We start from the raw sequence: 72089 nt of genomic DNA on the forward strand, positions 1-72089 counted from the left end.
ACTAACGTGCACATATGAAGATTCTTAGATGATTAGTTTATTTATGCCTATGAGTAATCCCACTAACGTGAGTATTGGTATCCAAGTCATATTTAAGCATCTAAAACATTCTCAAAGGTTTTCTCTATATATAGGATATACACACACACACACACACACACATATATATATATATATATATATATATATATATATATATATATATATATATATATATATAAGAAACAGAAAATGATAGTATTCTCAAAGTTTATACAAATCAAGTTTGTCGAATCTACTTAAAGTTCCTTCATTAGCTAAAGCAAGAAAGTCACTCTGGTACTATAAGACCATATTATTCTAAGTGAAAAGATTTAATTGAAATCTAGATTGGAACAATATAAGAAACATATATTGTCTTGATATATTGGATATAGTCTGTTCATTAAATAATCGTTGTGTTCTATATAAGCATGTTTAATCCTTGAATAACATGGTTATTATAAATATCCATAATCATTCATAGTTGTGGGAGCACCTATGAAATAAGACTAATATAAATGGATTGGTTGATTTTAATGGAGATGAAAATAGCAAAGGGTTGCGACCAAATTCATAGGTACTTAATTGTAGAATAAGTATTAGACATGACCCACATCAAGATCACTTCATGGATCGCAGTCATTAGTGATGTTTAATAAAGGTAAATATATTTATGTCCTTCGACATGAGATACATATGTAGGACTTAAGTATAGGGAAATATTGTGCTTTTACATGGTTCAACATTGTTCGTAACCGTATAGCTATAAAGGTCATCATTGGGTACAATACGAAGTTACGAACTATACAACTGGCGTATGTAGTTAAGAAGGGGTTTTTTTCTCTTATGTGTTGAGATTTCGACAACTAAGACGCCTTAGATAAAGCTGGATAACAAATGAAAATGATTTGATCCATGTCTCAGTATCCAACATGATGTCTAAAAAAAGGAAATAATGATAAACTTACCTAAAGCATCAATTGTATGGGACACAAATTCAGGTTTCAACATGATGTCAATGGCCCTAAACACCACTTCTAGATGGAGTTTTTCTCCTGTTCGAAGAGTTTCAATCTCAACATTCAAGAAATAACAAGTCTCACTCTTGTCATAGGCATATATACCTATATTGACAAAGTTACCAAGAATCAGGCCCTCTACTTGAGATTATGACATGGTAAGTTTCTTACCCATGGCAAAAGAAGGAGAAGAAGAAAGAAGAAAGAAGAAAAGGAATAGTTTTCACCTAAAGAGATGAGCGACTTCTTATCACAAGTGATTAAAATCAGTACTCAAGGGCTAATTTATAAATAATACTAAACGTAAATCTAGACCCTTCAAAATTCAAATTCCTAAGGCAACTGAATGGCTAAGATCAGAACGGATAATTGTGCTGCGTCCCATCATATCCCTAATGGTAAGTTTGATCCTGAAAGATAACTTCATCTTCTAAGATATTGATATGCAGTTTTCTGGAGGCAATTCTTAATAACTAACATATGTTATGTTTTTTTCTTAGATCTTGGTCACTATCTTGCGTCTTGGCAATTATCTTGCATTTTTATGTATTTAATATTTTGAGTTCTTTGTATTTATTTTTGAACATGACGAGAAATAAGTTATAAGCTAAAGACCAAGTCAACAACACATGGTCAAATGATTTCGATGATTATTCTCCTTCATTTTGACGGTGAAAATGGGGTTAAGATGAAGATCCCGAATTTATAGAATAACTAGTTATTTGTTATATGTATAAATAACAAATAACTAGTTATTTGTTATAAGAGTTCATAACACTTCACATACAATTCACAAAAAAGACTATATCTACACTTTCTTTCTCGAAGCTTTGTAATTATTTGTAATGATTTTATTCTAATAAAAACTCAAAAATAGTGTGACTTTACTCATCTCCCAATATTTTATGTCGGAGATTTTGAGCGATCAAGAGATTTCATCGCAAATCATGTGTTGCATCTTCAACTTTTACATTAAAACATATTATACATCACACCCTATTTACAAATTTGGTTTATTTATCTTTATTCACTTTTTGACCAAAACACCGGTCATTTACTTAAACTCTAGATAAAAATGAAGACGCATGGCTACTTTTATAGTAGAGATGTTAATCGGTCCGGAACTGAAAGAACTGAAAACTGAAATAGAACAAACGTAGGAACTGAAAACCGGACCAGTTATACCAATGCGGGACCGGTTCTGGTTCGGGTATTAACCGGGAAGAACCAAATAACATGTACAATTTACATTGGAACCGAATAGAACCAGTTTAGGTTCGAGAACCGGAAAAACTGGGTTGTTTTGCTAAAAGAATTTGGATTTAGCGACTGTTTGGTATTCTTTATAAAGTCAGGGGCTGTTTGGTACTTCTTTTAAACTGAAGGGGCTTTTTGCATTATTACTTATACTTGAAAAGGTTGTTTAGTTGTTGTTACTGTTTTGTTTGACTTCGAGTTGAAAGGTTTTTGAAATTAGAACTTTAGAAAGTTTGTCTACCGTACAATTTCTTCTACATCATAATTCAGAAGTCATGAATCTCAAATATGTAATTGTTTCTCCCATCATAAGTTTTAATATATAATCTGAAAAATGTAATTGTTTCTCCCATCATAAGTTTTAATATATCCTAAAATAGCTAAGTAATTTGGTTTAATTAGTTGAACAAAAACACACATTAGGGAACAAAAAATTACCATTTTTTTGTATTTTGCTCCATTAATGTTATCCAAGTTAACAATAACATCATTCCTTTAACCTCGTAATTAAAAAATGGTAGCATACAAGGAAAAAAAAAAACTCTTCATCATTTGGTTCTGATTTTTAAAACCGAATAAGGTCATATTTTTTTTGGAACCAAACCGAAAAACACAAAAATTGATTATGTCCAAATCTCAAAACTAGAAACCGACCAAAATTATTTATTCAGTTCTCCTGGTTTTGGTTCCGATTTTGTTTTTTAGTCCAAAAAGCTCATCCTATTTTATAGTCATGTTATGATGTTACTGAACATCTCGTTTTATTTCTATATTTCACATATTTGATAAGTAGTTTATAGTTAAACATGGTTAATTCAAATCTGATTTTCAAAAGGCCCAAAACCAAACCAATATCCTTTGGAATTCGAAATCCCTGTCACAAAACACAAACATATTACATTGAAGACATAAATTCAAACTCAAATCTTCTCTCTCCTCTACCCAAGAAAAGAGAGGCTAACCTTACCCTTTTCCACTAAAAACCCTAGAAGAAACTCCATGGACCCAGTCCCAGATAAAACCTTCAAAGAAAGATTTGATCAAACCCCACAACAACCGCCGCCGCCTCCTCCTCCTCCTTCCTCCACAAACAAGCATCAACTATTCGTTCCAGTTCAACTGGATCCTTCCAATAATGTGGTTTCAATCCAACCCCACCAAAACGTTCCGCCAAAAAAGAAAAAGGACCGCCATTCGAAGGTGAATGGGAGAGGGCGGCGAGTCAGGGTCCCGGCGCTGTGTGCTGCTCGCATATTCCAACTCACCCGAGAGCTCGGCCACCGCACCGACGGACAGACAATCGACTGGCTACTTCACAATGTCGACCCATCGCTGTTTCCCCCGTCTTTCGCCGGAGGTAGTCCTCAGACGGTGGTTCCGGAGAACCATCAAGGGGTGTCGGAGCTGGACCTGTTTCCGAACATGTCATTCACGTCTCTGTTGATGCAAGTGGAAGAAGATGATGTGAAGACTAAATATGAGAAAAATGAAGATGCTTGGAAGATTTAGGCGGCGTATAGAGAAATCTATGTTAGATGTCGACTTTTTAAAGTGGGAAGTTGACTTTGAGGTTAAATGGACCCATTTCGGGAGTAAATTTTTGTAGGGCCACCAATGGTGTGTACTTGTATGTGAATTGTACTTCTGTAGCTTAAGATATGGGTGATCGATCATTCATAAATTTTCCCTTTTTTTCCCTGAATCCATCATCCCACTTAGATTTTGTGGGATTTTGCTTATGATTCTTTATGCTATAGCAAATGCGATGATATGGTCTTTAGAAAAGATCACTCTAATCATACAAACCGGGAAAAGCATGTTTAGATGTTTTAGAGCCGTAGCTTGTTTGTATAGCTCTAACAGATTTTTATAGGTCAAATATAAAGCAAATTACAAGAAAGTTCTTGAGTTTTTACCTCACCATTATTTTTATAATGTTTAAACCCTTTAAGACCATCACCCACACTTTATCTCTTTTACATCTTTATAATATAACATAGTGTTTTACCTTCAACACTATATATTCGTTTTTTAGTCTAATATAACATAACATCCTTTTAACGTATTAGTTTTTTATATATTTATTTATATCTTTTTTGTTGTAAATCTTTATAATATATATTATAACAAAATTATAAGTAAATAAATTATTACATTTAGAATACCCACTCATATTTAATATATTAGAAATGGATTGTTTAATAATTATTACATTTAAAATATAACTACTCATATTAAATAACTAGATATTAATAAATATAAAATTTGAGGAACTAAAAGTAACACATGAAACTTTGCCATCGGTTTGTTGTAAAGAAATAAACACCAAGTTTTGGTGTTATACTATTCTTTTACCCCCAAACTAATACAAGAAATGATGGAAGGTATGTGTTGTATGTGTAGTTGTGATTCCTTAGCTTTCGATTCAAGTAAGTTTTTTTTTACTGTATTACTTAAGACATAGTTGATATGACATGAGTGTATGCTTAGCTAGACTAGTAGACTCTTACGTGTTGTTTGTATGTTTACATGTTTTGTTTGGTTGAAACAAGTCGTTACTATTATGTATAGTTTTCTATGATGTATGTGATATTTTGGTAAACTTATTAAATTTTGCCTGTGTGGATTAAATGGTTTTCACGTACTCTATTAGATCGTGGGAAAACGAAGACGTGACTGTATAAACACATCAACAACTTTCGTATTTTGAGACTTCAGTAATTATTTTATTATACTCTAATTTTGGGATTATGACTTTCTGAACAAATTATTTTATTTCGATCATGATATATGAAAGTGGGTTTTTATCTTATTTAAAATTTAAAATTTTATTTTTGAAAATAAGGACCGTGTGGAAGGAAAAATCGGGTGGAAATATACCAACATCAAGAGTTACAAGGTCCATTTTATTTTGATGAAAAACTCTCAAATGGGTCACAACTCCTCACAAATGGCAAACGAGGTTTTGCTCCATATGCAAGAGTGCATGTTGCTATTTTGATAGTAGCATTCGGTTTTGAATTTCCTTCCATTTGAATTATTTTCTGAAGTAAATAATTTCGTTTCAATTTTGAAAGGGAAGTGATTCGTAAACAACAATTTTTTGCCATACACAACAATTTGTGTATTATAGAGTTATACAATACAATACTTTAAAGCACAAATTGTTGTGTACGGAGAAAAAATATTGTGTACAAATCAGTTCCCATTCTAAACTCATGAGATTGCCATGATTTGCAGAATTCACACGTGATTGATTAGGCATTTAATTTGATCGATTTTTTTTTAACTTTAATATTATGAAATTTGGCGATGTTTGCCAAATTTAGATCCATTTTATATAAGACTACACGGAGCGGCAACGCCTAATAACGTTTTTCTAACGTGGAACAAAAAAGCGGTGTTATGACGCCCTCTACATCGCCTCCTATTGTGTTTTTGGGTGTTATGGCAAGGCGTGTTACGCTGGTAACGGAAGAAAACGGGGCTTTTTTGACTGGAACAGTCATATTTTCGACTGTTTGCAAACCGACATAAATAAAGAAAAAAAATTTCGTATTATTATAAATACACAAAAATATTATCTTCATTTTACCTATAAAACTCAACAAACTCTTTCAACATTCCCTATTTCTTTCAATTTCATTTTGTTTTCTAATACTCTATATAATTAAAAAAATGGAACTTTTTGATCCGTTCCATCCATATATTCATGATATCGACGATGATGATATGTTCGTGGGTATGATGTATCGATATGTTACCAACATGATACCGCCAGAGCCAACTCCACTACTGACTAGATGTGCAGCATTGAACAGAGATCGTGAAGAAGGACATAGACGTCTAGTACACGATTATTTTGTTGATAATTGTGTCTACCAACCTAGCGGTTTTAAAAGAAGGTTTCGTTTGCAAAAAAATGTATTTCAACGGATAATCAATGCAATGGAAAGTAGGTACCATAATTACAGTTGTTTCAAAAATTAAATATGTTCTTTAGATTATTAAATAATTTTTTTTAAAATTAAATATATGTTCTTTAGATTATTATATAATTGTTTTAAAAATTAAATATATGTTCTTTAGATTATCAAACAATTATTTTAAAAATTAAATATATGTTTAGGTATGAATATTTCCAAATGAGGTATGATGCGAGAAGTAAACAAGGTTTTACAAGGTTACAAAAATGTGTTGCTGCAATCAAGCTTATGGTTTTGGGGGAATCACCTGATTCTATTGATGACTATATGAGAATGTCAGAGCGAACTACACGAGAAAGTTTGTATAGATTGGCAAGAGGTGTTATCGAAACCTTCGGTGACAAATACTTGCGCAAACCTTCATTGAATAACATGCAACAACTATATGCGACACATTAAGAACGACATGCTTTTTCGGGAATGCTTGGAAGCATTGATTACACAAAGTGGATATGGAGAAATTATCATGTGGCGTGGAAAGGTCAATACACAAGTGGTCATCTCGGATCGCCTTCATTAGTATTAGAGGTTGTTGCGTCACAAGACTTATGGATTTGACATGCTTTTTTCGGAGTTGCGGGTTCTAACAATGACGTAAGTGTTCTTGATCAGTTACCAATATTTCAGGACCTTTTGACAGGAAAGACATCGGATGCTCCTTTCAAAGTACATGGTCATGAGTATAAGTTCGGGTATTACCTCACAAATGGAATATATCCACCATATTCCATGTTTGTGAAGGCGTTTCGACACTCGATAGAACCAAAAGATAATTTTTTCAAGAGAAGACAAGAAGGAACACGTAAGGACGTGGAACGTGTTTTTCGGAGTTCTAAAAGAAAAATGACACATAGTTGAACATGCGACACAAACATATGAGTTGGACACTCTATGAGATATTATGTATGCATGTATCACTATGCATAACATGGTGATTGAAAATAAAGGCCAAAACATTACGAAGTATTCGCCTATGGAACCTGGACATATTCAATTTCAACCAGGGACAACAAAATACTTACATAGAGTCGTTGATATTCAAGACCAACGAAAACACAAATAACTTCAATATGATTTGGTAGATCATATCTATGATGACACTAAAGATGAATAATTTAGATTGAAAATGTAATTTGTTTCGTCTTTTTTTTTTTTTTGATTTTAGGTTTTTAAATGTGTTTTTATCCTTAGTTGTAATTTTTTATGTTGTTTTTAATTTAGGATTTAAATTTTTATTTTTACATTTTAAATGTTATTTTTAATTTATGATTTAATTTATATGATAATAAAAAAAGAAATTGGAAATATAGAAACTAAAAACATCAAAAAAAAATTAAAAATAAAATAGAAAATAAGAAGTGTTATTACATGTTACTTGGTGTTATTCTTTTCCATCTTAGATGTTATAACACCCCATATATTACTAGGATGATATGTGACACCTTTTAGGTATGATAATATGTAATAACACATTGACCACACCCAACGGTAGGGGTGAACGCGGTGCGGTTATTAGCTAAAACCTCACCACTAACCGCAAATGCGGTTAATCCATTTTCAAAACCGCATGATGCGGTTATTTTTACGGTGCGGTTAGACGGTTATTTTTGCGGTGCGGTTTTGTTTTTTCTGTGTTGCGGTTATTAACCGCATGGATTTGGTGCAGTTATTTTGTGTGGTTTTTAACCATAGTTTAGAGCGCAAACGGTTTTAAGAGTTCAAACATATTACTTGTAATAATAAAAAAAACCTTAAAATAAGACAATTAACTTAAATCATAAATAACTAATATCTTAAAAACGTCAAATCAATAGTAATTAACAAGAAATATCTTAAAATTGTCTAATTTCACCATTTTTCAAAATTAAAGATAACAAAACACTAATACTTTGGTCTTCTAGTATTTTATCCATCTTTCATCCATGAAACTTGTGTTATTTTTAATATTTAATATATTAATAATTAATTACAAAAAAATTGTATATAACATATGCGGTGCGGTGCGGTTTTTGAAAACTAATAACCGCACCGCACCGCAAATTTGCGTTTTTTGAAAAACAGAAAACCTCACAATCGGTTTTAATTGCGGTTGCGGTTTTTACGGTTAATTTTAGTTGCGGTGCGGTTTTTGTTCATCCCTACCCAACGGGCGTAAATAATAAAATGTATTGTTATAAGCTACGATCATCTTGAAAATTAACAAGCACTCTCTTTGTCAAAACCCTAAACAGTTTTATGTTATTACTTCTATGACGTGTCATAATACCACCTTAACCATGTTGTCTCATTGTCATAAAAAACGCCGCTTGTCTATTGCATCTCGATAGTCCCAACCGTTTATACTATGATGACTCACCATCATGTTTATCGTCTTCCATCATCTTTTTCATATTCTTGGTCTCCACACACTAATAGAAGAGAACATCACAATTTATCACAATTCTAGGATTCTTTAAATTTTGAAACATTTTTTTTAGTATTTTAGGGTATTAGATTTTGCCAAGGAGTATTTCATGTATATCATACAGTTATTTATAGAAGAATTAATTTTAGATTTCCTCTCATTCTATTTTATTTTATTAAATTAAGATTACTATAATTTAATAAATAAAATTAATAAAAAATGGTTAATAAACACAAAATTAATAAAAATAAAAGTATTTCATTACTTGACTAACATATAACTTATATGTTAGTCATATTCTACAAAATCAACACGAAGGACGTGATGGATGTCGTGATCATGTATTTCGCTTTTGTTTGCCTTGTAATGAAGCATACTTAACGTCTGCTTGTCAAAATTTTGTGAGAGAAAATATAAAATCTGCTGTGAGACTAAAGATTACAAATGGTTGGTATGTATAATTGTAAAAAAGACAGAGAGTGTAACAACTCGGACTCCCTTGACCCTTCCCCTCATTTTCACCACCTTGATAAATGTCCACCTCACTCCACACCGTACGGTGGGTCTTCCTTGTGGCCTTAAAAGAAAGTTTATTGGTCATATTGTAAACAAATATCATTTATCAAAGAAAATAACACTTTTGGTCCTTCACTTTAACCCTTTTTTTTTTCAATTTTAATACCAATAGAAATTTGTTTGCAATTTTTATCTTTATTTTGATGTTTCATAACAATTTTGGTCCATAAAGCGTTAAATCTAATTAGTTGTATGCCATTTTTTTTTAGGGAAATTGACTTATTAGGGTAATTGTCTTTCGTTTTACTCATATTTAGGTAACTTTTTTTTGTACACATCTAGGTATGGAACTTATTTGAAGTGTTTACATATGACCATTATGGCCGCTTGTAGCAAATTATAGCTTACGTGGCAACAATAATTACCCAGGAGGGTAATGAACTATTGGTTTTGTTCACATCTAGATAATTTTTTTATTCACATTTAACCATCTAACTTGTTAAGGTTGTTCACATAATATCATTGTTTTAGAAATTTAAATCGATAGATGAAGTCGTTCGTCCAACTTATTGAAATTGTTCACATAATATCACTATTTATGAAATCGAGACATTTAGTTTGATCTGACACATAATACCATTATTTAAGTTGACATATTTTGTATATTTATTATTAATATGATTATTAATAAATAATATAAGTTCTTGTATTTTAATTAGGGATTAATTATTGTTTTATGAAAATAATAATTATAAGAGCGTATAACTAATTATTATTTCATATGGGATGAATTAATAAGTCATGTACTGTCTTTTGGACTAGTTGAATTCTTTTGTATTTTACCTAAAGAAAGTTTATATTTTATAAACTTTGAGTTTATAAACAGTAAAGAACTCTTCTCTTTTCAAGAGGTATGACCGAAAATATTTAAACAAATAATGAGGTTGCTTTTCAACCTTCATACTTTGTCTCACCATACTTTTAAAGACTAATATTACTTTAGAGTATTTTAATGTAAAACCTTTACCTTTACATGGGTATATAAGAGAGTGTTTACATGAGTTTTTGACTAGTTTTTCTAGTGAAATCTCCTCTTTCTCTTTATGGCTGAAACTCTCTTCCTCTACCTCTTCTTATTGTCTTTTAAAGATTGTTTCAAGATTAAAAGCCCTCTTGAATTGTCTCATTTAGTGCTTATTTGAGTTAAGCACTTAAATGCTTAAGACATTCAAGAATACAAGAAGAAACTAGCATTCCAAGTGTCTTACTCTTAATGGTGGATACACATAGAGATAATCATGCTCTTTGATTTTTTGTTATCTTCATCAACACCCCAAAACCAAGTGGGTTCAAAGGCTTCAAAGGTTGTCACTCTAAAAACTATTTGGTTGTTTTTATTTCATTCTAACATCTATAAATGGATCATTGGTGGTTTGATTTTGTTATAAACTAAAAATAAACTTTTTATTTTTTTTAAGTCTTCTGCTATGATTTTTATGAAAAACAAACTTATATTTTGTATCAAAACCCATCACGAATGTGAATAAAAAAAGAAATTGCCTAGATGTGAACAAAACGATGCCTAGATATGAACAAAACCAATATATCATTACCCTCGTGGATATTTATCTTTGTCACATATACGTATACATCACATAAGTTGTAACTTGCTATAGCTCGTAATAATGGTCATATGTAAACACTTCTAACAAGTTTGTTGCATACATAAATACAAAAAAATTACCTAAATATTAATATTAACAGTAAAGAACTCTTCTCTTTTCAAGAGGTATGACCGAAAATATTTAAACAAATAATGAGGTTGCTTTTCAACCTTCATACTTTGTCTCACCATACTTTTAAAGACTAATATTACTTTAGAGTATTTTAATGTAAAACCTTTACCTTTACATGGGTATATAAGAGAGTGTTTACATGAGTTTTTGACTAGTTTTTCTAGTGAAATCTCCTCTTTCTCTTTATGGCTGAAACTCTCTTCCTCTACCTCTTCTTATTGTCTTTTAAAGATTGTTTCAAGATTAAAAGCCCTCTTGAATTGTCTCATTTAGTGCTTATTTGAGTTAAGCACTTAAATGCTTAAGACATTCAAGAATACAAGAAGAAACTAGCATTCCAAGTGTCTTACTCTTAATGGTGGATACACATAGAGATAATCATGCTCTTTGATTTTTTGTTATCTTCATCAACACCCCAAAACCAAGTGGGTTCAAAGGCTTCAAAGGTTGTCACTCTAAAAACTATTTGGTTGTTTTTATTTCATTCTAACATCTATAAATGGATCATTGGTGGTTTGATTTTGTTATAAACTAAAAATAAACTTTTTATTTTTTTTAAGTCTTCTGCTATGATTTTTATGAAAAACAAACTTATATTTTGTATCAAAACCCATCACGAATGTGAATAAAAAAAGAAATTGCCTAGATGTGAACAAAACGATGCCTAGATATGAACAAAACCAATATATCATTACCCTCGTGGATATTTATCTTTGTCACATATACGTATACATCACATAAGTTGTAACTTGCTATAGCTCGTAATAATGGTCATATGTAAACACTTCTAACAAGTTTGTTGCATACATAAATACAAAAAAATTACCTAAATATTAATATTACATGATAAGTTAATTTCCTTTTATTTTAAATTTTTCATTTTTCCTTTGAACCAAAAACCGAACAAAAAATAGTACATAAACTGAATTTGTACTTTTGATTTGATTTAATATCTAGTACTTATAGACATTGGAGGATCCTTTAAGGGGCCAGAGGCCATGCCCCCCCCCCCCCCCCCCCCCCCCCCCCCCCCGTTTTTTGGCTTTCTAATTACCAATCGTAGAAGATAAATTCTATAAAATCAATAAGAAAAAGTGAGAAAACAAAGCAAAAACTAAACAGTCGTTGCTGCTCCGTTGTTGCTGTAGATCTCAAGCAAAGCTTCACATCTCCGACGTTGCTTCTTATCTCCAGCGTCGCTTTGCCGCTCCCCTCTGATTTACCCAATTGGTCAATAGGAAAAAGCCCAATTCAAAATATAGAGTATCAGCGTTTTTTCCTTTACATACGAACTCTTCTAGGTTTAAAAATAAAACAAAGAAAAACATTCTACCCAATAAACAATAGCCAATAGGTACTTGATTTTTACTTTATTAATATACTCTTTTACTTTCTGTTCTACTACTCGTGTTCACTTTATTCATATTATTGTTGAATTTATAATCATTTTATATAGGAATACATATTGCACTAACGGCTTATGCATATTTTTGCTAAAATAATTTATAAACAAATAGTTGATGATGGTACTATTATTCTAAAATAATAGCGATTTGTTTTGTATATGAAGTATGTATATTTTTCAATACATAGAGTTTATAAAAATATATCTTTGAAAATATTTAGGAATTTTATTATATATAAAATGGTTTTCAATTTAATAAATGTTTTTTTTAAAACTTAAAACAGGTTGTCCTATAAACTTTTGTCAAATTTGTCAACAATCCCAAGTCCCGCAACATCTTTGTAAAATTTGTCAATAACCCAAATATCTTTAAAAAAAAAAACTCATTAGTAACATTTTTTACAAAACTAATATAAAGTAAGCATGGCATTCGTTAATATTAAAAATTAAAATTATTTGGTTGAATGAATTAAGTTTTTCATTTCACTCGTATCAGTCAAATCCATGATGTGTAATTCCAATTTATTTAATAGATTCTGTTATTTTAAAAATAATTAGAAAACGCACATAAATATCAACCTCATTTAAAAAATAATTAATATAATCTCTATAAAAAACAAAAGACGAATCTAATTATAACATTTTAATTAACCCGATCTTGATTTCGGCCCCTCCGGTTATAATGGCCGTGTTCCACCCCTGCTTATAGAACTAAAATGTTACATAATACCCATAGTTCTTATACACCAAAACTATAAGAACGCCCTGATAAAATTATTTACATGTAACTCACAAATTACAACTCATTTACACGATATGAGTTTTGCAATAAATACAACACAAATGACTTCTATATGTATATAATATATAAGTAATATACTCCTTACCATATTTTTTTCACATTATATACACAATCTATTCATGAATCCATCTTTGTACAAACAGTCTATTCACATTAAAATTTACAGATAGATACAATAATCACTTGTTGATCTTATCCATCCATCACTGCTTCATCGTATCACATGACTCTTGAGAAACTTGAAAAATGTCGAGCTGGCAAAGATCATTGTTCCAAGATTCTTGCATTTAAGGTTACCGTATTCTTATGATTTCATGTTTTTTATTATTTTTGGTAGCCTGGATTTTACTTACTTCTTCTGGAAGGCTACTAATAAAAATAAAGCTAAAATACGAAAAGCTAAACCAGCCACCATTAATCGTATTAAGCAAAATTTCCAGTCCCTCAAATCATAACCTCTTTTGGCAATTGCTGCACATCTTGTTAGCAACCACACTGCCCGATACCTACATTTATCATTCACAAAGGAAATTATTTAATAAAATTTGTTTCTTTTTTTGACTTAATGAGTTAAGCACTTAATGTGGACAACTATATATGGGTTTCTTTTTTAACTTAATCTAGATAGAATGACTTGATGGGTTAAGCAAAAAAATATAGCTTAGTGTGTCTAGACACCAACCCTTTTAACTATTTTCCTTTTTTGAAAATGGTTTTTTAGAATGTAAGGGTAAAATAATCGTTTAGTCTCATTAAGATTGTGAAAATAGTTTGTTGGAATGTACAAATAAAATAGTTTTTTGGAATGAATATAGTTTGTTAGAATGAAAATTGTTTGTTGGAATGTAAGGGTAAAATAGTCATTTAGTCTCGTTAAAATTGTTTAAGACGTAACGAAAAAAAGAGGAGAGTTCTAATTCGAATGTGGTCGTTTGGCTCTTATGTCAACCAGCTATCAGACTGTTATATACCTGATGATGCTAGTGGGTCAGCTAAAAGGTTGCTCGAAGTATAACTATTTTTACAAAGTTGTAGTAGGTGGTGTGATTTTATTTTTACAACTAAAAAAATAAAATAAAAAGAATCAAAAAGTGTAAAAATAAAATAATGTCAAACCTTTCGGCATTAGCTACCAAGAATGCTTCCAAAGCCCATGAAGGGTAACAAAACTTTTTTATAAAAGGTATAATCGATCCCTTCTCATTATCTTGAGTTGCAATAAGTGTCAACACAACAGGAAGCAACACCGACCACTATAAACCCAAAAAAAAAAATTTGTTAAATCAATGTTAGTAGTATTTTGTAACAATCGGTAAAAGGGCAAATAGGTAATTTTGACTCACTAATTGGGCAGAACCAGCTTCAAGGTAGATGGCAAGGGCATAAGCGAACCCAGACACACAGTACAACAAGCAAAGTAAGATGATGTAATTATCGACGATGGAGGATCTTGGAGGGTTAAAATAGTAAAATGTGCAGAGGTAAACTGCGGGTTTTATTACTGTGTTGAATTGGTCGATTGTATCTTTTGAAAAAAAGTACGCAAAGCAACTCATTCCAGAAGAGCGTTCTCTCCAGAATTGTAATTTATCTAATGTAAATGATCTCATAGCCGCAATCTTGCTGAGTAAAGCTGAAAGTGAGCAAAAAAATATATACAAAATTAGAATTTTTTTTTTTATTAAAATACTATTACAAAACCTATCTATTTTTCCTTCGGCAGTTTCCAAAAAAAAAAATTCAAAATCAATGCCATTAATATTTTCTTATGATCCGTGAAAATTTATTTTTGTGATGATTACTAAAGACAAAGAGGAAATATGGGATTTCATTTAAAGAAGAAAATGTTTTGTATTTATTTTGGGAAGCTGGGAATTTAATTTATTGATAGCTACCTAACATTGATTATTTTTATAATTGTAATAAGCTAAAAAGAACATTTGAGTTTTTAAACTTACAAAAAGCAATGATGGTGTAAGTATATCCAACTGCCCCAAAGTTTTCATCACTCACTTTAGCGAGTGTTCCTAAAGAAATTCCAGCTATCAACAAAAGCAAATAATCCACAGCTTGTAGCCTAGCTTCACGTATTCTTTGCTTCGCCACCCTGGAAAAAAAAATTTAATTAAATTAACCAAAAAAATGTAAAATAAAAATACCCTAATGCAAATTCAACAAACTTAAATGCTAAAACTTTATCACATGCTCATAAAAATTCCAGATTCTTTGTTCGCATATGAAAACACCAGCATCTCCAACCAAATATTAAATCCTATTATTTACACCAATAGAAAATTTTGTCAAATGTAGTGGCTTTTGTCAAAATTTTAACACTAAATATTCCACCAAAGCCCCTAAACTTTAACAAAATTTTCTATTGCAACCATTTTAACCTTTCAAAGTGGTTGACATATTTTTTTTTTATTCACGGTGGTTGACATAAATTTTTTTCATCAAACTTGGGTGACTTTCATTGAACATATTGAAATACAGTGGTTAAGCCACAAAAATTAACAAAAATATAGTGACTTTTCCGTATTTTGCCCTAAATTCAATTGACATTAGTTTATGATATATATCTTAAATTTAATTTTTACGTTTCAAACTTATTAAAAAAAACAATACTTTTAAATATCTTAAAACACAATACATATTTAAATAAAACACACGGAATTGATTCGAAATAAACTATACACAAATTCTTTATTTTGGTTATAACTGTCCAATAATCTAACTTATAGAGTTATTGTAATAAAAAGATACGATGCAAAAGGTATTCTTAAAAATCACGAATGGTCCCTATGGTTTAGGGTAATTTGCCTGTTTGGTCCCTAACTTATTTTTTTAACTCGGAAGTTCCATACTATTTGTTTTTGTTACGCGCTGGGTCCCTACTTTTTGTTTTTGTTACGCGTTTGGTCCATGTCTTACCTAAAAAGACTATAACTTAAATAGAGAAAAATGTTGAGATAGGTAAGGTGAGGGGGTGGAGTTGGGGGTGTGTTTATTTAAATAAATTAAAAAATCAATGGCAAAATAGTCTTTTTAGATAAGATAGGAACCAAGCGCGTAACAAAAACAAATAATAGGGACCTTCCAAGTTAAAAAAATAAGTTAGGGACCAAACACATAAATTACCCTAAACCATAGGGACCATTCGTTTAATTTACTCTAAATATATATATATAACTTCAAGACAAATGAATAAGTATACTTGGTATCAAAAAATTGTTGTAATGGCTTGAAAAGATGAAATATTTATAAATTACCTCCCTAGAAAATATCGATATTGTCGAAGTACACCCGGGGTAACACGATTAGACAAATCTTTCCTCCTTTTAAAATAACTTAAAAAATCATCATTTTTCATTTGAACAAAAAGCTTAAACTCCTGCCATAATTCCACTGCATAAGATTGGTGGGCAGCTGAGGTGGATGAACCTCCAACAGAATCCTGACCAGATTCAGATGAATCTGAATCTCTCATGTCTTGGGGTATAGGGTAACTATTATGATGCATCCATTTGACCGGAAGCTCTTTGTAGTTGACCGAACATTTGACCATTCCTTCCAATATATCAATATAATGATCCGGTGGATTTACACGTTCTGGAACATCGATCCCAATTCCTGAAAAATATTCTTCCACTTTTTTTACAGGTCCAAGGTATGCAACAAGTCCACCTTTTGCTAGAAGGATTAAGTCATCAAACATTCTGAATAAGCTATAACTGAAATACATAATGTTCACATGTTAATTTGAGGGGTATTTTGGAAACTTATTCCTATTTAATATAATAATAATAATTATAATAAAGGGTACCTTGGTTGGTGTACAACCATGCATACATTAACAGCTTCAAGGGCTTCACGTCGAAGGGCTTTAAGAAGTAATTGAGAAGAAGAACTGTCTAAACCGGAAGTGGGTTCATCAAGAATTAAAAGAGAAGGTTCCATAACCATTTCTAAACCCACATTTACTCGCTTTCTTTGTCCCCCTGATATCCCTCGTTTTTCTACTGTTCCAACTAAAGAGTTTCTTATGTGTTGAAGGCCTAAAGACTCGATCACTCTTTCTACAACAAGAACTTTATCAGCTCGAGAAAGATTCGCTGGAAGTCTGGAGAAAAAATGTAATAAAGTTAAGTCTCCTTCAAGATTCAAGTTTAATTGTGCTTATGGTTACATATATTTGATTCATGAGAAGTTTGTATGTGGATGATACCTCAGGTTTATTTTTTGTCTTGAGAAAAACTTTGTATTTTTTTATTTGATCCAGGGCTAATCTAAAAAAAGACTTTATATTTTGTGATTTTTCCGGATTAAACCTCAAGTTTATTTTTTGCTTAAAAAAGACTTTATGTTTTTCCATTTTTTCCGAATATCCCTCGACTTCGTATTTTTTTTTTCCGAAAAAACCACTCAACCTTCTAAATGTTTCCAAATAAACCCTCTACTTTTTTTAGTTTTTCTCGAAAAAACTCACATTTTACATTTTTTTTTGGAAAAAGTGATGATCGGAAAAAATGAAAAAAATACATGGTCTTTTTCAAGTAAAACATAAATTTAAGATTTAATCCGAAAAAAAAACCATAAAATATAAGATCTTTTATAAAATTAAGCCTTTTTCCGATCTGGTCCTTCTAGTCATTTTTTTCCAAAACAGATGTTAGGATTTTTTTGAGAAAAACTTAAAAAAGTTGAGCGTTTGTTTGAAGCATTTAGAAGGCTGAAAGTTTTTTCGAGAAAAAAAAAAAGACAATTTGAGGGTTTGTTTGGAAAAAACGAAAAAATACAAGGTTTTTTTCCTCCAAAAAATAAAGTTGAAGTTTAATCTAGAAAAAACATAATATATAAGATGTTTTATGAGATTAACCCTAAAAAAAATTGTTAATGCGTGTTTGTTACAGAAGTGCTCCTAAGTGGAAAATTATTAGTGTTTCCTAATTAAGTGAATTATATAATTATATCGACGATTCAACTTTTTATATAATAATTAAGAATTACACACTAATATCAACATACCTACACTTAGCACTGAACCAAAGATTCTCCTCAACAGTCAAATCACCATGAACAATATCATCTTGAGGAACAAACCCAATAATTTTCTTATAAGAATTCATGGATTCATCCCTCCCATTTATAAGAATCGATCCATTCACAGTGCATCCACATGCTTTTCCAGTTAAAGCAGATAAAAACGTTGTTTTTCCAGCTCCTGAAGGACCCATAACAGCTGACACGTGTCCAGGATAAATACTTCCACTCACACATCTCAACAAATGTTTCTTTTTCCCCTTCAAAGTCAAAGTCAAATCCTTAAAAGAAACCTCCATTCTAGGTCTAATCCTCATAGTCGTATCAGTAGCCATAGAAATAACCCCCGAAAATGTCAAATCCCCATTTTGTTGTTCCATTGCTTTTTCCTTTTCAATTTCCCCATACGCATATTGGAATATTTGACTACGTGTGTGTAGCTTTTTAGGTTTTGAACCCTTTAAATGTTTATCTCCAATTTCAACACTGAATCCATCGTGGCTTTCAGGGTCATCTTCAAGATCATGAATCATCATTGTGAGATTGTTTTGATCTTCGTTTTCATCTCTAGACGAAGGAATTGGATCTTTTGAGGTGTCTGAAATTGCGGGTTTTCTTCGTGAAAATGTTCTTGATAAAGACGTTTGTATTCCAACTGCTTTTCTTTTTGCATTTTCTTTTGCAGCTTTCCATCTTTCTTGTGCTAATTCTTTTGCACTTTGTGCAGCTGCTTCTCTTGATTTTTCTTTTCGTTTTTCTCTTGTGGATATTACTTGACCCGTGCAGTTGTAAAATATCAAAAGCACAAGTGTCAATCCTCCCTGGCATCCATAAATGAGTATGGGTAAAATGGTCATTTAATTACTACAACACTTTATCGAGTAAGATACGCACTTACACAAGTTATTAATCCGTATGCAGTAATATTCTGATTTGAAGCCTCTTTGTTGCATGTAGCCAATTGTAAACACTCTGCATATATTTAAGTAATCTAGATTTTTAATAAGGGATAATGATATAAAAACTATTTGCCCTTTTAACAAATGTGGCAAAAACTAAAGGAGAAAATTTACTTGTTTGAGATGTTGATCCAAGTCTGCAGTAATGTCTGACATAAGATAAACAACCATCAAGTAAATAATGATGCAACTATTTTATAATAATAATAATAAGAGAAAATGACAAAAATAGCCATTTACACTAATTGCATTACAAAAATAGCCAAAAAAAATCGAAATTACAAAAATGCCCACCCATTTCGCAGATGAGAAGGCCCCATCTGCGAAATGGGCTTCTCATCTGCGAAAGTACAAGTACGTACTTGTACTTTCGCAGATGAGAATTTTTTTTTTTAATATTTTTTCTGTATAAATAGGGTTAATTTCGCAGATGGAATAGGTCCATCTGCGAAATCCTCTCAGTCTATCTGCGAAATGGTGTATTTTTTTGTATTTTTTTTTTTTTATTTTTTTATTTTAAGTTTGACTATGAAATAAATTGGTTTGACTACGAAATCACGTTGCTATATAAAAACTTTTGTAGAAAAAATATCATTTTGGTTGTCAAATCAATTCATTTCATAGTCAAACTTAAAAAAAAAAAAAATACAAAAAAATACACCATTTCGCAGATAGACTGAGAGGATTTCGCAGATGGACCTATTCCATCTGCGAAATTAACCCTATTTATACAGAAAAAATATTAAAAAAAAAAAAAATTATCATCTGCGAAAGTACAAGTACCTAAAGCACAACTGTGCTTGTGCTTTAGGTACTTGTACTTTCGCAGATGAGAAGCCCATTTTGCAGATGGGACCTTCTCATCTACGAAATGGGTGGCCATTTTTGTAATTTCGATTTTTTTTGGCTATTTTTGTAATGCAATTAGTATAAATGGCTATTTTTGTCATTTTCTCTAATAATAATAGTAATAATAATAATAATAATAATAATAATAATATACCCAGATTGGCAAGAATATTTCTCAACAGAACTCGGGCAGAAGAAGCCAGCTGGACAAAAAACCTCACGGCTATTTACAACAGCTGCCCAAACATCTGCCCCACCACAACTATGGTTAGTGGCCCCTGGTGGTGGTTGATATCGATATCTACATTTTGTAAAGTATTTTTTTTAGGAATGTAAATTGTTTAAGCTTAACAAAGGGTAAAAACGGAAATTCAACTTACGGATCACACATATTAGTCTTGGGATTAAGCCGAGCAAGAGGACAATATGATCCAGAAGGACAAGCTTCAATTACAAAAACAGAAGATATGTCAATCTTTTATTATGTAAAAGCAAAAGGCTCCAAAAAAAGATTTTTGTTTAAAATAATAATAAAAAGATGATGATGAAACTTACGGATCATACAGGTGAGGCCAGTGGGGCAGAAGAAACCTTCACAACAAGGTTGACAATCAGAAGTTCTAAAAGGGATTTCATCTTTGTTTTTTAGATCAACTTCAGTGTCTTTTTCAACAGAACAAGCCCAACCAGGTTCACATCCAGAAACCCAAGATTTAAGATTACAGTTCTTGTTACCTTTTATGTAATTAGTTATCTTAAATCCTTGTTTCTCAGCTTCTGAGAGAACAGTTACATAGAATTTTATATCTGCTGCAGTGCATAGTCGCTGAAGGATATTGCCTATAAATTCATATATGAATTATTCAACATCAACTACAGAGTAGTAGTAGTACTGCAACAAAGGATGATCAAAATAACCTATCCAAATTGAACCTATGAAAAGAGTCATCTAGAAAAATAGATAAAAGTAATTGTTTTTAGTTTTTACCGTTTGTCTTTTGGACGCAATTAGACAAGAATTTTGTATCACCCGAGAAATCAAAAGCTTCGTTCCACTCAGCAGTTCTGGAAATTGATGATGAAATGATAAGAACTATTAAACTGGAGTGCTTTTAGTAAAATTGATAATACAAAGGCTAAATCCATTAAGATTTAACCTATGTAATGCGTTTACATGCTGTAAAAGTTCAAATTATGTTTAAAATCTTAAGATAAACACAACTGGATTGTTATTTGTTATGTAGGTTTTAGTTTAGATTTGCATTAGGAAAGAAAATTAATAGCATAGTATCGACTTAAAAGGTAAGTTTAAGAGAGAATCTAGACGAATTAAGCAATGATTATTTACGAATGTTTACTTGAAATTGAACTTAGATTAATGGCAAAATAAAGAATTTAAGAAAACGGATGGAGAAAAAACCCTACGACTTACATGTTTTTCATGCAGAAGCCAAGATCATCCATGGCATCCTCATGGAAAAGTGAGGATATAGAATTGAATCGACTATAGATTAATTTGGTGGCTTCGTCTAATTTTGCGGGATTTCTCTTTATGGCTTCGGGATCAGGGTACTGTTGGGCGTTGGCCAGGTGAGTTAAAGGCGCCGGTGATTTTATCCCAAATATTATCGCAATGAAGATGGTGAAAATCAGAATGTTGGTCATCCTCTTCCTTTGATCCTTTGAATCACCACCTGGAAATGCAATTTCTTGTCAGGATCTGATTGTTGTTCATTGGAGCGTGAATCGGACCTTGCGCATGATTCAAATGAAGAAAATCTGTTAGGATTTTGATTTTCCATTTTTGTTTCTTGTGTTTGGTGGATTTCTTCGGAGAAAGAAATGGAGGGGAGAGGATGTAGGAAGAGGAAGGAGGAAGGGAAAGTGATAATGGTAGCTTGTAAGACTGCAACGACAACTTTTACTGAGTCATGGTCTTCGTGGCTTCTTTTGGCTCTTCAAATTCATATGTTATGAAACGGTTAATATGTAAGGAATTTATATGAATATACTACTTCAATAAAATAGTCATATCAAATAAGTAATCTTTTAAATTTCATTATTAAAAAACAACAGTTAAGTTTTTGTTTTATATGGTTTTGTGAACGCAAATTATTCTTCTCAAACTTACTTTATGTCCTATGGTTACATAATTACTACGTACATATTACATAAGCTCGCTAAATACTCGCAAGATCCGCTTAATTTTATACATGTAGCGGAAGAGTTCCGCTTAATTTTGTACATGTAGCGGAAGTTAAGGACGAAGGAAAAAAAACCACTACAATACACCATATATTGCCAAATTTTGCAAAAGATATATGTTGAAGAAGACAATGCAGACAAAGATGGTGATGTATCATATATCATCGATTATATCCAAATAACTGATAAATGATTTTTGGTTTTACATATGTTAAATCTCTTATGTTTCGCAGAATTATTGTAATCTTAGCTATTTTATATTGTTTTAGTTTAAATATAGAAATACAAACAAACAGCTTAAAAAAACCACAATTTATGCTTAAAAATGCCTTAACTTGAAGGCAGTCCATGGTCATTTTAATGAATATGAATTCTTGCTATTGCATGAAAAAGGAAAACATGCAACTTACAAGAATTAAGGTACATGTAAGTGTGCAGAGGATCTTTAATGACCATGCATTTGATGCTCCGTATGGGATCACATTAGCATTATGAAAAATGCTTATTTTTTTTTCATATTTTGTTGGTGTTTAGTATAGAATAATTAAGGCACCGTATATAGTACACTAGAATTATTAAAAGCTATGTAACAATTATCTCTAATAGGTGGTGAAGAGGCTTGTGTATTTAGTGACTCTCAAGTATTTCCACCTCCTATTAGTTTGTGTTTCTATAACTTATTTGTTTGGTTTGTTCGATTTTCTATATTTGTAATTTAACAAATCGTTCTTTAAAAGATTGAAATCTTTATCGGATTTTTTGATTATATGTTTATTTGTTCTTTACTAGAACAATAATTATTTATGAAAGATAATAATATTTCTAATAATCAAACAAAGCCATCACATGTATTTTCATATAAGGAAATCTTTAGAAAAGTCTCAATATTTATGGAAAAGTTACACTTTAGTCCCCAAAAAAAAAATTTGAACGAAAAAATCCTGAAAACCGGCAAAAATTTGCAGTTTGACCCGTTGAAATCTGTACCAAATTAATTTAGGACTATTTCGTAAACTAATCCAAAATATTGAGATTTTTCTGTAAACAAAAAATATTAGGACTTTTCTACAAACAAAACCCTTATTATTATTATTATTATTATTATTATTATTATTATTATTATTATTATAATTATTATTATTATTATTAAAAATATAAATAAGAATACTATTTTTTGAACTTGTTATTATTAATATTGTTACTAATAAATATAAATGCATTTAAATGAAAAAATAATATTAATGACATTGTTTAACGGTGGATGTGGAGAAGATGGTGATGCTTTTAGCATTGAAATCATGAATGTTTGCTTGTATATTTTTACTTTGTATATGATCATTTTCATATTTGTTATATATTGTTGAGTCCAAGAGATTGCATCATTGGGCTTAGTATTTGTTAGAACAAAGTTCTATTAGGATCGATAGATTCTAAGCAAGCTAATAATTAAGAACGTAATAAAGAACACCAGTATGGCTTTGAATATGTCGTATGATTAATGCTTCAACACCTCAGAAGAGCTCGATTAAGAACTTCAGCTGTAAAGGTGTTCTAGGGTTACAAAACAATGAACGTGATAATCAACTCTATATAATGCATACATGCATGCATATATATATATATATATATATATATATATATATATAACAACCCTACTAACTAATCTAGAAAATCACGGATGGACAGGCCCAATCCGGATGCAAAACATAAGGCCCAAGACGCAACACAAACGGACTCAACAATCTCCCCCTTTGCGTCTTTGGACTTATGTTTTGCATCCGGATTAGGCCTTTCCATCCGTGATTTTCTAGATTAGTTAGTAGGGTTGTTATATATATATATATATATATATATATATATATATATATATATATATATATATATATATATATATATGCATGCATGTATGCATTATATAGAGTTGATTATCACCTTCATTGTTTTGTAACCCTAGAACGCCTCTACAGCTGAAGTTCTTAATCGAGCTCTTCTGAGGTGTTGAAGCATTAATCATACGACATATTCAAAGCCATACCTGTGTTCTTTATTACGTTTTTAATTATTAGCTTGCTTAGAATCTATCGATCTTGATAGAACTTTGTTCCAACAATTGGTATCAGAGCAGAAGACTGTGTGATCAATACACATTCCTTCTGTATTCAGAATTCCTTAGGGTTTCCGCTTTTATCGTATAAATAAGAAGTCGTCTTCCTTGTTTTGACGGCAACCCAGTTTTAGTTAAAACCCTAATGTCAAGTTTACAGGTCTGATTCTAGCAGCTCACCATGTCTCACGATGATTCAAAAACAAACCCAATCAACATCTCAAACATCATTGGATCTACAACCAGGATACCCATTCTCTACACTCAAGACTAAGAAGTATGGTCACATCACTTCGAAGACTATGTGGTTGGATCTGAAGATAATGGCTATCTTATCTGGGAAGCTATCACACTTGGGCCATTTGTTCACTCAGGAACGAACACTACTGTCAAATCCCAAAAGGAATATAACAAGCTGGTAGCGGATGTAGACAAGATGACGCAGGACGAGAAATACAAATTGTTGTGTAATGTGAAGGCCATGAGGATGATCAGATTCACCTTACAATCTGACACCTTTCAGTTGGTTGGTTCATGCACGACGGCTAAAGAAATCTGGGATAGGTTGAAAGAACTCTATTCGATCGATGAAGATCTAGAACACTCCATTCAAACCTTGCTACTGTCAGAATTTGGAGTATTTGAACAGAAACCTGACAAAAAGCTCATACAAACTTTCGATCGGTTCAATCATCTCCTAAGGAAGATGATTAAGCATGGAATAGAGAGGAAATTGATTGAGCAGAAAGTAAATTTCATGAACGGGCTAAGACAAGAATGGATGGCTGTTGATTCTACTGTAAAAGCGCATGAATAGTTTAAGTCTTACTCACTAGCAAAACTTATAGGAATACTTAAGTCCCATGAAAGTATAGTAACCAAAGAAGTGAAAGTGGTTTCTGGTGTACGATTGTTGGCTCTTGTCTCTAAAGGAAAAAGTATTGCGGAAGAACAAGAAGAAGCTGATATGCCGGAGTGTGACCTCACAAGCGAGGAGTATGCTATGATGGTCACCAATCCAAAGAAGTTTGCAAGGAGAAAATTTCCTGTCAACAAGAACCGAAACTGGCAGGGAAGTTACAGCTCTGAGAAGGTGAAGGATGAAGCAAAGATCACCTCTCAAAAGGATGAAGAAAAGAAGGAGAGCAAGCTTGCAGGAGACTCAAGATATGACTGCAATTACTGTCACGGCAAGAACCACTTTGCCAAAGATTGCATGCTAAGGAAAATGACTGAGAAAAGAGACGAAGAAGATGATGGGAAGAGATCAAGAAAAAGAAAGCAACTAACAATTATATGAACGCTTTGATTGTACAGGAGAATGCAGATGAAGACGAGTTCGGTGGCGTCGAAGTTTGGTCAACCGACTCTGAAGACGAAGAGGTGAGAAAGCCCACTCATGGAAAGGCTTGTATGGCAAAGGAAGTAGGTTCTGTTGGAAAGTGCTTGATTGTCACAACTAGTTCATCAACTGCAAGTGCAAGTGAGGAACTGAACCAGACTGAAAACAAATGTTTTGCAGCAATGCCAGTTAATGAGCAGATCAACGACTGCGATCGTTTGATCAAAAAGGTACAATCTATCCTAGGTTCTCATAATGTTCCAATAACAGAATATGAAGAAGAATTAAATGAATTAAAACTTAAATTTTCTAATCTAAGTGGTAGTCTCATGCAAACTCGGTTAACAAATTTTAACCTAACTGACCAAATCAGCAGGGTGACAACGAAGAGTGAGGAGAGAAGAATGTGGATAGAGCTGAAGGAGCAGGAGTTAGTTAGGGTTAGGGATGAAAGTATTTATTTACAAAGAAAAAATCTAAAGTTTTTAAAACAAAGGAATATTTTTTTTTAATTGCTAAGAGTTTATATACTAATATAGCTCAATTGCATTTAAGTTTTGAGATAGGAAAGAAAATTCATAAGATGACTTTGCCATTACTTGAATTTAAGGAAGACGAAGTCATAGCAGAATGTGAATCAGAAGTATCATTTGAAGAGACATCCATGTCCTACAAAATTGTACTGGGCAAAATAGAAACCTTCATTGATTCAAAGGAACACAAATGCGTGCTAAAAGATATTCTAGATGAAAATGATAGGTTGAAAATTAAGTCAGACACTATTCACTCATTTGATCAATCCAATGCCAAACTGGCTTCTGATAATAAAATAGACTTAGAAAATACGTCTGAATTTGACGAGGAAAGTGAGATGAGTGAGATATATGTAGAAGACGTAATTGATTGCTCTAAGTTTATGAAGAGCGAAACTGAGAATGAGAAACCACTAATCTCAGAAAATTCAGTTGAATTTGCTCGACTGGCAAAAGATAAGGAAAAGAAACTCAAAGAACAGGCTATGGTTTATCAAAAGGTTCAGACTGTGCCAAATCAGGTTTATACAGTTACAGGGGTCACTCCTAAGCAGACGTCAGAATTAAGAATCATGGTCGAAAGTGATAATGCTGAAGGATGTAATGACTACTTCTGGTCAGCTCCTATTAACAATGCAGACGAAACTGTAGGCTTGTCTGAGCAGACTTCTTGGAGGGTTAAAGGAAGATACGTTGTTGAACCCATAAATAAACCTTCGAGTTTTGACAAACCAAGCACAAGTGGAACCAAAGAAATCCCTGAAGAACCAAAGGAAGAACAGAAAGTTCCGGTCAAAACAACCGAAACTCATAAGGAGACGCCAAAGGTCAGCTTCAACATCCACAAATCACAAAAGGAGCTAGCTGAACAGAAACGCCTAAGAAATCAAAGATATGCAAAGAATCTGAATGAGCGAAAAAGTTACCGGCAATCTCAAAATCCAAATCATGATCCCTCTAAGAGAGCATCATCGGATAAAGGAAAGGAAAATTTCAGTCCAAGTTCCTACTATTCCAAGTCTCGGAACCGAAAGTCAACATTCGGTCCATCGCCCAGTTTCGGTCCTAAACCCAGTTTCGGTCCCAAACCTAGTTTCGGTCCATCCAAGTCCCAAAACAAGGCAAATTGTTTGAAGGACATCAAAGGAAAGGGAAAGCTAACTTCAGATTCTAAGTTCCACATCAGGAATCATCAGCTAACCCTAGATCTCAAAAGAAAAATCAAATGCCAATACCATCTAACAAACCAACCAATGCACTTAAGTTTAAACAAGATAAAACTAAAATCAAAGTGTATACAATTAAAAGAAAAGATCAAAATACTCTAGTAAAAAGAACATATTTGGTTGATATTTCCACTACAATTCCGTTTTCTGTGAAAAACTCACAAGGACCCAAGCGACTTTGGGTTCCTAAATCTGCTTGAATTTGCAGGTAATCAGTGACGAGCAGTTCGATGAAGAATGGTATATAGACAGTGGCTGCTTACATCACATGACTGGAAGGAAGGAAGAGCTAAGGGAGTTTCGGTCCCTAAAAGATGGTGGGTGTGTGAAATATGGAAATAACTACTACGGAATAATCAAGGGATACAGTATGATAACAAATGGAGATAATTCGATACGAAAAGTGGCATATGTGGAAGGATTGCAGCATAACGTCATTAGTGTGTCACAATTAGTTGTGGGCATAGGTCTAAAAGTATCATTTGACGATGAGGGCTCTGAGATAATTGAGAAACAATCCAAGAAGGTACTATTGAAATTTGAACGTAAGGGAGAGATGTATCCTCTAAATCTCAACCCTACATGAGGAAAACCGGCAATATGTTTGCTTTCAAGGGCAAATACAGATGAAAGGTGGTTGTGGCATCGACGACTATCGCACTTGAACTTCAAAGACATTAATAAGTTGGTGCTTGGTGATCACGTTCGAGGACTTCCTCTTCTCAAGTTCGACAAGGAACATCTGTGTGCAGCATGTGAAATGGGCAAACAAAGCAGAAAGAGCCACCCTACAAGAATCAATACAAAGATAGTTGAAGCTCTTGAACTCTTACACATCGACTTATGTGGACTTTCTGCTATTGAAAGCTTCGGTGGAAGTAAGTACATTCTTGTAATTGTAGATGACTTTTCACGCTTCACCTGGGTTTTCTTTCTTAAACAGAAATCAGATGCGACTCCCAAGTTGAAGACATTCATCAAGCAAGTGGAAGTGCAGCTGAGGAAAACGGTAAGGAATATCAGAAGTGACAATGGTCTGGAATTCAAGAATAATGATTTTGAGAGCTTTCTGGCTGACAAGGGGATAAATCATAGTTTTTCGGCCCATTATACACCACAACAGAATGGGATTGTTGAAAGACGAAACCGTTCTTTATGTGAGGCAGCCAAAACGATGCTCAGTTTCGCTTCACTTCCGTTATACTTTTGGGCTGATGCTGTTGCAAAAGCATGCGATAATCAAAATCGGTCCTTACTAAATAAGAGATTATCAATTACTCCATATGAGATCTTAAACAACCGAAAGCCAAATGTTAAATTTTTCCACATATTCGGTTTGTTGAAATACGAAACTGTTCTTTATGTGAGGCAGCCAGAACGATGCTCAGTTTTGCTTCACTTATGTTATACTTTTGGGTTGATGCTATTGCAAAAGCATGCGATAATCAAAATCGGTCCTTACTAAATAAGAGATTATCAATTACTCCATATGAGATCTTAAACAACCGAAAGCCAAATGTTAAATTTTTCCACATATTCGGTTCGAGGTGTTTTATTTTCAATTCTAAAGCGAACCGTAATAAGTTTGATGTCAAAGCAGATGAATGAATTTTTCTGGGTTATTCACTAACGTAGAAAGCATACAGAGTGTTGAATAAACGCTCAAAACAAATTGAAGAAACCTATTATGTCACCTTCGACGATAACTACATGAAGAAAGTTCAGAGGATTGAAAGTAACCTAGGAGAATTTTTTCCAGAATCTGGAGAAGTCTCGGTTCCAATAGCCAACATGTTTGAAGAATACATGCGCTTGTTTAATGAACCAGAGAAAGCAGCACACTCAGAAGCGAAGGCTGCAGACAACAAAATTGATAGTCTCAAGAAAATTATAGATGAAGCTGCCAAAGAGATGGAAAGTGAACCTCCTACCGCTAAGAGTAATCCATCATTTCAAGGGGAAAGTTCAACCGCATCGAAATCAAACAAAGCTTCTTTCGAGGGGGACGATCCCATTCCGTCCCTATCTAATAAAGGCTCAAGTAAAGGGGAAAGTACTAATCCAAAACCAACAAGTAATAGTTCGATCGAGGGGGAGAATACACCTCCCACAAAGGGTGCAAACTCTGATGCTGCCACAGATTACACTTCGCCAGTCGAGGGGGAGAAAGAGAGTGAAAGTACAACTGACAAAGGCGAGGGTGATCTATCAGAAGTTGAAGTAGAAGTGAATGCTGAATTGGATCCAACATATGACCCAAGTTATCCTCCATTAGTGAAATGGACCAAAGACCATCCCAAAGCACTGATTATTGGTGAAACTTCAGAAAAAGTTCTTACTCGTTCTCAATTAAAATCGAAACAAACTGCATTATTCTCTAAAGTTGAATTTTGTATGTTTAATTCGTTTGTTTCCAAGATTGAACCAAAAATTGTAAATGTTGCACTTGATCATTCAGATTGGGTCCAAGCAATGCAAGATGAGCTTCATGAGTTTGAACGTAACCGAGTTTGGAGGTTGATACCTACACCAAAGGATGCGTTTGTAGTTGGCTTGAAGTGGGTCTTCAGAAACAAGTTAGACAAAGAGGGGAATGGCATCCGCAACAAGGCTCGGTTGGTGGTGAAAGGATATTGTCAAGAGGAAGGGATAGATTATGAGGAAACCTTCGCTCCAGTAGCTAGGTTGGAATCAGTTAGAATCTTCTTGGCGTACGCTGCTCATAAAAACTTCAAAGTTTTCCAAATGGACGTCAAATGTGCCTTTTTGAATGGAGAATTAGAAGAAACTGTCTATGTCGAGCAACCACCAGGGTTTGTGAACGAGAAATTCCCTGACCATTGCTATGTATTGGACAAAGAAGTTTATGGATTAAAGCAGGCACCGAGAGCCTGGTATGAAACTTTAACTCGTTTCTTAAAAATGTAAAAATTTAAACAAGGTTCGGTTGACCTAACCTTCTTCCGAAAGAAAGAAGGCGAACATCTTATGATTGTTCAAATTTATGTTGATGATATCATCTTTGGCTCTACGAATCCTAGCTTAACAGCTGAATTCAGAAAGTTGATGGAGGCTAAATTTGAAATGAGCGCAATGGGTCCAATTAACTTTTTCCTTGGTTTAAACATTAGACAGGGAACAGAAGGTATATTCATCAACCAGGAGGCTTATACAAAGACCTTACTGACGAAATCCGGTATGACGGGCGGCTCAAAAGTGAAGGTTCCAATGGCATTTGGCACTAAGTTAACACCATCTCTGGAAAAACCTGTTGTCGACATAACACTATATCGTCAAATGATAGGGTCTCTTATGTATCTAACAACTAATAGACCGGATATTATGTTTTATGTTTGTTATTGTGCTAGGTTTCAAGCTAATCCACGAGAACCTCACATGGTGGCAGTGAAGAATATATTCTGTTGTCTGAAGCGAACCACATCTCTTGGTCTCTGGTATCCTGCAAGATCTGGATTCTTCATTCAATCTTTTTATGATGTTGATTTAGGAGGATGTGGACTGGACAGAAAAAGCACTACTGGTGGATGCCAATTTCTTGACGGAAAACTTGTTAGCTGGCAGTCCAAGAAGCAAACTTGCGTATCATTATCCACAGCCGAAGCTGAATATATAGCTGTAGCGTCTTGCACTTCACAAGTAATATGGATTCAAAGTCAACTGAGAGATTACGGGCTAAGTATGAAGAAGATTCCTATCTATTGTGACTTAGAAAGTGCAATAAGGATTTGTCACAATCCAGTGCAACACTCAAAAACTAAGCACATTGCACTTAGATATCATTTCATCAACGATCATGTAGAAGATAGGAACGTGGAAGTACAATTTGTTCGATCTACTGATCAACTGGCCGACATATTCACTAAGGCATTACCTGAAGCACTCTTTAACAAAATCTTACAAGGCTTGGGTATGATGGAAGCAGATTCGGTACCGAACCCTCAAATCTCTCACTAAAATTAGATAAGCGAAATGGAGCTTACGCTCGGTCTATTTCGACTCTGAAATTTTTGGGAACCGAAATGAACCGAACGCTCGGTCTATTTCGGCTCTGAAATTTTTGGGAACCGAAATGAACCGAACGCTCGGTCTATTTCGGCTCTGAAATTTTAAAAACCGAAATGAACCGAACGTTCGGTCTATTTCGCTCCACTCAATTGACATAAGGTTTCGGTTGTATACTGTGTAAATTTCTTCTCTTCTCTTTAATATGGTTTATGCTTATTGAATTTATCTGCTTTCTGTTCTTATTCTTTTTAAATTCAAAAATCCAAAAATATTTTCTATTTCTGTTTTTTTTTTCAGAAAACTTCAAAAATCCAAAAATATTTTCTCTTTCTGTTTTTATTATTTTTCAGAAAACTCAATCCTTCAAAATATATTTCGTTTTGTTTTTTCTATTTGTGTGGTGTGTTTGTTTGTTCTTACTTCAATTAAGTCACAAGGGTACAAGTACAACATAATTTGGAGTTAAGACAGGTACAATTATTTCTATAAGAACTAGTTAAGGGTCCCTAGAAGCATGTTGTTGCATGTTGACCAAAGTCTCTATGATTTCGAGCAGGCCTTAATGATTCGATCTATACCTATCGTTTCTTCCCAATTAGGTTGTTTACCTCAACTCGGTCTAGAGCTAACTTACTCTTCTCATATGAGTTAAGAGTTTGTCTGCTTGGTCATAGTTTTACAGCAGAAGGTACTTTCGGTTGTTTAGCCACCTTCTTATATTCTCCATCTACTTTCACTTCACCAATGTAACCCTTGATACTCTCGGTTCTTACCACTGAGGTTTATGGTTGCACAAAGTCTGTGTTTGTGATCTTGGACACGTATACCACGTGCTGAGTGAAACCCATAATCCAACTCCTATAATGAATTGATGGTGAATTATCAAATTCAAGAACTTATTGGTTACCCAATAAAATCTCGTTTTATGTTATTTTTGTGTGGTCTTTATGAAATTGTCTAATACCAAGGCATTTCTTCCCAAAAAGATCCAGTTTATTTTTTTTTGTTTTGAGATTTCTATTACTTCAATTGTCACTCCAACTTATATCTCACCTACTTGTTCAACAGACTACATCGGTCTCACAAGTACTTCTACCAACGTTCAGTCTTATGTTAAGACTCAAAGTTCGGTTGAAGATAAACTTCCCAAAGTATAACAATTAAAAGAAGCATTTCATTGTTTCTCAACAAACACTTGATCGTATTTTTCGGGAAACCACACAAGCACTTCAAATCTCTCTTGACTCTGAAGGAAGCGATTCGTGCCCGAGATCATCTGCTTTCGGTATTATAATGAGACATCACTCACATCCCACATACACTTGCTTTATTTCTTTATCGATTGTCACTCTATTGCACAAAAATTATATTTTCACAACTCTAGTTGCTGTTAGTTCAAGTTTTGTTTAAACAGGGGCTCTTATGTTTCTTGAAGTTGCACTGAATTTCAAACGATGATTGAGGATAAGAATTTGGGCGCGTGAATTTGAAAGGTCTCTATACCCATGTGTGCTGACGTTTACCTGGGAATACCCAGCTTGTAACATCGTGCTTTTCCAGGCGACGATTTAGTGATCACGTCATTATCATCGTCAACATTCTCTCTCCTGGCAACGGTATATAAAGAGTTTTTCCTTTATTTGTCTTTTACCACCAACAAATTCTCTCAAGATTATGACGCAAGTTTCAACTGTTTATCTTCCTTATTCGATCAACAATGGCGACTTCTTCCTCAGTTCAAGAACAACATCTACATTGCTTACGATAAAGCCTAATCAGAATATGATCATCGAACTTAAGTCGTTCTTGTATGATTCGTATATGCTTCAAGTTGTTGAGTGCTTGAAGTATTCCCCAGTGGTTGTCGCCCTAACTCAAGTTGAAGTTGTTCCAATGTCACTCTTATCGCAGGTCTACTCCACGGCCTCATATGACAAGAACAAAGAACACATTTTCTTTCAAATCCATAACAAGAAGGCTTCGATTTCAAAAGGGAGATTTTGCTCATTGATGAATCTTGTTGTTGATTCCTCAGTAATTTCACCAGACTTCATCACGACTACACAGCTGTTCTCCATGCTTTACGAGATGAGATATACAGATGTGCTCACCACAGTCACAAAAGTTAAGAAGTCTTGCTTACCTTCTTAGTGGAATGGTTTGTTAACTCTTCTCATCAAGAGTTTGGCAGAAAGGAGTGGTGGATCAGATCCCACAAAGTTTCATCACAAGGGATCCATTCTTGAATCCATGTTTCGTTGTGTCTCAGTTGAAAGTAAAGTTATGGCGGAATATAGAACTCTTCCTCCCAAGGGACCGAGAGTCCTTACTCCAGAACAGTAGGCTGCCCTGGATGCAGTAAACAAGCCTTGCAACCGAGGGAAACGTACTACTACAAAGAAGGAGTCCACATAAGAGGATAAGACTAAAGCCTCTAAGTCTCGAAAATGTAAATCTCATAAAGGAGAGTCTTCCAAGCCCAAGAAGCTTAAGAAAATGGCGAGAAGGTCCAAGAGTCCCACTCCTTCTGGTTCAGATAATGATAAAGAAGATGAAGACGAGGAGAGTCATCATGAATCACCCAGAGGCAATACACCTCCGAAATCCCCAACTCCAACTGAACCCATCAATAACAAGTTTCCAACCCCACCTCCATCACCGAAACAAACAATTGCAGTTTCGGTTCCCATCGATCCTCCACCCACTACTTCACAACCAACGATTCCTTTACCACAATCTCCACCAGTTACTACCATTCCAATTTCCACTTCACCATTACCACCTCTTATAATTTCACAATCAACCACCACTACTATTCTTGACCCAACAGTGGAAGTCAACGTATCTGATACGGGGGCAACTACTGCAACCGAAACTCCAGTCTTCACTAAACCTCTTTCACCTACCAAATCAACCGATTTTGGTGCCACTCTCGATGGAGAGAATGATGAGTATGACTCTACATACTTTAGTCCATATCGGCTTCCTTCTGATGAAGACAATGATGCTTCTGTCAGCAGTCAACATTTACAGGGCATTCATGACAAGCTGGATCATTTGCTTGAAGACAACAAGGCTTATAGTGGTGTGGTTCTTAAGGCTTTCCTAGAGACTGCTATTAAACAATACACCTCATCAATTGAAAAATCCACTACCGCTATTGATGAGTCTACTTCTTCTTGTAAAAAGACACTTACTGATGTTACTGAGGTTGTTCATACAACTCAGATTTTTCTAGACTCTTTGAAAAATCATGCTGATACAAGTGCAGCGAAAATACAAGCCTCTGTGGATTTATTTTCTAAGTCCCTTCAGGAAGAAAGCACCAAGTTTGAAGCTGTGAGATCATCTATTCAAACCGAGAACACTTCCTTTTTAAGCTCAGTGAATTCTCGATTTGCCTCCTTTCAAGCTGTCCTGGCAACTAAAAGTGCTCTGAAGGCAGATCTTGCTAAAAAAGCTTCTACCATAGAAGTCCAGAAGGTGCAGTTAGCCCAAGCAGAGAAAGAAATTTCTTTGTTGAAGACAGAACGGGCTGTATTTCAAAGTTGTGTAGGCGATGTCAAGGACATGTTGCCCAATATCCTTGGTGCTCATGATCCCATTCTCACTCTCACCATCAGAAATCATCTTACCACCAAACTGATTCCTGCCCTTGCCATGCTCCATGAAATGAAGGGTGTTTCTGAGAGGTTCGTACCCCCGAAACAAGGGGGAGAAGGTGTTCGTGTTGATCAGCCGAAAGTGGTTATCAAGACAGAAAGCGATCAACCGACAGTGACTGTGAAAATTGAAACAGAGACTATTCACCCAACCGAACTGAAGGATAATGTAGCTTCAGGTTCTGGTCCACAAAGGAAAAGCAGACTGCTGATGACAGTGATAGTGATCTTGGTGAAACTATTGCTGAAGCTCTCCAAAGAAAGAAGAGGGAACGAGAGATAAAAGAAGCAGAGGAGAGGGAAAGGAGAAACAAGGAAGAAGAAGACACCTTGAATTGTAAAACGGCCTTGTTTCCCTTGTGGACGAAGGAAGTACTTGTCAATCAAGCTATAGAGTTTCCATCTGTCTATTGGTTGGTACCTGTTGCTTCGTTTGACTATGGTAATTCAAAGGACTCGCAGTTTGATATGCCAATTACAAGGAAGGCGTTCACTTTCCATTGTTTTGATTCAACTGTTGAGGTTCCTTTTCCTCATCCGAAGGTTGACCGAGAGTTGATTGATTTCTATCTCAAGTTTGGCCAACCGCAGTACCTGACTTGGAGTGCACAGAAGATCATTACAGTCAAGGTTCTCAAACCCTCACCTGCTGGGACATTTAAATATGTCAATTTCAAGATCACCCGTGGTACAGCAAACACAGTGTCGACTATCTCTCTTGCAGATCTTCCTAATCTCAATCCCCATGATTGGATTTTGCTATACAACATTCTGCTCACTAATTCGACTAAATATGAGCCGATTCTTGAACACTTAAAGCGAATGTTGGCCTCCTACATCTATGAAGTTGCGAATAGGGATCAGGAGATAGCAAAGGTTATGAACAAAAAGCCAACAGTCAAGCCTACACCAAAGCCAGGGGATGTGAACAGAATGAAGATGGGTCAAATTGATTCAACACATCTCACTATGATGTTTACTAAAGGTGAAGGTCACAGATTTTTGTTTGCTCTGGTAGATAAGCACTTATTCTCTACTGATTGCTTGGAGCACATCATCAACATAATACATCGGTGCAGCTGAATTCAGAGGCTGACAAGAAGAATTTTACAGACATGCTTCGGTGGTACATTACTTTTCGGTATCATCTTTTGGCCATCATACCGAGGGTGTTTAAGACTGTGAAGAAGTCTTCTGTTGCTAAACAAAATTGAGTTTTCGGCTCCAAAGACGCAAAGGGGGAGATTGTTGAGTCCGTTTGTGTTGCGTCTTGGGCCTTATGTTTTGCATCCGGATTGGGCCTGTCCATCCGTGATTTTTTAGATAAGTTAGTAGGGTTTATATATATATATATATATATATATATATATATATATATATATATATATATATGCATGCATGTATGCATTATATAGAGTTGATTATCACGTTCATTGTTTTGTAACCCTAGAACACCCCCTACAGTTGAAGTTCTTAATCGAGCTCTTCTGAGGTGTTGAAGCATTAATCATACGACATATTCAAAGCCATACTTGTGTTCTTTATTATGTTCTTAATTATTAGCTTGCTTAGAATCTATCGATCCTATTCTTATTTAGTTATTTCAGTCCATTTGTATTCTCCGTATGGGCCTGTCCAGCCGTGTTTTGTTTTAGGGTTTAGTATATATATAGTGCATGCATGCATTATATTGGGCACGCTTCTTGATTATTATTTTGATAAGATCTTGTATTGTAACTCTAGCACACCTCTACAGTAGCAATTCACGTTGAATTCTTCTGGGGTGGAACATATTAATCATTCGACACTCGTTTGATTCATCTTGGTGTTTATCATTATCTATTACTTATTGTCGTTTCATTGATATTTGATTGAATCTATAGATCTTAGAGAATATTATTCTCATCATATACAAAATGAGAAACCTTTCTACCTTAAACTATTTATAAACAATTTTACAAATATACAACTTCTTTTAAATTGTTAAGTATTAATATTCTGAATTGAAAACGATGATAACAAATATGAACTGACCATATACAAAGTAAAAATATACAAGCAGACATTCACGATTTCAGTGCTAAAAGCATCACCGTCTCCTCCACCTCCACCCTTAAACAATGTCATTAATATTATTTTTTTCATTTAAATGCATTTATATGTATTAGTAACAATATTAATAATAACAAGTTCAAAAAATAGTATTCTTATTTATATTTTTAATAATAATAATAATAATAATAATAATAATAATAATAATAATAAGGGTTTTGTTTGTAGAAAAGTCCTAATATTTTTGTTTATAGAAAAATCATAATATTTTTGTTTACAGAAAAGTCATAATATTTTTTGTTTATAGAAAAGTCTGAATATTTTGGGTTAGTTTATTAAATAGTCCCAAATTAATTTGGTACCGGTTTCAACCGGTCAAAAATGGTCAAACTGTAAATTTTTGCCGGTTTTCAGGACTTTTTTTTTTCAAAAAAATAATCTTGGGACTAAAGTGTAACTTTTCCGTAAATGTTGGGACTTTTCTGAAGATTTCCCTTTCACAAAATAAAAAACAAAACAAAAATTACAATGTACATGGTGAAAACCACTACTGTCTTTAACATTTGCAAACTGTTGTTTCATATTCCAAACTAATGTTTTTGTTTTACTTCTTCAACTCCAACAACATTTCCTTGAGTTCCTTCAATTTCAATATTTGATCATCTAATTTCAAAACTAATTTTTTGTGTTCTTCTTTATTTACTGTAACCAAGCTTCCTTCTGTTCGAAGTTGTGTATCTTTCAACTTGTCGTGCATTTTAAGCATCAAATATTTGTAGCCTTGTAAAGTTAGTTCCACGTCTATTCATCTGAAATGTTTAGAGTCTTTCGTCTTATCATATAAAAAGACAACACAAAATATGAGTCTGTTACACTTGCTATCAAGATATTTGTTATGCGCCCCTTTAAATGTGCAAATTATATATATATATATATATATATATATATATATATATATATAATAGTTCAAGGGAGTCCAAGAGGTAAATAATAGAGCTTCAACGTCACATTGACACCTTGAGATTTCACAATTACATATCAACCTCATCCTCCTTTGGTAGCTTGATGCAAGTGATACCGAAGCCATTCGTAAGATAAAGAAAGTGAATGGTCTAACATGAATTTGCTCATTTAGAATATAGTGAAAAAGTCTACCTCATGAACTTCTCACGGTACCACCTCAAAACGGTCACTAACTTCGTAATAATTTAAATTGTAGTATGCTCTCGCTAATTATAACTTGTGGTCTTCACGAGGATTATTTATAGACACATCGTTTCCTAAGCAACTATTAACACAAACCGGAGATCATCCACTTCCTTTGCAAGGGTTATTTATCATGGCGTTCGTTTCTCATGTAAGAGGTCGTATTGTATCTTATAGTCAATGAGAACCACAATCCATTCACAGGAGGTTTTGCAATGTCCAGTGTGTTTGTGTATATATAGTATCAATTAGAGCTTATAGATTAAACAAATTTATGTGTAATTTTTTTATCAAGACACAATCGTACGTACGATCAAAAGCGTAGAATAACTAGAAGTTGAGGAATATATCAACAAACTACCATCTGTTTACCTTCTCCTATTTTTATTTCCACTAGTTCTTATTCATCGGGAAAATATACTCTTTCGAACCTAATTGCTGATTCTAATGAAGATTCAGCGACTCTAACATACACTTATTTCAATCTTGATGCTAAGAGACTTGTGAAAGCATGTTGGAAGCATTTAATATGTTTAAGTTTTAGATGTTGATATGGTTGTATTGATCAACGTTGCCAAACTGTTTTCATAAAACCCCTTGCGACTCATCATCAAATGTCAAAAACAAAATTAATAACCCTAAATCTTTCACACTAATTAAATAGTGTATAGTGGTAAAGGGGTCGAATCCACGGAGACTGGTTCAATTTTATAACTCTATGAAAAATCTCTTGTAAAAATACTTGTAAAGAAAAAAACAATAAAAATAAAAATGGGGGGTTTGGTGTTTTGAAATACTTGAAACAAACTAGAATTAAACTAAGATTTAAATAAACAATTTCAACAAAAACAAGAGTTTGATGTAAAATCAATAAGATAAAGATGGTTGACTTGAGGTTTCCTCACTTTAACTTTTTGATGAACATATCATTAGAATCCAATGGTGCACTACTTGTTTTAAATCCTTAATTTGGTTATAGTAATCCAAGGAGCTTGAGATTACCTAGACTTTTCTTAGTTGTTGAAATGGTTAGAGAAGCTCATAACAATTTCCTTAGTCAAAGTCACTAATTCCAATAAGCATGTAATATTGTAATTAGTGAAAGTCAACTAGCATTAAGAATTAAAAAGTCACCAAATCCAAGGGGAGTCAAAAGCTTCCACTATCATGTTGGAGAAAATGTTTTTATGATTGGGTGAAGTAAAACTAACACAAAAATCACTTGTTGCTTGCTAATTTGAAGATCTTTTACTTAATCAAGAAATTAGCCAACTAATCACCACAAACACATTTAAACTCATGAATAAAAACATACAAGTAATGATAAGCCCACTCCGCGTGAGTGTGACAGATTTTGGGCTTCCTCTAGCCCATTTTCTTCAAGATTTTATCAATTTGAGCCCAAATTGCCTCTCCAAATCACTCAAAGCTTCCGTAAACTCCCGATCATTGATCTCCGCACACTTAAAAATTCTCTCGCGCCTTGCAAATTTAAAATTCAAATCTTCCAAGCCTTCAAGCAATTGACAAGCCCACTCCATGAATCACCTCCATAGCCATCAAGCTTGAAATTCACATTGCCCTTCAAGTCCAATTGCCTCCCAAAAATCCTATTCTGCTAGTCTCCAAAAAAACTGCAATAATGCTCAAGAAACTAGAAAGTACTCGAAATGGTCATCAAATAACAAGAAGGAAGATATGCATGGAAATTAACTAAAATGCGAATGAAATATGCTAAAATAAACTATAAAAAGAAGTAAATAAAATGAAGCTATCAACCAAGGCCATTCCAAAACACATGAAAATAGTACCCCTATCACATGTTCCAAGTAACTATGGCAAATGAAAAAGAGCTACCAAGAAAATATCAAAAATTGATATCAATGTTTTTCTTTTTGTAATGTTTATGAACCTCTTAATTAATAAGGTATATACTGAGTCACCGCGGTATATACCTCTGGATCATAAATACCAAAGCGCCGAGGTATATGCTTCTGAACCACAAATATTGAGCCTATCGCCCAATAAGTTAGGCTGGAAGGAGGATTCATAGTCGGGTATGCAATGTCAGATGAAAGAAAAAGCGATAAATTCAAGTAACAGGACGAACAACTAATGGTCCTAACAAAGTGCAAATCGTACAATACTTAAGTCTCCTAACAGTTCATCGATAACGAACTGATATGACTAATGACCTCTCTTTAGTACCGTTTTTATACCTTCGATAACAAGAGCATTAATGAGGATTAGACCTTCCTATGCATTGTGCACCCCAGATCGCCAATTCCCGAGGAAAGCCAGTATATAAAGAGAGCCCTGATGGGTCGGAAAAGGGAAGAGAACATCATACCAAATTACACTTTTAAAGATAACTTTCTCTAACTTTATGAGTTTACCATCAGAGTGTTCTCCTGGGAACTTTCCCGGTGGACGACTCACTTGTGTGTTGTTATTCAGGACTCAGGACCCCACACTCTTACATCTCTTTAGCATCGTCAAGGGCCAAAACTTGATAGGCATCACATGGCGCCACCCTGTGGGACCATGCAAAAAATGGTCACTAACGAATACCCTATCAACAACGTAAACACCAGTCCGGTCACGAGTATGCAATCGGTAGAAGCTCATGGTGAAACGCCTCAGATAGCCACAATAGTAAGAGAATCAAACGCTCCCCCTCATGAAGTCGGTTTGAAGGAACGAATGCACGACGAGTAGGAGATGAGGGAATTTAAAGCTTTCCAAAAGTTCAAAGCCATGAAAGGGATACAAATATATAGAGAAAAAACTAAAGCACGCGAAAGATATAACGACAGTCGGGTATCAATACATATATGGCGTTCGAGCACAGCAGTAGGAAAAGAAACAAAGGAAGAACATAAACAACAAAGAACCCAGGAGGACCAGAGGCCGAGGGACTCACATGAGGTTGTTAACCGGAAGGAATATGATGGGGCCCTAGGGGAACTAAATTTCAGGAACCTGTTCACTAATGACATAAATAACATGCCCATCCCCGTAGGTTTGAAAGGGCCTAGGGTGAAACCTTATGATGGCATGAGAGATCCATATGATCAATGTGTCCAACTTCCAGTGAGCAATCAAGATGATTCCTTTATATACAGAGTTGTAGTGCCTATAATTTGTAAGAACCCTCGATGAGTCATCTCGCTACTAGTTCACAAGTCTCCCTACAAGAAGTATAGGCAACTTCGAGGAGATATGCCAAACGTTCTGCAATAGCTTCATACAACACGGAGGTTTCAGCAACAAACCCATGTTATATTTTCCTGTAAGCAAATAGAAAGAGAATCGAAAAAAGTCTATTTCAAATGTTTTAATGAGATAAGCAGGAAGATGCCCAAGAGGGATGATCCGATGATCATCGCGACCTTCCTGTATGGACTATTAGAAGGAGAACTTTTTTGTAAGCTAGTGGGCGAGATTGGAACAATGCGGGGGAATTATTAAGAAAAGTTAACAGGTTCCTAAGGCAAGAAAAGGAGAGCACAGAAAAAATACTCATGGAAAAAGGAAGAGCAATTATGACAGAGCGTAAAGAGAAAGTCATGTTTGTTGCACAAAAGTCTGGTTCATGACAACTCCAGCTGGTCTGAAAGGCATTCGAGGTCCACATGAAGAGATCGAGAGAGACATCACAACCAGACAAATTGTTATAAGAATGAAGCATACGACGTGCGATCCCAGAAGGAGGCAATAAGAGATAATGGTGGAAAAACTCAAGAAAAAGGTATCCTCGAGATCCGAATTAGTATTGTGACTTTCATAAAAAGTTGGGGCATGCGAATGCTTATTACGAAGGACTAAAAAGAGAAAAAGAAAGAAACAAATCAGATCCAACTAAAGAAGTCTCGCAGGCCCAGAAAGAAGAGGTGATGTATGACGTAGAAGTTATGATGTTACGGTTCGGAGATAGCAAGTTTCCGACAAAGAAAAGAAAATGGGCAGGATTGGATTTCACTCCGAATGATCCTATCCTACCTGACCATCAGGGAACCGAACCATTTGTGATCAAAGGCTCGGTCGGTAAAACCCTCATTCATATCATATATGTGGACAACGGAAGTTCAGTAAACATTATATATTCACATTGTTCATCTAAGTTGAGAGTTGACGATTTGTTAGGTTAAACTAGTATTTATATTTGATGCTCTTATAAGTTGAGAGTTGATGATTTGTATTGTATTTTGTGTGATAGAGAGTTTCTGTGGAGAGATCTGAGAGTTCTTTGTGAGTTATTGGAGAGGATTCAAAGTATTTGTTATTTTTGAATCATTGTGCTTAAATGAAAAATCCAAAAAATAAAATTGGTTTTTACTGGTCGAATATTTGTGTTGTTATTCCGCGTTTATATTCAGATTCATACACGAGTGTTTATATTTCGGTACCAATAAGAGTCTCGTGTGAATTATATTGCTCTATACATAAATGGTAGCCCAGTTCAAGGACATCGTGTGTCTACGGGCAACTAGGAGACTAAGTATAGTTCTCAAGGGAGGGTTCAAAGGGTAAGACCTACCTATCCTATGCAGGATTCATCTGTTGGAAATTTTTTATTGAAACTTTATGTGCAAAGATCGATCTCCATTCATGTGGGGGATTGTTGGGAAATTTAATAAAAATATATATTTTCATTAAAACTTTGGACACATTTAAATATAAATATATATTATATATATTTCTAATCCTCAGTGGGTTATGTTCTCATATGTGAAAGCTTTGAAACGATATATGTTGTGTTCAAAACGGAGAATGTGTAAATTATATATTGATACTCAAAGATGAGTATTTAAAAAATAAAGTAAGCAAATAAAGTGGTTGTTGGAATGTGTCCCACATAGGAAACGGAGCAAACTCTTAGTAAGTTTAAAAGCATAAATGTGTAATGGGTTTACAAGCTTCTATGTATGGTTTACTTCAACACCTATGCCCCACAGGGGGTTGAAAGCTACTCCATGTAGCTTTTGATTTTAGAGCGTTTTGTTTAGGCTAAAAGCTAAACGCTCCTGTCGTCGAACGAGGCTTTTCTTTTTAACTGGCTTTTTCTTAAAAGCTAGAAGCTCCCAAAAGTTGCGTGTTGAACATGCCATAAAGAGACACTTGATTCTCATTCTATATATACCAGATTGAATATGTTTTGTCTCATTTTCTCTGCATACTATCCCGATGAATTTTTTCAAGCAAGTGGTCAAATTCGGCAGTACATACTACTTTGGTTGTTGCATCATGGGAACAACCGATAAATATGTTTCAACAAATCGTGTCAAACATGAGCCTCAGTCAGTCAGTGCTATTATTTATTTTGCAGATATATATTCGAAAACTAAAATTATCACTACTAACGACAAAGGAAAGAAGATAATTACATATATTTATTCAAACAAAATAAGTACTATCTATTAATGTATCACTCTAAGACCAAGGAAATAGTGAAATAAACCTAAATTACTCATCTTAAAATTGGAAGAAAACAATTTTTTAGATTTGGAATGCCTTATAATCATTATGATTATAATAATGACTCTTTCGTCATGTTTAGAGGGTTTATGATTTTCATTTATGTTCAGCATAATTATAAAAAACTAAGCGAAAACCCGCATTTTGTGCAGAATACAACAATATATTTGAAATCTTTACAGATATATGGTTTTTAAATATATCAATGACGTTGTTGTTAGCTCTTATATAATAAATCTTATAATAAGTTGGTATAAACATTGTTTGTTTTGAGTTATATGATAATAGTGACATCTTTTAAAATCCTATAATCTCAATTATCTCAATGACCTCTACCTGTGGGTTACTAATGAATAATATTAGATATAATATATGGTTTAATGATATTTATAGTTGTTAAAATTAATTAATTTAAAAAGTTTACTTGCTTACGATTTTAATTTTTATCATTGTAATTATTTAAACATCAAACATTATTTTTGTGTTTAAAGATAACAATATAATTTTTATATATAATGTTACTTTTAACTATTGTTGTTGTAAATTATTTAAAATAACATATATGGAAACTCTTAATTATTTTAATTTGGTTTCAGAAATTTAATTTTTTTAAAATTTATTTGATAAGTATTGTGAGTTTCCTTGATTGTAATTATTTAAAACAATTAACGTTGTTTTTTGTTTTTAAAGATAAGATTATAATTTTTTATACACTATTACTTTTAACTATTTTTATTGTATGTTATTTTTAAGTTACTTATTTGAAAATTATGAATGATAATAAAAAATAGTTTAATGTTTTTTTTATTAATTTAGGATAACAATTTAGGTTTAACACTATAATTTATAACTTTTAACTGTTTATAAAATAGTCTCTCGATTTTTTCAAGTTTAACTGAAATTTTGATTTAAGCTTACCATTTAACATTATATTGAAATTAATAATTTAAATATTTTTCAAAAAATCATAAATTATACAAAATTTGTGACTTTTAATGACAATTTTCCACGTACGACAATATATCTAAACTAATAAGTTAACTATGATACGTTAAAAGGTAAAAGTCATAATTTTATGAATAGAAGTAAAATATAATATTTTAATATTGTAGTTTAGTTAATTTATAATTAAAATATAGTTTTTGAATTAATTTAATATTATTAACCAATTTATAATAATTATTAGAAAGAAATTGAAAGGTCATGGAGGTTTTAAATACAAGTGATGCAAGTAAAAATGTATCCGGTCTATATATATATATATATATATATATATATATATATATATATATATATATATATATATATATATATATTGTGGGCATCAAGATTATATATAAGTTAAAAAAACAAAATAAAATATATTATATATACATCTCGAGAACAAACAACAATAATACTATTGATCATGAGTTCTAGGTTGTTAAATATAAAAGTGTTTGTCTTTTAACTTATAAATCTTTTAAGGGAAGATGGAGTCGTATGCGATTTGGGCGATGGGATAGGATGGCACCGGTGATACCACCAGGCGGTGGTACCGTCACCGACGGGTTGAATGAATTTGTGCTCTGTAATTGGTTGATGCACCTACTTCAACCCTTTACTCTTAATGCATTGAGGACTTTTACATCTAGCTTTAAGATTTGTACCAAAATAATTTTGTATGTTTTTAAATTAGTTTGTATATTTTTAATATTTTGTAAATTAGTTTTGTATAATTTTTATTAGTTGTGTTTGTTTTAGAATTTAAAAGTAAGTGGGTTGAGAAAAATATAAAGTTTTCATGTGTTGTGGTTTGAGAAAGTTGGAAAAGAGATGAGAAAGAAAAACCGATGTGTCAGTGAAGAACTCCCTTCCAACACATTGTCACATTCGTTTTTATCTCTCATCTCTCTTCCATCTTTTTTCTCAACTCACAATATATAAAAACTTTATTTTCCGTAACCCATTTAATCATTTTGTGATATCACTATTTTTTATTTAATGAAATTAAAAAAATATAAAATAAAATAAAGCATAACATCTTTTTCTTTAAAAATAAACTTTTGCTAATTTAAGACAAAAAAATCTAAATTAATTTGACAAACAAATTGGTTGTTGTCAAACTAATTATTCGATAAAATAATCCATACAAAATTAATTACACAAAATTGATTATTTAACTATTTATCAAATTAATTAGGGAAAATGACTCTTGAGGGTAATTAACTTTTGCGTTTGTACTCATTTGGTCCCTTTTTTTTTGTATTCAATATACCATCGAACTTGTTGTTGGTGTTTACCATAGCCCTTTTGACCGGCTTTTGACCTGTGATAGCCGGTCAAAGGGTTATGGTGAACACAGACAACAAGTTCGATGGTATATTGAGTACAAAAAAAAAGAAAAGGGACCAAATGAGAACAAACGCAACAGTTGGTTACCCTCCTGATTCATTTTCCCTTTACTCATTTACAACAAATCCCACATCATTTCCTACTGATATTAATGACTTTTATGAGATTCATTCTTGCTTCTCTTCAAAACATAACCTACGAAAGGACATTATTCATACATGTACAACTTTGTAATGCACTTGAATATTTATTAGGGGAATCTTGACTAAGCAGGCGCATTTCATGACTACATTTACATTTCCAATCAAATGATTTATCGTATCATGGATTCTAGAGAAGTCTACAAACGAGTGGAATCACAAGTGCTATGATTTTTGAGTTTACTTAGCTTTAAGATCGAACTCATGGGATAAGATACAACATCAGTATGTACAATACAATGGTGTATTGTACATACTGGTGTTGTATCTTATCCCATGAGTTCGATCTTAAAGCTAAGTAAACTCAAAAATCATAGCACTTGTGATTCCACTCGTTTGTAGACTTGTCTAGAATCCATGATACGATAAATCATTTGATTGGAAATGTAAATGTAGTCATGAAATGCGCCTGCTTAGTCAAGATTCCCCTAATAAATATTCAAGTGCATTACAAAGTTGTACATGTATGAATAATGTCCTTTCGTAGGTTATGTTTTGAAGAGAAGCAAGAATGAATCTCATAAAAGTCATTAATATCAGTAGGAAATGATGTGAGATTTGTTGTAAATGAGTAAAGGAAAAATGAATCAGGAGGGTAACCAACTGTTGCGTTTGTTCTCATTTGGTCCCTTTTCTTTTTTTTGTACTCAATATACCATCGAACTTGTTGTCTGTGTTCACCATAACCCTTTGACCGGCTATCACAGGTCAAAAGCCGGTCAAAAGGGCTATGGTAAACACCAACAACAAGTTCGATGGTATATTGAATACAAAAAAAAGAAAAGGGACCAAATGAGTACAAACGCAAAAGTTAATTACCCTCAAGAGTCATTTTCCCAATTAATTATGTATTTTATAAACAATTGAGATAATCATTCACAAAAACACAAGTCCAACTAAATAAATTTATCTTAAAAAACAGTTGTAAATCTCCCCCAAAAGCATTGAGGACACTTTTCATCCAAAATTAAATCAAACACACATAGTGAAAAAACAAAGTGATTATAGGATTTCAAAGACAGAGGCGTCTATCTTCTTCGACGCAACAAGCTAGGGTTTTTTTTTTCTTTCTTTACCTCCTTCAAATCATCAAAATCAAACCCTAAATTTCAATCGATCTTCACCCACCCATTTCTTTCATCTCCCTTGTATCTTTCTGTAAAGATTATCTTTAAAAGCAAAAGAAAGCAACAGTTCTTCATGCATTGAACAAGAGGTCACATATTAAATAACCCGTTGCAGAGCACTAAATTGTCTAACCTGCTGCTCTAACCGGTGACGGTACCACACCTTAGCGGTACCGCCGGTACCAACCTAACCCGATCTCCATCCTGTTCCCTACTCCATCCTCCCTAAGGGGTATTTAAGGTTTTACAACCCAAAAGGTTATAAAAAGATCTTGAAAAGTTAGAAATCATAACTCATTAAAATCTCTTTTTTGAAAGTTTGATAAAAAATTATTTTAAAAGTATTTTTCACTTTGTCAAACACTTCTTTTAACTTATTGGTTTTTCAAAAAATCAAAAAATCAATAAGTTATTTTTAAACAAAATCTCAAACACCCACTATGACTAGATACTAGGCGATTCTCGTATCTTCTGTCTTGTTTGTCTCAGGTGTCCGATAGATGGGAGTGGGAATTAGGCCCGGATGATACTTATGTGGTTAATTCCATGCGATACAATATTGATAATATTTTGTTGAATGATGGTGGAGGTGTCACTCGTTGGTGTCGTTTAGTCCATTTAAAAGTAAATATCCTCTTATGGCGGGTGTTGTTGAATATGATTCTTACCTTGGTAAACTTGGTGGCGAGAAATGTTGATATTCCTTCAATTCTTTGTCCTTCATGTGACTTACATGTGGAGGATTCCCATCATGTGTTTGTTTACTGTGAAGTTGTCAGGAATGTTTGGAGAAGAGTGTTCAAGTGGCTTGATTTACCTTTTCCTTTGTTCAATAATGTTGATGAGCTTTGCAGTTGGGTGGATTCGAATACGTGTTGCAGTCAAAGAAGAAGGCGGTGGAGGTCATTGTTCTTACAACGATTTGGATGTTTCGAAATGTAGTTGTGTTCCAAGACATTAAGTTGAAGAGAAGCTCCATTTTTTATAACATTTTTTTACATTCGTAGTGGTTTTCTCATAGATGTAGTAGTAGTACCATATCTTGGACGTTGTGGTTACAAAACTCAATGTTTCATAACTCTTTGTAATTGTTTTTTCTAGCTCCTTGTTAGGTTGTTTTTGTTTTATTTTGTTTTATAATTTAGTCGTTCAAAAAAAAATACTAGGAGACACAACTTGTGTTTGGTTCAAATCCCACAAACTTTAGTTTTGGACTATCGTTCTAAAAAAACGAGATGGAACAACTTTTATGTTTAGAATATATTGACGTAAGTTTTGGGTTTCTTTTAAATTCACTCGTTCTTTGAAATTTGTTTCAGACTTTTATCTAATAGGAGACATGCATCCAATAACGAGGAAGAAATATTTTTTAAAGAAAATGTGTTACGGGTGCATTGGTCAGCATGAAATAGATACATCATATTCAGGTCTATAGTCTTAGGGGGTGTTTGGATAGGAAAAAAAGAGGTACTTATTGCTTATTTCTACAATAAGCTAACATTGAGTGTTTGGATAAAATTCAACTTATTAAGCTAAATAAGCTAATTTTAATAAGCATCTCTCCCAATGTTTATTGCTTATTGCTTATTCCCACCATAAATAAGCTAATAAGTAATAAGCTAATAAGCTAATCCAAACACCCCTTTAATATGTTACTCATGGTTTTTGCAATGAATCGATAATGTTTTTTCAAAAAAAAAAAAATTATAATTCAACGAATACATTATATTTTAGCATCAAGAGTTATGTTTTTTTTAGTTATAGTTGGTAACAGACTATTTTGTTTTTATATAAACACCATTGTTCTAAAAAACCATAAATATGTAACAAACTATTTGTTTAATGTTTTCGTTCATAAAATACCATTAAAATAATTGTATTTTATGAACACAAAGTTTAAGTTTGCTTATCTTCTGATAGTATTTTTTTTTTAAATAATGGTGTTTCGTGAAAAAAAAAAGTTTCTAAGTCTTACCCATTCATGAAATTAACCTTTTTTATAAAGATATTTTTTTTAACGATACCAATAATCAATTTTATTTTGGAAAAATGACTTGTAAGGGTAACGAAGTATTAGACTTGTACAAAAAATACCATTGAATTTTTTTTTTTGTATACATATCACCAATCAACTATAGATTTTGTACACATATGACCATTAAGCTTCACCTTTGTTCAAAAAATATCATTATGTTACCGGTAATAATAGGTCACCAGCCACGTAACATGTCACGTGGCATGCCAAGTGGCTGATGCCATGTGGCTGCTGACGTGGATTTTATTGTATATTATGTACACATTATACCATTAAACTATTTTTTGTATATATTATACTATTAAACTTTTTTTTGTGTACATTTTACCATTAAACTTTTTGTACACATTTTACCATTAATCTTATATAATTTATTCAAAAAATATCATTTCAAAAAATACATATTTTACATAAAATGGTTTTTCCATCACCTATTGTGACTCCCTGATTTTGTAAGGTTTGAGGGAAACGGTTTGTTTTTTACAATGATACTAAGGATTTTCTTTTACAACTACATTGTGAATTTATGTTGGTCATACATCAATTGAAACCCACAAGGTTTGAACTTGAGACTTTTATCTGGAGCGGCGAAGAAATACTCAATTGTTCATTATTTTAGTTAATGTCTAGTAAACATATTCTTATAAGTCATCTTCTTAGGAAACTACGTTTGAGGCACATTTATAAAATCATGAAACATTTTGTACATGTTACCTTATTATAATCTCCCTCTTCTTGATTATGGTTGATGATTAAAAAAGTGCATTGAAATTCTGTCGTTGTTTACCGATAGGTAAATGACTTATAATGATAAGTTTACTAAAATTTAGAAAATCAGTAAAATCCACATCAGATGATGGGAAACCTACTTTTATGTAATGATATCTATTTTTTTGAAATGATATTTTTTTTCAATAAATTATATAACATTAATGGTAAAATATGTACAAAAAAAAGTTTAATGGTAAAATGTGTACAAAAAAAGTTTAATGGTATAATGTGTACAAAAAATAGTTTAATGGTATAATGTGTACATAATAAACAGTAAAATCCACGTTAGCAGCCACGTGGCATGCTACGTGGCTAATGACTTATTATTATCGGTAATATAATGGTATTTTTTGAACAAAGGTGAAGTTTAATGGTCATATGTGTACAAAAGTTATAGTTGATTGGTGATATGTGTACAAAAAAAACTTCAATGATATTTTTTTGTACAACTCTAATACTTTGTTACCCTTACAATTCATTTTCCCTTTTACTTTTAAAACCTTTTTCCGATATATTCAAAGAAGAAAAGAACATGACAAAAACCGAATAACTCAGATTTAGGTTTTATATGATTCGGGTTATTCATGAAATTAACCTTTTTTTATAAATATATATTTTCTTAATTTGAGTTATTTGTTTGGTTAAATGAATGAAAATGATTTGATTAATTTCTAAATATTTCTACTAAACCGAATAAATAGTTAGATTAATATTTTTATAGATATAAAATTTACTTTGAAATAGTCTAATTTGCAAGTAGTCAAATGTTAAAACATATAAGACGTGTTTGGCACAAAATGTTTGAAATTGTTTGAGAGCTTCTAGCTTTTACCGTTTGACAAAATGTTTCGTTTTGAACAGGAGACCTTGTTTGGCACTACAAGCTTCTAGTGTTTAGTTTAAATAAAATGCTCCAAATCCAAAACCTACTTCACATAATGTTTAACAAAACGACAAACTACAAGTTACCCCGTTACTAGCTACAAACTACTCGCTACCAGTTAGTTTTGCCGAACACGTCCAATACAAATGTGTTTCATATTAAAAAGCCGATGAATGATGTCCTTTACAACAATATTATATTCTATTTTTATTTATTTCCTTGGAAGCATATTCGATAGGTTGATTGGTTAAAAAATTTATATGTAATTTTAAATTATTTGTAATTTTTTCTAGCATCATGCATATTTCTCAATAAAATCTTGTCGTTGAAAAAAAATCAACAAAAAATTTATAATGTTAGAGATGTGTTTTTAATACTAAGTTAATGTTACAGTGGATGCATATCAAAGGAAAATTCTAAATTTCTAGAATTATAAATGAATTTAGTCTATCCATTAACCAAACAAACAAAATAACATGAAATCGAATAACCAAAAACCGATTTAAATGAGCATATTATGATTACTTTATAGATATAGCATCAATGTTCTAAAAGGCGTGCCATGGCGCGCGTCAAGGCGCGCCATGACATGAGGCGTGGCTTCGCCGTTACGAAAAGCTTGATAACATTGCTGTTAGGCGTGATATGGCGCGCCATGGCGCGTTATGACGTGTTATTGCGCGTGTTTTTTCGTTTGAGACACAGTTTTTTGCTATTTATTATGTCTTTTCAAATCGGAGATACAAGTATTGTGGTTTTTGTTAACTTTTTGTTATTAGTTATTGATCTAACACTTCTAAAAAGTAGTTATATTTAATATAAATTTATATTTAATATAAATTTATATTTATGTGGTAATATAATTTTAAATTAATACAAAATCGTCGCCTTACATCACGTCTTGAAAAACGCCATGGCTCGTTAAGTTTGAGGTTTGACCTTGCCGCCACGGCACGCCTCACACCATTTAGAACCTTGTATAGCATCCAATTAAATTGAACTTATAAAACCTAATTAAACTACACCGCAGTGAATAGACATGGACACATTAAATGTGTAAGACCAAAAGATATGTATGGAAAAAATCTCACTTTTTAAATGTTACATCAACTTTTTCTCACCAAAAGATAAAAAATAGTTACCTTTCACTACCTTTTATTTTTTATTTTTTAAAGAAAATATATTTTATACAGATGTTATATTCATTTTGTTGAGAATTAAAAACCATGAATTTTGTTATATTTTTATAATTTTTTAATAGATATATAATTCAATTAATATTAAAAAAATTTAAAAAAAACAATCAATCACACGAGGAGAGAGAGTGAGGGATAGACTCCCCTCACTCTTTTCCCGCACACATCTTCCATCACACTCAGTATGGTGTTCCAAGAAGAGAGAGTGAGGGAAATGTTCATTTCCCTTCTTTCCCGCTCCATACCCTCTAGCCTAAGGATGGTGGGAGTTCACCCCTCATAATCCATTCAACTCATCTCCCACATCATTTCCATATCAATTTTTTTCTTTTCTTTCTCTTTCATCTTTTTCAACCAACAACACATGAAAACATTATATTTCAACTAGGGGTGTTCGTTTGGATGGATCGGTTTGATCTAATCCAAACAAGTAAATTCAAATTGATTTCGGTTTTCAAAACATGGATCCGAATTGTCCAAACTAAATTCAAATCCGATTCGATCCGATCCAATTACAATTCGGTTGGATTTGCCCCTCGGATCGAACTTATAATTCGGATCGAATTACTTTATAGATATAGCATCCAATTAAATTGAACTTATAATTCGGACTTTAGTGTTTAGGTCATCTCCACTACAAGTTAAAAAAACTGGGATTATTAGGCATTCACCTATTCTCTTTTACTATTTTTTTTAACAACTTTTGTGCATAATTATGGGCCAGAAATTAATAAAGAAGCTTCCATAAAGAATAGGATTAAGGAGGTTATATTCATATATAGACTTTTCAGTTATAACCTCAAATCCCAGTATAATATTGTTTCTAGGCCCACTCATTAAGATATTGGAAGCTTGATGTTGACATATATCAAGAAATATTATATATACTTTTAGTGTTATTATTATTATTTTTTTTTTCTAAATGTTGGTCTAATGTGATATTCAAGACCAAATGAAGCTGTATTTCTTTATGCAATTCTAGAATCACTACTATGAATTACATTGCACATAAGCTTAAAATGCAACCAACTTTATATTATACTTCTTCCGTCCCATAATTATTGTTTATTTTTTATTTTTAAAGTCTTTATGCATCAATTTTGATTATATTTTTATTTGTGTTATCTATTACTTGATAAAACTTATAATAAAAAAAAAATTTAAAACATAATTCATTCATATATTTTACATTAAATATTATATATCCAAAATAAAAATATTTAAGGTTAAAACTAAAAAAATAAAGATTTAAAGCACAATCATTAATATATTTTCCATTAACACAAATAATGTAGGCAACAAATAATCCCAAAAAAATCTATAAGTGGGCGTTTGTTTTGAAGAATTTGAAATTATCCAAATTTAAAATCTATCTAAATCTAAATTCATTAACACATTTGAAATACCATAAAATAATAATAATAATAATAATAATAATACAAACACCTTCTAAGAACATCATCAACAATATGAAAACTTTATCGTAAAGTTTCATCCTCACCAAAATAAAAAACTATACAGATACAAATTATACGGGAGTTTTTCATATTGTTTTTTTTATGGCTGGCCAATAACAATTATATGAGTATATGCAATAAATAAATGAAAAAAAATAATACAAATTTGTGAAAAAAAAAAAAAAAACTCTAACCGTGAAGCTTGTATGAAAAAGCTTTGTTTGATTTGAAAAAATCATTGAAAAAGCTTTCAAATATATATTCATTTTGGAAAATTAAATTGATTTTTACTTTATTCTCCTACCACTTTATTTATTGCCAATTATTTCTTATGACACTTATCCTAATCCAATGAGTATGAAGAAAAACAAAAAAAAAAGATGTATTGTTTCTTTAGGTTTTCATATTATTTCAAAAGTCATATCTTTTGTTTTTCTTGTTATAGTCATCTTTGTTCTTTTTAGTTATTTTTATATTATGCTTTCTACAATATTAAAAATATTTATCTCAATTATAATATTTGTTACCACGTAAATTAATCCAAACAATTTTAAAAAAACTCATTTTTCAAATTTTTTTTAAACCCATATCCAAACACTCCCATAATTTGATATTTTCTTTTTTAAAATTTTATCGATCTTCACAAAGTAAAAGAACAAGACAATATGTATATGTTTTATGGAAATTCGCAAAGGCAGAGAGACTGAGAGAGGGAAGCAAGTTGGAAACAGAATTCTGCATGGTTAGGGGTGTGGTGGTGGGGCCACTTACACGTCAAACAACCGGACGCCAATTATACTATTTTAAAATTTAAAACAATCTCATGTCCGTCTACGTCTATGCCCCACAATCCACAATCCTCACACCCTTTTCTCCATCATCGTCTTCTTCTTCACATCCTGCAATTCCTTCGTGTTTATGCTACCGAACCTCTGATAACACCAACAATGGAGTACTCAGAATCCTCAAACGACTATGTAAGCATTCATCTTCTTCTTCCCTCCATATATCCATTAACAATCTTACACATTGATTAATCGTCGTATTACGATTATTTTCAGATTGAAGAATACGAATCGATTTTCACAGCGCTAGAAACTGAGTTACCGAAAGTAGATCGTTTGCCTAATTTCAGCGACGTGATTGACGGAGTTCTTAGCTCCGATGCTTTCAGTTTACACAAATGTGTTTATGATTCTTCTACTCATGGTAACTCAATCTTAACATTTTTCTTATTTGTATTTTTGTATTTGAAATGATGACTTAATCTGTTCTAGTTCTAATTAAACGTTGTAATTTAATTAGCTGATGTGGTGGATAGTATTAGTCTTCCGGACGTATTCGAATTCGACGATTACCTTTTGGATTTTGTTAATAACGATGAAACAAGCATGCCGGACAAGATGGAGTCGAAGACCAGTACTACCACCACCACCACCGGAGAAGTTAATCCGTTGGCTAGGATTTTTAGATTTAAAACGAAACCGAGAGGTAGGAATGTGAAGAGGGGGAAGCCTGCAACTTATGATTATTTGAAATCGTTTTGGTATGGATATGGAGATGATGAATCGTTGAAGTATAGAAGCTTTGTTGCTGTTTATGATGATGATTTGAATATTGGGAAAAAGAGTGAAAAGTGTAATGTCGGGAGAAGAAAGAGGCATAAGTCGTGGTCGGTGCCTGAGGTTTTGAAGCTGTGTGACGGAGTTTCTCAACTTGGTGTTGGGAAATGGACGGAGATTAAACGGTTGTTTTTCTCATCGATTCATCACCGATCATCGGTGGATTTGAAGGTAGCTTTTGGTTTTGTGAAAATATTTTCAAATTTGTTTCATGTTGTAATTTGTTTTTTTTTTCTTTTTTTTTTTAGGATAAATGGCGAAATCTTTTGAGAGCAAGCTGCAAATCACCATGTGTTAAACTAAAGGTATGCTGAAGGAAATTACTTTTAGCAATTTATGTTCAAGAGTTTTAATTCAAGTGTGGATTAGATTCATACATCTGTCGCCTAACACCTACAAGACTGTTGTGCATCTTATTACAATTGGCGAAAAAGTTTTAATTCCAATGTGTATATCATGTTATATGTGAAAATTTTAATTCCAGTGTGGAATGACTTGGGAACTTTATCTTTCTGTCACTACTCTGTTGTCTTTCTGTCACTGTCTATGTCTCTGTCGGTTTCGCGTCACTGTTGGGCAATCATGTATGTCAGTGTTGATCTAGTGTGAATGATTATGGACCGATGTATATGAAAGTTTTAATTTCAATGTGGATTGACTTGGAAACTTGGTCCTTCTGTCAACTGTCATTGTCACTCATGTCTATCAGTGTCTGTCTAGTGGATGATTTCGGACTGATGTGTATGAAAGTTCTAATTTCAATGTGGATTGACTTTGGAACTTGGTCCTTCTGTCACTCATGTCTGTCAGAGTCGATCTAGTGTGGATGATTTCAGACTAATGTAGACTGATGTGTATGAAAGTTTTAATTCCAATGTGGATTGACATGAAAGTTAATTCCAATGTAGATTGACTTGGGAGATGTCCTTTTTGTCTATGTATGTCTGACAGACTGAACTATGTCTGTCAGACTGATTGTTGTGTATCTGATTTACATCAAATTTAACGATTTGTGTAGGGTGAATGGGTAAAAGGCAATGCTTCCGCGACGATACCAAATCATATCCTACGTCGAGTTAAGGAGCTTTCGGTGACACATCCATATCCAAGGAAACGACAATTGAAGATTAAACTATAGAAGTAGAATTATAGTACAAACCTAACTTTTTCTTTTTTGTTGAAGCCTTAGAAAATAGTATTAGATGTCTTATTAGTTATTAGAGTCCAAGATTACTACCTTTTTGACAGTGCAATGTGATGAAGGTTTTTCTTTTTTTAATAGTAAAGTTAGCTTTTGTTTGACATGATTATGAAATGGTATATTAATTTTCTCTCTATTACATTTCTTATAATGAATTCTAATAAATTAGAAGACTATAATCGAATTATTTCTAAAGTTAACAAACTTAAAATCAAATTGAATTTGAAAGAAGTTAAAGCTCTTACCGAATCACCTTGGGGCAAATGAAGACGTAAAATCGGTGGGAACCTGAATAGTATCCGCCCATTTTCTTGAATCCAAATACAATTTTGAGATTTTACCCGCCACGCGGCTCATGTTAGGCCGTTTATTCGGATCCTCATCCACACAATCCAACGCTATTCGGGTCAACTTCTCAACCACCGTCACCGGAAACGAATCCTTCAGCCGCCTATCAACCCACCGTCTGAGTCTCCATTCAACTTCCGACTCATCTCCGCCGTCGCCTTCCACCGCAAATTTTGCGGTATCCACAATCGAAGTCTTAACGTGGTTCCCCTTCTCCTTATCGAACTTATACTTCACCGGTTCTTCACCTGATATCAACTCCAAAATCACAACGCCGAATGCGTATATGTCGGATTTCTGTGTTGCGAGACCACGAAACTCCGGCGCCATGTATCCTTTAATTCCTTCAAATTGCAAAGCTCGACTGTTAGATCTCGTTAAATTCGTCGGCGGCGAAGATTCCGGCGAAACAACCTCTTGGATCTCGCCGCTTCTTTTGTCATCTTTTACGATTTTTGGCTCGACCACCGTCTCTCCGCACAACTCCGCCGTGCCAAAGTGACAGATCTTAGCGTTGAACGATGGCTCAGTGACAATTACGCTACTGGACTTTACATATTTATGAACTAAATTGATTTTCAAACCGGCATTATTGTGAATATAATCCAAACCAGAGGATAAATCCGTCGCGATTTGCATCCGTGACATCCATGTCGACAACACCGTAAACTCAGGATTTCTCTTATTACGCAAACAATCCGCGAGGTTGCCGCCGGGCATGAAATCGTAAGCCAGGTAAATATGATCACCTGAAATCGACGCTCCAAGCAGCTTAATTATGCTCATGTGATGGCTTCTGTAAATAACAGATAACTTCTCTCGCAATTCAGATTCCTGTATCGAACGGCGAAACTTCCGTTGAAAAACAACCACTTCCTTACCGCGAAGAGAACACCGCCACGACGGCGACGACGATGAAGAAGAAAACCGTTTTGCTAGAAAGTTATTGGTAGCGGAACGAATCTCCGAGAAATCGTAGATGTGAGTGTTTTCCGGCAAGGAATTACGGAGGCTGGAAAGCGATGTTCTGGAGGAAACGGAAGCTTCTGCGGTTGCAATTGAGCTGCCGAGTCTGTAACTTGAACTGGTGCCACCTCCGTAGCTGTAGCTACTGCTTGTAACATTACTCGTTGATGGATGAAGACGTGTTTCAGATTTACTCGATGATCGAGTCGGAGTTTCCGGCGTGGTTGTTTGCGTCCTTCTAGAGCTCCTCCTCCTTGTTATATTGGGATCAGCTGCGTCCACCGCCATTTTTGTTCTGCACATATGATGATCAGCAACTGATTTAGAGAATCAAAACCCTAATTGATTGGTTGAAGGATTCATCAAGCGTAATCGTGTTTGAGAATGGGTGGAATTGGGAAATGTAGTCGAGCTGTATAAATTGTGGGGGGTTGGGGATTAGTTTGTTAATGGTTATATCTGTAAAGTAGAATGGGCCCAACTTAGAAGTGACAACGAGTCAACGAAGTTAAATAATTGGATTAACTGTAATAAATAGTCTTTTTTTTTTTTTTTTTTTTATTATTATTATTTTTTTTAAGAAAGAAGAGTCGATCTTAGCAAGAAGGAAAGACTAATAGAACATTTAAACAAGAATTACAAAATATAAAAAAACAAACAAATCCAGTCAATCCACTTCGCGTAGCTCATATTGCTTTTGTATTTACACCGAGTGAACACAAGGGAGATAATCTATATTTTACGTTGGTGGAAGATCATCTATATTTTAATTACAGTTACATATTTTAATTACATATTATGGTTTTGAAAATCACATACAAAGATGTTAGTATTAGTATATAAGTCATATTTAAGCATTTAATACATTCTTAATACTAGTTTTCTTTTTATATATATATATATATATATATATATATATATATATATATATATATATATATATATATATATATATATAATTGAAAATGTTTGTATTCGTAAAATTTATACAAATCAAGTTTGTCAAATTTACTTGACAAAGATCCTTCATTAGCTAAAACATGAAACAACCTAACAATACGGTCTAAAATTTTCATTTTTAATTTATGAATAAAACCATAGTAAACCAAATCATCTCGTAAAAACAAAAGTGATAGTATTTCAAAACAACAGATCAAAACAACGTATCAAAATCACATGTCCAAACATCAGAATAAGAGACTATTTGATTTAAACTTATTGAGTCCGCTCAGTGCTGACTGTTGACTCGGTCAGCAGTCCGGATGTTTGATAATTGCATATTATAGTTGATTCGGTCAGCATTACTGACCCATATCACTTACTCGGTAAGCCCAAAAAAACGCATGACTGGAAAATAAGAAAGCCACAAATCGTTTTTTGCCCTTGCTCGCCTCCCTCGCCGATACCTAAAACGAAACACGCTGTTGGTCCCTAACAACTTCTACCGGCGAGTTCACCTCCTGCGCCATCTTTTCCAGCGATGACCTACACAGCGCCGGCCACAAATCGTTTTTTTTGCCTTTTTTTTTCTGAAATCACAAAACCCTTAATGTCTCCTGTGAAATTACTGATTTCATTTTGAAATCAAAGTTTGAAATTATTGATTTCGTTCTTCTTGGATTCAAATAGTTTAAAGGGTGTGCATAAAATCAATTGATAATATGTTTTTGTTTATGAAATATGTTTTATCTATATGAACTAATGAATATTTTGTGTATGAAATCTGATTTTCTCTATATTAAGTAATGTGTGATTTTAACATGAACTAATGTGTGAATAAAATCAGATTTTAGGTTGTTGAAATCAGAAAATGTTGAATATGTTGTACATGTTTGTATGAAATCGGGAATTAAAAGTGTTATTGTAACACCCGTTTATTTATTAGTTAAATAAATATATTAATGAACGAATGGTAGCCTAAAATAAATAATTATATATGAAGGATGTTAGGTTCGAGGAGTTAATTGCCACATTTTTTGGAAGTCGGGGGTTAAAAGTGTGAGTTCGGGGCTCATTTTATAAATATTTATGAAGACAGGGGCTCCATGGTAATTATTTGGATTTAACTTAAAGGAAATGAGGTGAAAGGGGCTGAATATGTCATAATTAAGGTATTGGGGCTGTTTGGTAAATTGTGTACCTAAGTTGTAAGGGATTTTAATGGTGAGGGTTCAAAGGGTAATTATTGGATTTACTTGGAAAGAAAATGGGAAGGGAGGGACTAAAGGCGTCATTATGGCAATAAAATTGAAGGGGCACGGGTATAAAGCCTTAGCATGTGTCGGTTGCCACTAAACCCTAACCCTAGCTAAGAATGCAGCCGTCACCTCCCCCTTATGACTCCCACCAGCCGCCACTCCCACTTCTCCACCTCCGTGAGTTCGCCAACCACTACAACCAGGGAATGCCGACGAGAAGGTTGTTGCCGCTGTCGCTCGTGAACTGGTCGCTGCCATGTTCGTCAAAGTCAAAAGCCGCCGTTGAGGCGACACTGTAGTCATGGATGGTCGTCGTTCGTTGCCGCCATTCTTATTCCTCCCCTCTTCTGTTGGTTCGCGTTTGGGTGGCTGCTTTAGGCTTTAGCTCATAACCGTCGCTGTAGCGCTGGAACTGCAGTGTTGCCGTCGAACGCCACCACCTCTACCCCCTTTTCTCTCAGTGAGGATGGTTGTTGACGTTGTCGTTAGCGAAGACCAAGGGCCTTCTTCGGCCGTTGCTACTGCTGTTGTTCGCCAGCCGAGACCGCTAACCCTAGCCGCCACCCTCGTTGACGGAGACTGTTGAAGAAGATAAGCTGCTGTCGCCGCTAGCCACCAGAAAAGGTGGCTGTGCGTGCTTTGGGTGTGTGTGTGTGTATGTAGCTAGCATGTGTTTATTTTTTTTGGGTTAAGAATTGTAAGGTGTAATTAGCAAAAAGTATAATGAAAAGAACTTGAAAACCACCACCTTAGGGTGGTGGCTGCCGCCTCCTGCCGCCACCGTCCGCCGTGTCGGGTGGCGGTGTGCTTAGTTGTGTTAGGATTGCTAGTTTAGGGATGTTTAGTCAAGGGACTAAAACCCTAATGGGCCCAATGAGGCTTAATGGGCATAAAAGCCCAAACATGTGTCTAATGGGGTTAATGGACCCTAATGGATCCAAGGACTTAACTAATGGGCTTATTGGGCTAAGATGGGTTGGAAACCCTAATTAGGGTTTGGAAAACCCTAATGTCATGAAACCCTAATTTGGGATTTATCCGGATTGCATCAGGATTAATTAATGAACTTAGAATATTAATTAATAATCATTTGCAATCAACCTAAGTCAACATTGGACTTAATGGATTAAGTCCTTAAGGGGTTAAGTAGGAACACTTAACCCTAATCGTCATTTTATGTGAAACCCTAATTTCACTTGGGTTTATTATTAGGTCTTTCTATTGGGCCTGATGATTGGGTTATTAAATGGGCCATCCAAGATCAAGCAAATGGACTAGAATAATTAATGGGCTTTGGGGTAAGGCCTATGTAAGGGGTTTGGGCCCAATTTGGAAAATTGGGCCATAGTGTCACACCCCAAAACCGGAATGGCGGAAACGTCCTGGGTGGATGACGTCATGTCAAGTATCACAACATATGCAGTATAGTAATCAAAGTACAACAACCATTGCATTAATAGTAATAGTTTTACATGGTTTACATTACATAGAAACATCAAAGTATAATAGAAACTAGTATAGATGCAGCTTGGTACTAAACTGCCTTCATCCAAAAGCTCCTGGAATGTACCTGTCTAAAGCTCACCTGAGAATACAAGTTGTTTGAAAGCGAGTATCTGCATTTTTATAAATGCTGGTGAGTTCATAAGTATTTAGTGTCATTTTATTCAGATACATTTATAAAAGTAGTAGTTTAGAATCAACAGTGTATTAGAGTCCTTTCCAGAAAATCCTATATTTTCTAATTAAAAGTGGTCTTCTACCAAGACCCGACAGTGTTATGTTATAAAGAAGAATTTCCCTAAAATATTATCCTTATCAAAATACGGTATTTGACTTTAAAGAAAGTAGGATGATATTACAAGTAAAAGTATTAGGGAAAATAACATAGGCCTCAACAGGAAATACTGCTGACTAAGGCAAAAGAAATCATAGACTCCAGGAGAGTATCGAATGAACAACACGCCTGGCTCAGTCTAAAGAAAAGAGACCCAGACCCCAGACAATATCAAATGGATGATACGTCTAGCAAGGTCTAAAAACAATGAATACAGACCCCAGACAATATCAAATGAATGATACGTCTAGCAAGGTCTAAAAACAGTGAATACAGTGTTAAAACCCGTTACCTTAAGGCCATGAATTATAAGGTAACCCCGAGATACTCGTAACCATACTGATAGACACTAGAGAACTTGACGCCCTGCAAGCGTCGGTGTAAGTATGACATTTTTCACCCCTTGGCTTGGTAGGCCGTGGACTGTAGCTAGCAGTCAGGGTGCGGGGGTGTCAATCCCGTATAGATCTATACACACAATGTCCGCTCTCCCTACAAGAGACTCTGGTTACCAACTTGACAACGGAGAAGGCCGTGTACTGAAGATGTATCTCGTATAGTGAGATCTGATGTAAAATACTGGACTAATGATAAAGACTCACAACTGAACTGACTAATGTAAACCTATATGTCTATGCTTGTATACATAATATATAACTAATGATCAAACGACCTTCGGACGGACATCCGATCCCACCAGACCACATCTCAACGAAGAAAAGGAAATAGGGAGAACTAGCCTTCCTAAGTCCTTTAAACATTATTTATATAACTTATACAAGCACAGGCATACATTTAACTAAGTAGAAGCATTTAACGAAGTTTAAGTGTTTAACAAGTAGAAGAGTATCGTGAAGTAGAAGCGTATTGTGAAATATAGGCGTATCGTGAAGTATAAGCGTATCGTGAGGTAGGTGCGTTAACAAAGTAGAAGTGCTAATAAAGCATAAGCATTTACGAAGTAATAGCATTAATGAAGTAGGAGTGGTTTGTGAAGTAGTAGCATTAACAAAGCAGGAGTGGTTCGTGAATAAGTAGGAGCGTTTACAAGTAGAAGCATATCGCGAAGTAAAAGTGGATCACGAAGTAAAAGTGGATCACGAACTAGGAGCGTAAACACGTATAAGCGTATCTCGAAGTAGAAACATCAATAAAGTAATAGTATTTAACTAAGTGGGAGTATTAACTAAGTAGAAGTATAACGAAACGGTAGTATCAAACCAAGTAGGAGTATAAAAACATGGAAGAAAACTTTGATGAAAACTTTGGAAAATCTTTACACTTAAGAAAATCACGACTTGGTATTCTTTTGTAAAATAAGTTTGAAAACCTTTAGAAATCCTTGAAAGCCTTTCATAAACAAGTTTTGAATGAAACTTTGATAAAACAGAAATCCTTTGTTTAAAATGCTACTGTAACTGAATCTGAAGTAAAACATACAGCGCGAGAGTCAATTTGAGAAAAGACTTGAACAAGTAAAGACGTTTTGGAAAACCATTTACAGTATCATACTTGGTAAAAACAGTTGACAATGTAATAAATCCTTGTGCATGCGGGTTATCAATCACATGTGATTGATATGATAACTGGCATGTTTAACTTGTATTCCCCCCCCCTCCCATAAAAGCATGTTAAAACATTTAAAAGGTTAATTCAGGGGTATGTACTCACCTGTTGTAAGTGAATCGAACGAAGGTGCCGGTTGGGCGTTCGGTGTCAAGTAAAGACTTGAACACACTTGGTGACCTATTAACATATGATAATATATGTTTACATACAATTAATAAATATAATAATAATTAATCACGTATACGCATCCTAAAGTGCGGAAAACACTTTGGTTAAGTGCTTGGAGTGTCCCGGGTAACATTTAAGGGTGTGAATGGCTTAGATATGGAGTTTACTCTTCAAGAGTAAACTCTTTATAGAGTTCACGGCCCTGGGACTAACTCCCCATGAGTTTACGGCCGTAAACTCATGGTGAGGGTGTTCTAGAATGCCAAAATGTCTTAGATCAATTGTGGAATTTTGCTAGGTCCAAATATAAAGTGTATGAATGGATTTAAGGCATCAAATGGACCAATTAAGGAGTTTACGGCCCTAAACAAGGAGTTTACGGCCCTATGCTCCTATGTACATATTCTTTTGGTGTTTTAAGGGCTTAAATGATAGAGAATAAAATCCTAAGCATTTTTCCAAGTCAAATGGGGAGTTTAGGGCATCATTTGGGCACCTTTTCGGAGTTTACGGCCCATGGACCTTTCCTAGGGGGGTTTACGGCCGTAAACTCCTATTTCCTTGGTTTCTTTAATGTTTAAAGCATTTACATGAATAAGATTGCTTCTAGACATTTTTCCAAGGCCATAGGAGGTGTTTGAGGGCATTTCTAACACTTGATTTTGAGTTTACTCCCCATGAACAGGAGTTTACGGCCCAAGCATGTTCTTGGGCAGTACTCTCAAGTTTACTCCCCAAAAGTTAAGTTCAATGTATTCTAAGTCCGTTTCCATAAGTCATTTAGCCATATCTAAGCCTTAGGGGTAGTTTAGAGGGGTTTTGGGGCTTAAAAACCCCCATTTAATGGTGTTCACGGTCCAAGAGTGTTCTTGGGCCATAAACACATGAATTTACTCCTATTTGATGTTTTAAACACAAATTTTCATGCTAGCTAAGCTATACAACAAGTTAGGGTAGATTGCTTACTCGTTTGGGGCTCGAAACGGACGATTTTGGCTCGAAAATAAGTTGTAGAGAGAGAGAGTTTAGAGAGAGATTGGAAAGAGTGTGAATGGAGTCCACTCCCCCTTATATAGGGGTTTGAGTTGGGGCTCAGTAGAAATCTACCCGATACTGCCGTTAAACGGGGCTTTTTGTCGCACCCCATTTAGTGGTCGTATTTTGACTTGGTTGAAACTAAAAAATTTCAAGGGAAAAATTTGGGGTGTTTCTAATTTATTTCAACCTTCATAAAGTCATTTAAAAAGTCCCAAATTAATTAATTGGTCCCAAAAGTTAACGGACAGTTAAATAAAACGATGCTCATTAACGGAAAAAGGGGTTAAAAATGACGGAATAAATTTCGGGTTGTCACACATAGTTTGGACCTTAATGGTTATATGATGTTGGGCCTTAGAGTAAGACCATGTATAGGCTTGGGCCCAATTTGGAAAATTGGGCCATATGTTGGGCCTTGATTCCTAGTTGGACTTTGGGCCAATGGTTTGGGCCTTGGGCTTGAATAAGCCAAGCTTGGGCTAATGTGGTAATTATCCAAGTATGTATTATGGTTATGTGTTGGGACCCAATTATTAATTGGGTGTTATTTTGGTATTGACAGTTTGGGAACCTGTCATCCAGCAGCTGGGGTTGAGTCTGCGGGACTACAACAATGTGAGGTGAGTTACCTTCCAGTAGGGGTGGGTCTAAGGCCACAATGTCGGCCCACCAACAGGGGTAGTTGGTAGATAATTGTCTTTGTGATAATTATCTTGGTATGCTTATGTGATATGCTATGTGTGTGTGTGGTAGTAGCAGGGAATAGTTCTTCCTTGACTCGGTCGTTAGGATCGAAGGGTAGGTCGGTACCCTAGTAATGCCTGGATGTATGATTATATCATGTTATTATATGATAGTGGTAGGCGGTGAAATAGTCCCCGGTTACCGGTTGAAAGATAACGATGGCAGTTACCGGTTGAAAGATACCGATGACAATTACCAGTTGAAAGATACCGAAGGGTTATACAGAACCCATGTAATGCTTATCTGTCTGTTTATGATATGTTAGTATATGATCAACATGTTTATGATATGTTAGTATGTGAAAGATACTGATGGCAGTTACCGGTCGAGAGATACCGATTATGTTATGTGGTATGTGGTATGATGGGGGAACTCACTAAGCTTCGTGCTTACGGTTTACAGTTTTGGTGTCAGGTACTTTGTTTCAAAGGAAAGGAGCCGGCTTGGTCGCAACGCATCACACTATGTTTTCCGCACACGAGATCCTTGGGATTTTACTCTGATATGGTTTCATAATATTATATTTTGATTATTCACACTTTGGTTTTATGTAATAACCTAATTAAAAATGAAATTTTTGGTCTTGAATTTTGGGATGTTACAGTTATATGCTTATGAGATCAAAATTTATTTGTATGAAATCAAAATTTTTGTTGTATATGTTGTTAAAAATGTGATGAAATCACATTTATGCTTGATTATGTTGTAAATGTGTGTTATGTGGACGATTTAGCTGTTTTTTTTCTTTTTTACAGTAGACATGACAGATAAAAGAACTAGAATTAGTTGGAAGTCGGAGATTGTGGACAAAACTTTTTTGGAAGCATGTATACAAGAATTAACAACTAATGGCACAAAGGGTAGTGGCCTAAAAGCAAGCTCATGGACTGTAGTCGCGGAGAAATTGAAAACAGATCATAAGTTTGTTATCGAAAAAAAAACAAATGAAAAACCGATACAACTATTTAAAAGCAAAGTATGCAGTGTGGTTAAAACTTAAAAAAAGAACCGGAAATCTTTATAATCCCGTAACGAATTCTTTTAACATGACTAATGAAGGATGTGAAGCGGAAGCGAAGGTATATATACATATTTTTTAAATTAGATTTTTTTCTACTATTTTAATAATACTTATTTAATTTTCAAACAATTGAACACGTATGTAGATAAGTTGAGAAATGCACCCCTCCTTTGCCCTGATCTTTGTACCCAACTATTTGATGGGGCGACCTCGACCGGTGTTCACAGTTGGGGGCCATCTTCAACACTACTTCATCCCAATGAAGCCTTCAGTACACATGATTTTGAGGATACAAAGATGGAAGAGCCAACACCTCATGCAGATACCCCAAGCTCAACAATACCTCAACCTACTAATGAAGAATCATCTGGGTGGACAAAAAACAAGGTGGGCAAACGAAATGGTCCCAAAGAAACTACACTTGATGATGAGTTGAAAGAAGTTGGCAAATAAATTGTCAAGGTTACACAGGCATTCACAGAAGCAAATAATCTTGACAAGGAGATGGATGCTTGTATGGAGAAGTTGGCAAGCTTGGAGTGGGGAGAATATGATCTGAAATACACCATTGCTCTTATGTTATTTGCTGAAAGCGCGGGTAATCGGAAACTTTGGTTGCGCTTTAACTTCTCCATTTGTGAGTCGTGGGTAACAAATGCGGGAAGAAAGTTTGGATTAGTTGTTTGAATTTAGTATATTATGGTTCATTGTTTGACTTTAGTATGTTATGGTTCATTGTTTGACTTTAGTATGTTATGGTTCATTGTTTGACATTAGTATGTTATGGTTTAGTTATGTTATGGATTGTTATGTTATGGATTATTTTGTTAGGTGCAGTTATGTTATATGAATTTATATGTTATGGAATGTTATGCTTTTAGTATTTACATGTTACAGTTTGTTATATTATGGATTGTTATGTTATAGATTGTTATGTTATTGATTTAAATGTAATTTGTATTTGACATCTAACAGGTCACATGGATAAACAAGGTGACTTTTTATATTTCCTTATATTCTCGTGGTATTAGTTGATGTTGGTCCGACAGAGGCAAAGAATAATTAAAAGAATAAGCACTAGCGAACCAGTAGCAAAGGGGCATGTGTATACACAAGATTTGATACACGGATGTCCTATACAATGTTACGATATGATGCGTCTTTCATGAGATGCATTTGTATTATTATGCAATCATTTTACACAAAGAAATTGGTTGCAATGTAGTAGGATGATAAACGTTGAAGAGAAGATGGTTATGTTTTTACATGTTATAGGACATAATGAACGTTTTCGAGCAGTTAAAGAAATATTTCATCACTCCACAAAACGATTCATCAATGTTTTCATGAGGTCCTATGTGCAATGATGTGTTTTGCACGAGAAATTATAGCACCAACCTCGTCTAATCCAATAAGAAATACCTCAGAACAACATAGACGGGTAATACATATATTTCCCAGAGCAATAAGTGCACTAAATGGAACACTAATACATGCAGCTGTGCCCGTTGATCAACAAACTCGTTATAGGGGAAGAGGAAAAGGTGAATTTATCAAAATGTAATTGGAATTTGTGATTTTGATATGATATTCATCTTTGTATGAGCTAGATGGGAGGGCATGACACATGATTCTAAAGTTTTGAAAGAAGTTGCATTTAACTTTACTATAAGTTTTATTATCTATATTATTTATATGATAAATTTTTCAACCATCTATGGATAAATATAACGTTTGTGATGCCGCATACACCAACACCCGTGGATTTATGGCTCCCTACCGCAATACTAGGTATTGGTTAGCCGATTTTCAAAGAAACAGAGCTTTAACTAAGGAAGAAAGGTTCAGTCATGCTCATGCACAACTTCGAAATATCATTGAACGTGCTTATGGTGTATTGAAGGTGAGATTTCCAATTTTAAAACAGATGGCTCCTTATCCTTTTCCAGTGCAAGGAGATATACTCATTGCTTGTGTTGCGGTCCATATTTTTTAAGGAAATACGATATTCAAGATGACTTATTTACGTACTTTGAACAAAACATTATGGTTACTCCTAATGTGGGTGGTGGAGGAAGTGAGGGCCAAAACATACAAGACGTAGAATGGGGTTCAGAAGCCGTTGACTATATGACTACTTTGCGTGACCAGATTGCTAATCAAGTACTTTCAAATGGTTCACATTAAATGATGTACTTTTTTATGATGTATGAAAATTTGTATTTGGATTTTGTATTACACTGTATGTTTGGATTTTAAATGATTTATGTTTAATTTGGATTTTATATGATAATTTGTATTTTTATAATTATTTTATCCAGCACAAGAGACAAAACAAGGGTACTATGGTCATTTTTTTCATTCAGCACAATCAGTCAAATAAATAATCAAACAGCATAAACTCAGTCAGATATGGACCCAGTCAGTATTTCTAACCCAGCCAACTTCTAACCTAGTCAACTCTAACCCAATCAGTAACTATCAAACGACCCCTAAATCATCCCAGGCTAAATGTTGTGGTGTTTACAATGTAGTCATCCCGAGCTTTTCCCCTTACTAGCGGAAGTACCTTAAACCAAAACTGAAAGTTGTAAGCACGAAGCTTAGTGAGTCTCCCCAAACTATAATCACATGAACACACAACACATAACTTGGGCTTAGCCCACTACATCGGGCACCGCCCGACATTGAACCGAAGCCCGACATTGGACTGAAATCCGACATCGGTCCCCACGTGGGATTGAGCAAAGCTCGGTATACATAAGCATATAAACATATAAACATTCCTCGGGCCCCGCCCGACATCAGACCGAAATCCGGAAGCATATAAACATTCCTTAGGCTTGCCCCGACATCGGATCAAAGTCCGGAAACATACAAACAAACACATGCAAGAATCACGAAGACATCAAGTATACAAACATTCCTCGGGCTTGCCCCGACATCAGACCGAAGTCTAGAAACATATAAACCTACATCGGGCACAGCCCGACATCAGACCTTAGTCCGACATATGCTAACATACATAAACGGGTTGGCATTAGTGCCTTCGGCCCGTTCCTACTGGAGGAAAACTCACCTAACAAAGCTGGCTGCTGGATCTCTCGGTAAGGAATATCTATCGGCTGCTCCCGTGACTCCCTGAATATCATTATCACAATAACACTTAGTCAAACTCTAATAATCCTTCTTAGGGTAAAATGACCATTTTACCCCCTGATCTAATTTGGACCATAACCTAGGCCCAATTCCATCTAATCTTTCCAAGCCTACTAATGGCCCAATTTTCTAAATTGGGACTAACTCCTCAAATGGGACTTCTCTTAAGCCCAAACATGTCCTTGGTCCATTATCTGACTTCTGATGGCCCATTAAGGCCCAATAACTACTAAGTCCAAAGATTGCCCCAAACGTTGCAAAGCCCAAAACCTAAGAGTACGTTGGGCGTAATCCTCTATACACTATGCGTACCGCGGTATGGCTTGTATGTTGCATGTATTGGCTTATACGCCCAACGTACTACCCTGCTAAGCCATAAACTTCAAAAGTGCTTATTCCATTAAGACCTTAAGCCCATATTACAGATCTGAGTCCCTTAGCATGTCTTAACTCATAAAGTCGATTACTTGGTGGCTTGCAACCCACCAAATGGACCCAAACATGGAATATAACAACTAACTTCCATGAAAATGGCTAGATCTCATGCATGGTCACAAAAGGACCTCAAATATTGAAACTGAAACATCCCAAAAATACAGTCTAAAAATTTTGGTTTAAGCCATTAATAAAAACATAGTCATCAAACGACATATAAAAAAATAAACAATGTATCTCAAAATATCATAACAAATGTCAAGTATATATCATAGTATAAACATCCCAGGCTGAACAAATGGTGTGTGTACTGCAATCATCCCAAGCTCCTCTTTTGAAAACTAAAGTACCTGAAACCAAAACTGAAAATGGTAATCACGAAGCTTAGTGAGTCTCCCCAAACTACCACATACCATACACTGGGCCTTGCCCGCTACATCGGGCTCCGCCCGACATCGGACCGAATTCCGGTATACATATAAACACATCAATAATGCAAATAACATAAACACATAACAACACATACTGGGCCTTGCCCACTGCATCGGGCCCCACCTAACATCGGTTCAAAGTCCGACATTGGGCCCCGCTCGGTATCGGGCTCCGCCCGACATCGAACCGAAGTCCGGCATCGGGCCCCGCCCGACATCGGACTTAAGTCTAGCATACATATCATAGCAACAAGCACATAATACATAAGCATATAACATATAAACATAACAAACTTCCTCGGGATTGTCCCGGCATCGGACTGAAGTCCGCTACACATAACATATAAGTTATTTCTGCATCGGGCTTACCCAGGCACCAGGCTTGCCCCGGAATACATAACACACAACATGCATGAATCACAAAGACATCAAGCATACACATACTTTTCTCGGGACCGCCCCAACATCAGACTGTAGTCCAGAACTACTAACATCTAAACGGATCGACATTGTGGCTTTAGACCGATTCCTACTAGAAGAGAACTCGCCTCACACTGCTGATGTCCCGCTGACAAAACCCTAGCTGTTGGATGACAGATTCCCGAATCTGTCAACATCAAAATAACACCCAATTAATAATTGGGTCCCCAACACATTTCCATAAGTCCATGCTTGGGGTAAAATACTACTTTACCCGTAACTTAGCTTTACTCAAGCTCAAGGCCCAATCCAAATGCCCAAAAGTCTAATAATGAACCAAGGCCCAACTATGGCCCATCTATGGCCTAATTTTCCAAATTAGGCCCAAACCCTCATATAGGCCTTACCATAAAGCCCATCTAAAAATTCTAGTCCATATGATTATTCTTTGATGGCCCATTATTGGCCTAATTACTAAAACCCAATAGAAAGGCCCAACTCAAGGCCCAAGTGAAATTAAGGTTTTCATATAAAATGACGATTAGGGTTAAGTTTTTATCACTTAACCCATTAAGGACTTAATCCCTTAAGTCCATTACTCTACTAGATAAATCATATGTTGTGATTGGGTGTAATTCACTATTCCAATCCAATGGCCCAAAAGTGGGTCCCAATAAGTCCAAGGCCCATAAATCCAATATTATGGTTTTCTAAACCCTAATTAGGGTTTCCCACCCAATCATAGTCCGATAGGCCTAAAACTAAATATTTAAGCCCATTAGGGTTTCACTAGGCCCCTTAGGGTTTCACTAGTCGGGAACCACCCACTACCACCTCGGGTAGTGGCGGCTCACTAGTCGGGAACCACCCTAAACAAGTATTTTACGGCCGTAAGCTCCTATGTACATACTCTTTTGGTGTTTTAAGGGCTTAAATGATAGAGAATAAAATCCTAAGCATTTTTCCAAGTCAAATGGGGAGTTTAGGGCATCATTTGGGCACCTTTTAGGAGTTTACGGCCCATGGACCTTTCCTAGGGGG

At 34.2% G+C, this 72089-nt stretch overlaps 3 protein-coding genes and 1 long non-coding RNA gene across 6 annotated transcripts; 2 read left to right on the top strand and 2 right to left on the bottom strand.

The window, feature by feature from the left end:
- Window positions 1-13065: 13065 nt before the first annotated feature.
- On the bottom strand, window positions 13066-21719 carry LOC145058757 (ABC transporter G family member 28-like). The gene is made up of 14 exons (XM_079006651.1): window positions 21487-21719; window positions 21043-21119; window positions 20610-20894; window positions 20435-20498; window positions 20209-20355; window positions 19320-19354; window positions 19145-19218; window positions 18232-19067; window positions 17030-17326; window positions 16476-16937; window positions 15165-15313; window positions 14550-14839; window positions 14323-14459; window positions 13066-13712 (listed from the first exon to the last, which is right to left on the bottom strand). Exons 1-14 carry the CDS (start codon window positions 21717-21719, stop codon window positions 13556-13558), a joined length of 3243 nt encoding a protein of 1080 aa, XP_078862777.1. The 3' UTR covers window positions 13066-13555.
- On the top strand, window positions 20616-22079 carry LOC145058758 (uncharacterized). The gene is made up of 2 exons (XR_013686498.1): window positions 20616-20744; window positions 21502-22079. It is a non-coding gene; the product is annotated as an uncharacterized LOC145058758 (long non-coding RNA).
- Window positions 22080-39623: 17544 nt separating this feature from the next.
- On the bottom strand, window positions 39624-58466 carry LOC145058763 (lysM domain receptor-like kinase 3). 3 transcript variants are annotated; one of them, XM_079006664.1, is made up of 2 exons: window positions 56960-58466; window positions 39624-40044 (listed from the first exon to the last, which is right to left on the bottom strand). In XM_079006664.1, exon 1 carries the CDS (start codon window positions 58329-58331, stop codon window positions 56964-56966), a length of 1368 nt encoding a protein of 455 aa, XP_078862790.1. In that variant the 5' UTR covers window positions 58332-58466; the 3' UTR covers window positions 39624-40044; window positions 56960-56963. The 3 variants fall into 3 exon arrangements, with proteins under 3 accessions (XP_078862790.1, XP_078862789.1, XP_078862791.1); XM_079006663.1 differs by having other exon boundaries at window positions 39625-40025; XM_079006665.1 differs by lacking the exon at window positions 39624-40044 and adding an exon at window positions 54690-54823.
- Window positions 54731-56815, top strand: LOC145058764 (uncharacterized). The gene is made up of 5 exons (XM_079006666.1): window positions 54731-54868; window positions 54953-55100; window positions 55197-55684; window positions 55762-55818; window positions 56532-56815. Exons 1-5 carry the CDS (start codon window positions 54731-54733, stop codon window positions 56649-56651), a joined length of 951 nt encoding a protein of 316 aa, XP_078862792.1. The 3' UTR covers window positions 56652-56815.
- Window positions 58467-72089: the final 13623 nt, after the last annotated feature.

This window comes from Lactuca serriola, chromosome 6 (assembly GCF_051521515.1).
Source record: "Lactuca serriola cultivar US96UC23 chromosome 6, Lser_US96UC23_V15, whole genome shotgun sequence".
Lineage (NCBI taxonomy): Eukaryota > Viridiplantae > Streptophyta > Magnoliopsida > Asterales > Asteraceae > Lactuca > Lactuca serriola.

What these genes read in the sequence shown, in the direction of transcription:
- LOC145058757 (XM_079006651.1), bottom strand. Translation starts at nt 21,719, where the DNA reads ATGACCAACATTCTGATTTTCACCATCTTCATTGCGATAATATTTGGG. An exon ending in CATACGGATTAATAACTTGT is followed by an intron (nt 19,068 to 19,144) that starts GTAAGTGCGTAT and finishes TATGGATGCCAG; the next exon opens with GGAGGATTGACACTTGTGCT. An exon ending in TATCGATATTTTCTAGGGAG is followed by an intron (nt 15,314 to 16,475) that starts GTAATTTATAAA and finishes TTTTTTTTCCAG; the next exon opens with GGTGGCGAAGCAAAGAATAC.
- LOC145058764 (XM_079006666.1), top strand. Translation starts at nt 54,731, where the DNA reads ATGCCCCACAATCCACAATCCTCACACCCTTTTCTCCATCATCGTCTT. An exon ending in TTATGATTCTTCTACTCATG is followed by an intron (nt 55,101 to 55,196) that starts GTAACTCAATCT and finishes TAATTTAATTAG; the next exon opens with CTGATGTGGTGGATAGTATT. An exon ending in CACCATGTGTTAAACTAAAG is followed by an intron (nt 55,819 to 56,531) that starts GTATGCTGAAGG and finishes CGATTTGTGTAG; the next exon opens with GGTGAATGGGTAAAAGGCAA.
- LOC145058763 (XM_079006664.1), bottom strand. Translation starts at nt 58,331, where the DNA reads ATGTGCAGAACAAAAATGGCGGTGGACGCAGCTGATCCCAATATAACA.